Below are 72089 nucleotides of genomic sequence, written 5' to 3'. Positions count from 1 at the left end.
CCCAATGACTGTGATATTTTTTTTCAATAACTCAGTGTGTTCCGGATTCAAAATTTTCCCCTTCTCTTAGAGTAGTTTAGAGTAGAAATACCACTTGTATTTAAAGGAAAAACATTTTTTCCCATATCATGATTGGCCTGATCTTTCTTTCTATTTGTGCTAAAATATGATCATCTAGTCCAAGAGAATGGGGTGATGCAAAGTCAGAGAACTGCCGCGGACAAACACAACCACTGTTGGGATCACAGTATCCAGGAGGTTCACATCCAGCAGAATTTGTTCTGAAAAAGGTTTTGCGCAGTGTTTAAGCCAGTTCTTTGCTCGACATAACAACACTTTCACAACTAAGAAAAGATGGTCACCCTTCAGCCTATGGATAAGGCGGCCGCCGCGGCACAGACTGCACCCACCGGTGTCTACCTGGTGTTCCAGATACCTGGAATCAAATTCTGCTTGCAGGCCTCTTCCAAAGCTGAACTGATAACTTTCTTTTTTCTTTATTGATGAATAATAAATCATTAGGGTAGCAACTAGGAGTTCCGTATGGCTTCATTTTTAAACTAAGAAAGTGTTAGTTATACTTTTCACTTTGTTTCTAATTTGGCTCAACTCTCACTTTTCCATACAACATCTGCTATGCGAAATAAATTTCATTTGATGATGTGAACTCGATCAAGATTTTTCTGTTCATCAAGTTTTTCTCGCGTCATCAAAGGTATCTAGAAAAATAGCAAATCACAAGGTGATAAACATACATATAATACTAACAAACATGCGCATACACACATATATAATACTTAATGAAATAGACATCATATACATCGTGTAGTTTATACATATCATCATTTTAATTAAAACTAATAGGAGAATAGTTGGGTCCTCACTGATGAGTATCCAATATACTGATTTTATTACGTAGAACAATTAAATAACGACACATGTCCATTTAACATATAACCAATCAGTCTTTATTCTTCTAGCCAAACATGTGTTATTCTGCTATCCAAACACATGTCTCCTTCCTCAGTGAAACACTGCCCAGCCGTCCATCCCAATCCACCATCTTTTCCCACCACTACCAACCAGAGTTGCCCAATCCACCATCCTTTAAACACACTGATCCATCTCCTTCCTTCCTCCCTTGATTTGGTGCTGCCATGGCAAATCTACCATGGCTGCCGTCAGACCCACCCCCGTCCCCTCTCCACCCACTCGCCTTTCTCATTACCAACGTGTTTCCCCTTCAATCCCTCTCTTCTCCGGTTAGCCATGACCAATCTTTCTCTTTTCCGTCGACCCCAAAGCCAACCCCACTCTCTCATGCTCTTCGACGGCGACGTTGGGTTAGAAGATGAACAGTGACGGGAGAGTGTGGGTGTTTAAGGTCGTTTGGTTACAAGAATAGTGGTATATTTAATTTGTTTTAAAATAACATGTGTCACGACATTATTGGGCCAACTAAAAGGGTCAATACTCATAATTGAGTACCCAAGTATTATAGAACTCTTTAAAATGATTATATTACCGATATGTTAGAGAACACAAAATGCATGTTTGATTAAATAACGGAGATATTTGCTGATTTGTCTCTAAAACTTTTATTTTAGTTATTTACCGTTAAATTTTGATTATTTTTGGCTATGTTCTCGATATTTAATTTTGATCTCACTTTATTTTTTGTAACTCAAAATTCGTTACCAATTTATTTTCTGAAACTAAAAATTCGCCCCACTTTACCATGTTTTTATTTTTGTATCACATAGCTGTTAAAGTTGCTGATGTGGATGGATAAAATTGTAATAGCATAGGCATATTTTTAGCTACGCCATATAGAACTCCATTTTGATCCTACTTTACCTATTGAAACTCAAAAGTCGTCATTTTACTCAGTGGGGGAGTCGGAAATTTACAATGATAGGGTCACGAAATAGCTTTCACAAATCGATCATACTTTCATTTATAATTGTTCATGACATATTCTCGTATTTTGAAAACGTCGTATCACAACATTTTCTGAGTAGAATTAAGTACATATTTCTCAATGTATACAACTAAGCTAATATTCAATCATTGATCTCCCATCCTATTACGATTGATTTCTTTACAATATTCATCACCAAAAATCATCTTTCAACTGAAGTCGTCGCAATAGGTAAAATCAATGCTAATTTGATGAGCGAGTTCAACGAGGGATATTGTCTATCTTTCTTCGTCTCCACCAACTTTTGTGCAAGACTATTATTTCCTTTTAATTTAGAAAATTCATATACAAATACATGTCAAAAATATAATTCGTTGTACTCCTGCAAATGACGTATATGGAATTTGAAAGGCTTCCTAGCGTCGTCTATCCTACAACTACATACCCAATCTCACCGGTGAAAATTTCCTCATCTCTTCCTCAGTATTGACCTCCTCTCTCACTCTCTCTGTCTTTAAGATTGATTTGCTATCGCGAAATTGAAGCAAATTCCATTATGTGGGTTTCATTTGGGTGCACCAAGGTAATCAATTTCATTTTTATTTTTTTCCAGATCTTTGCAGCTCAAGCACAACAACCCAAAAAAATTCTAATCTTGAATTTCTCCTTTGAAACTTAATGTTTTATGATTGTTGAATGTTAGTGCATAATTGAGATTTATAATCAAATTCATCGGTACATATGGCATAATATTATTGGATGGTGGGTCCCAGATATGTTTAAGGAGTGACTTTTGAGTTCCAGGGAGAAGATGGAGAGTCCACAAGTTAAAGTGAAGCAAATATTAAATTTTAACAAGCAAAGTGATGACTTTTGAGTTTCAGGAGGTGAAGTCCGCTTAGCGAGTAGGGCTTAGTTTAGCTTAATGAAATGGAGATTTTTCCAACAAGAAGCACATAACAGCTCAACCTTGGGAAGAGGCACAAACAAGGTTACCATGAATTTGCGAGTGAACCAACCGCTCTTGCTATCAAAAGAAAGAATGATTCGAATCAGGGAATCGGCACGACCGAACCCCTAATTCTTCATGAGATGTCTTTGGCCCTAGACCAAGCTCTTAATACGAATAGAAATAAAAATTTGTTACAGCCATTTCTATAGATTCAATGTACTCTATGGATAGAGGAATACATAGAGTTGAACATAGTAATAAGAAATTGAAAGATTTCGTTGAAATTGTTCGTTTGGAAATTTCCCAAAAAGCTAATCATATGTTCTTCTCTCCATTGGAACAACATGGTCGTTATGCTCATTACTAAATTTGTTGAAGAGATGAAATATAATCAAGGTATATTTTTTGTATCAGAGGTTGAATCGATCATTAGAAGAAGAATTAGGCAAAAGATTAGGATACATTATGAGAAAATAAAACTTCCATCGAAGAGAAGCAAATGAAAGGCTTTCATAAAATTCTCGTAGAATTGAGAATGAAAACTTGATGCAGCTCTACTTTATGTTGATTGAATTGTTCTGCTTGTTCTTCGCCTTCAATTTTTTGGGATCCTTTTTTTCCTACGCAGAAATAAATGCAGGCATAAGGTTTCTCCGGGTAGTTAAATGGTAGCGCAATTCTTTAAGCAAGGACTTCTTCTTGGAGGTGTAGCAACATTAAAATTGAGTTTCAAGATATTTAACTAAAAAAAGCCTATATATTACAATTTTACTCATCCATGTCAGCAACTTTAACAGTTATTTGACATAAGAACAGTAACATGGAAAAGTGGAGCGAATTTTGAGTCTTAGGGAGTAAAGTTGTAACTTTTGAGTTATCGAAAGTAAAGTAAGATCAAAATCGAGTTATGTGAGGTGTAGCTAAAAATTAAGCCTTTTAATAAATAGCCAAATCTCCCAGTTATTAAAATTTTGAATTTTCCATCCTTCTTTGTCACATGAGAAACTTAAGTGGAATTAAAATAAGTGAATATTACCTTTTTATAACAAAAGAAAAAAGAAAAAGAAAATAAACTTCTCACAATGTACTATCAATAATTTGGTGTTAAGACATCTCATTACATTCAGAGAGTAAATCACTATAACGAAAAAAAGGTTTGGTATGAAGTGAAACTTAAAGCTCTCTAAATATTTATACGAAACATATACGATAATTTTTTATTACTGATAGGAGCATATTCATGCGACTTAAATGGCTTGTTCTCGTGCATTTACGTTATGTTTCTCTAGTTATTTTAGTCCTTTATGCTTCTTTTGTGTGTTTTCAGGTTCTAAGGGCTTAGGGAGCAAGAAAGTGCATTTTGAGGCTATTTGGAGCATTTTTGTGCATGATTTGGATAGCTCAATCATGGAGCAAAGAGGATGGACGAAATTGAAGCCTTGTATGCTCTTTGGGGACATCAAACAAAGGGCCTAGCCCAATCAAACAAATCCTTTGAGCCATGGAAAACCTCTAGCCCAATCAAACACATTATGCCATACAAACCAACCTATTTTAGGCCCATTCTATGTACTTAAACCCTAGCCCTTTAAACTAGTTCATTTATCACTTATCAAACCATTCACTTATCACTCACCACATATCATTCACTTATCACTTAACATATCATTCATTTATTTCACTTCCATACTCCTCTTAATTCCACATGCATTCTCACACATGCACATCATTCACTCACATTTCCACCATTCATTCTTTATTCCTTTCCAAACATCTCACATGCATTTCCACCTTCCTACTTCATCATTTCACCACATTCTCCCTCTCTAACCCTACATGCATTATTTATTGCATCTTCACATGCATTCACACACACTTTACACATTCAAACCGTGAGCTCCCATTCCTATATGCCATTTTCAGATTTCCACCCACTAACCTAGTCATCAACACATGCACTTCCACCTTTCATCCACAATGATTCATGATTCATTCACTTTGCATCCTTTAATTCAATCACATACTTTCCCATTGTATAATACATCCACATGCATCTTTAACCAACAAACATTACAACCACATGCACCCTTTTCTCCACATTCCAAACATTGCCGTGTATCCCCTTCATCAATTCCAGCATCTTCACATGTCTTCTAGCTTTCCCTTTCATTTCCACCACTCATTCTTCATCATTTCAGCCACCTACATGCATTAATTATTAAACTCTTCATCATTGCATTCAGAAAATGAGCAAGAAAGCTTCTCAATGCCGTGTATCCCCTTCACCATTTCAGCACATTCCAACACCTTCACATGCAATTCCAGTTTTCACATGTTTTCCTAACTGATTTTCCATCATTAATTAGCCACTTGCATCTTAAACAAACAGCCATATGTTCCCTCCACTACTCCTATAAATACCCTTGCATTCATTCATTCAAGAGCAATTCACTCTTCCATACAAATTTCAGTCACAAACACCAAGCAACAAACCCCTTGTTGCCGTGGACTCTCTTCATTTCCAGCATCATTTCCTTCTATTTCCACCACTTCCCAACCCTCCAAACCACTCCTCATCCATTTCCATAATCCCCCAAACCTCACCTTAGACCTTGTGCTACAACAACGAGGAAGAAAAGAGTGCCTAAACGTTCATACAATTCAAGTTTGAGTTGTTGGAATGTTTAGGTGTTTCTTTGATTTCAAAGTTTAAATTTAATTCTCTTTGTTTTGTACGTATAAGAGTGGAAGAGAAGAGTGCCTAAACGTTCATACAATTCACGTTTGAGTTGTTGGAATGTTTAGGGGTTTCTTTGATTTCAAACTTATGAGGAACTAAACCCCCTTTAGCTAGGGGGTGATTCAAAACTATGTTTATATTTGCAATATGAATTGATTAACTTTCGTTGGAATTTCATAAGTTGTGGATTCAATTTGTTTAACCGTTTGATTGATAATTTATTTATGAATGTTTATTAAGAATGCGCGCTTAATTTTCATGCATGAATATGACGCTAGAATATAAGTGAATTTCATCTAATCGTTATGAACTTATATTCACAAGTAGTGGAGGTTGCTTATAAACAATCGCGTTAAACGAATTCTTGGCATAAGTTTCATGCGTATTCCATAGTAACGAATGCCTCGTCAATGTTTATGATTTCCGTTGAACTTAATGATCTTTGTTGAATGTCTCTATCATGCGTATTCCATAGTTAGAGACTTTGATTAAGAATAATTTGGTTGTAATGCGTATTCCATTCAATCCAACGAATCTAGGGAAATCTGAAAGTTAATTTAAGCGGACCTAATTAACTTGGAGCATTGAGTTTCATAATTTATCGAAAGACCAACTGAGAATCAATTTTGTATGCAAGTGTAACATGTGTGGAGAAGAACCCCTTAGCTATTCCATCATCCATATTTTCATCACATTCATCTTTACTATCTGTTTTAAATTATAATCTGTCCGTTTAATTTAATCTCGTCCAACCACAATTCCCCCCCCTCTATTTTGTTAAGTCTTAATCATTTGATTTGTCTTATTTTATGTTTTTAAGTATTTGGAGTCTTTTGAACTTGTTTTGAGTCTTTTAGTTTGTCTTAGTGTTTTAAAAGTTAGTTTTATTTATTTGAGTGAAGTGTTTAGCATCCCTAGTTAATCCCCGGTTAGAACGATCCCTACTTACATCATTACTACAATTGTCACAAATAGGGTTTAGTTTGTGTGCGTATAATCTACGTGTCAAACTTTGGCGCCGTTGCCGGGGATTAGCAAAGTTGCTAATCCCTTGTCTTTATTTTTATATTTTGTTTTTCGTGCATTCTTATTTCAGATTCTTAGTTTGTTTGTTTCCTTGTTTTTTAGGTACTGTGTATGACTCGTAGCTCTCGTCCTATTATAGAGAACATCTCCGACTTTGACGGTGATTTTGAACGCACTTTGAGGAGAACGAGGAGTCAACAAGAGCCACCACAACCGTCACCACAACCTGGGCTTGAAGAAGACGAAGTAGGTGAAGAAGAAAAGCCCACGGATCAGATTTTTGAAGAAGAACAAGCCATGGCAGCAGATAATAGAACCATCAAGGAGCTTTCGGCCTCGGGTTTGGCCAATGCAGACCCTCTTTGCATTCAATACCCCGCGGCTGCCCAAGGCAAGACCGATGAATTTGAACTCAAATCCAGTTTGTTACACCATATTCCGAAGTTCCATGGCTTGTCTATGGAAGACCCCAACAAACACTTGAAGGAGTTCGAGGTGGTTTGTTCGAGCATGACCCCCGTCAATGTGGATGGGAGTATATTGAAGATGAAGGCCTTTCCATTTTCACTTATGGACAAGGCCAAAGATTGGCTCTACGAACTAGCCCCGGGAACTGTGACTTCGTGGGAGAGTATGAAGTGTGCTTTCTTGGAGAAATTCTTCCCTACTTCGAGAGTGATTCTCCTACGGAAGAAAATTAGTGGTATTCAACAGAATCATGGTGAGACATTCCCGGCTTATTATGAGCGCTTCAAGGGCCTTGTAGCTTCATGTCCTCAACATCAAATGAAGGAAGAACTTCTCCTTCAATATTTCTATGAGGGCCTTCTTCCTATCGAACGTCAAATGCTTGATGCATCAGCGGGAGGAGCATTGGTGGACAAAACACCAAGGGATGCCAAGATTCTCATAGCCAATTGAGCGCTCAACGCCCAACAATATGAAGGAGTGGGCCAAAGGGAAGCACCACGGCAACAAAGTGTAAATGAGGTGAGTGCTATTTCTGAAATTCAATCACAACTTGCTAATCTTACTTCTCTTGTTTCTCAGGTTGTGATTGGTCCAAAAGCACAAGAACACCAAGTTTGTGGCGTGTGCTCAATTCAAGGGCATCCATCCGACAAGTGCCCTCAACTAATCGAGAATGGTGGGTGGGAATCTGCCAATGCCATGGGCTATGGGAATCAAAACCAACCAAGGAACGATCCATATTCTAACACATATAATCGAGGTTGGAGAGACCATCCAAACTTCAAATGGAGGGAGCCACAACAAGCTGCCCAACAAGGAGGATTTAGGCCAAACCCCCTGGTTTTTATTCCAAGCCGTATGCACCCCAACAACCCCAACAACCTTCGGCATCATCTCATTCAGGTACGTCCTTGGAAAGTGATCAAGCTATGCAATTACTAACCTCTATTTCGCAGGGGTTGCAAAATCAAAACAACCGGATAGCAAATAACGAGAAGGAGATGACGGATATGAAGAAACAAATAGGGCAGATTTCTGAGTTCCTTGGACAGATTAGAGAGCAAGGAAAGCTTCCTAGCTCAACCACAGTCAATCCAAAGGGAGGATTCGAATCCGCCAAGGCCATCACCCTAAGGGGTGGAAAAGAAGTTGGGACCGAGCCAAACAATCCCAAATCTGCCCAGAAAGTAGATGAAGAGACGACACAACCTGAGGCAGATCACCCTAACTCGGCCAAATCAGGTAATTTAAGTTCAAATTCATGTACTTCACGTCCTAATCTGCCCAATGTACCTTTTCCTCGCAGGTTCATGCAAGAAAAAAAGGAAGAAAGCGAGAAGGACATTCTTGAAACGTTCCGGAAGGTCCAAGTGAACATACCGCTTCTCGATGCAATCAAACAGGTTCCAAAGTATGCTAAATTCCTCAAGGACCTATGCAATACAAAGAGAAGAAGGGCAAACAAAGAGGTAGTGAAGGTAAGCGAGAATGTGTCCGCTGTTTTGCAACGTAAACTGCCTACCAAGTGCAAAGACCCCGGTAGTTTCACGATTCCTTGTGTGATTGGACATAATCGTTTTGAACATGCCATGCTTGATTTAGGTGCATCCATAAATGTCATGCCTTATTCTATTTATGCATCTATGAATTTGGGTGAATTAAAACAAGATGGTGTAATTATACAATTGGCCGATCGTTCTAACGCGTATCCAAAAGGAGTTTTGGAAGATGTGCTTGTGCAGGTGAACCATTTAATTTTTCCGGCTGATTTCTACGTCCTAGACATGGAGGATTCAGCCCATTCTACATCTTTGCCGATTCTCCTTGGTAGGCCATTCATGAAGACGGCCCGAACGAAGATTGATGTATACAAAGGCACCTTGACAATGGAATTCGATGGGGAAGTGATTGATTTTAATATTTATGAAACTATGAGATATCCCGTTGATGACCATTCTTGTTTTTCCATTGATGTTATCGATTCTTTGGCGCAGGTATACCTTGAAGAATTGAACGAGGACGCCCTGGAAACAACCATCACTAAGGCCATAGAGCGCAAAAATGAAGGATTTGGGCCAATGCAAGGCCACGACAAGGAGGAGGAATTCTTTGCAATGGGTTCTAGTGAAGAAATAATTGAGGTTGTGGCAGCCCTTGAGTCATTGCCACAACAATATGGTAAGGTTCCACTCTCACTTTCAAATTCAGTTTCCACTAAGATGCTACCTTCTGTTGTTCAGGCACCATCGCTTGAACTTAAGCCGTTGCCGGACCATTTGAAGTATGTGTTTTTGGGAGAAGGCGAAACATTGCCCGTCATCATTTCATCAAGTCTCACGGCAATGGAGGAGGAGAAGCTTATGAGGGTGCTGCGAGAGCACAAAACGGCCATAGGGTGGACTTTGGCCGACATTAAAGGAATAAGCCCTACCACATGCATGCACCGTATACTTCTTGAGGAGGGGACTAAGCCATCCCGAGAGGCTCAACGCCGTCTCAACCCTCCGATGATGGAAGTGGTGAAGAAGGAAATAATCAAGCTTTTGGATTGCGGAGTGATCTACCCTATCTCTGATAGCCGTTGGGTCTCTCCAGTTCAAGTCGTTCCCAAGAAGTCCGGAGTAACTGTTATCAAGAATGATGAGAATGAGCTCGTGCCTACACGCATTCAGACTGGATGGCGAGTATGTATCGATTACCGGAAGCTAAATGCCATGACTAGGAAAGATCACTTTCCTTTGCCATTCATCGACCAGATGCTCGAAAGGTTAGCCGGTCATGCTTTTTACTGTTTTCTTGATGGATACTCTGGATATAACCAAATTGTGATAGCTCCGGATGATCAAGAGAAGACCACATTCACATGTCCCTTTGGAACATTTGCTTATCGTCGCATGCCATTTGGCTTATGCAACGCACCGGCCACTTTCCAAAGGTGTATGGTAAGTATATTTTCCGATTTTGTTGAAAAGATCATTGAGGTTTTCATGGATGATTTCAGTGTATTTGGGAGTTCATTTGATAATTGCTTGGATAATCTGACCTTAATTTTGAAACGATGTGTTGAAACTAACCTTGTCTTGAATTGGGAGAAATGTCACTTTATGGTGAAACAAGGTATAGTTTTAGGACATATTATTTCAGAAAAAGGAATTGAAGTTGATAAATCGAAAATAGACCTTGTACGTCATTTACCCTCTCCTACTTCGGTTAGAGAGGTACGTTCGTTTCTTGGCCATGCAGGGTTCTATAGGCGTTTTATCAAGGACTTCTCCAAGATGTCCAACCCTCTTTGTCGATTGCTTCAAAAAGATGTGCCATTCAAGTTTGATGAAGAGTGTAATTCGGCATTTAACCAACTCAAGGAGAAGCTAGTCTCGGCCCCCATTATTGTACCTCCAGATTGGAGCCTCCCGTTCGAGCTCATGTGCGATGCATCCGACTATGCATTAGGAGCTGTTCTAGGACAAAGAAGAGACAAGCGGCCGCATGTCATATACTATGCCTCTCGGACTCTCAATGATGCCCAATTGAACTACTCCACGACGGAAAAAGAACTTCTAGCTGTGGTTTTTGCTTTAGATAAATTCCGTTCATATTTAATTGGTACTAAAGTAATCGTTTATTCTGATCATGCAGCTTTGAGGTACTTGCTCACGAAAAAGGAAGCAAAGCCGAGGCTTATCCGTTGGATTCTTCTTCTTCAAGAATTTGATATTGAAATCCGGGATAAGAAAGGAAGCGAGAATGTAGTGGCTGACCATTTAAGCCGAATGATCCACGAGGAGCATGAACATGCCGTACCTATCCCTGAAACTTTCCCCGATGAGCAGCTGCTATCCATTGAGGTAAGTGAACCATGGTATGCAGATTTAGTGAATTACTTGGTGGCTAAACAAATTCCAAATGAACTAAACAAGCACCAACGTGATAAGCTTAAAAATGATGCACGTTTCTATGTTTGGGATGACCCTTATTTGTGGAAGTATTGCTCAGATCAAATTGTACGTAGATGTGTGCATGATTCTGAATTTCACTCAATTCTAAGCTTTTGTCACACATATGCATGTGGTGGTCATTTTGGCACACAACGCACTGCCCTCAAGGTTCTAGAGTGTGGTTTTTATTGGCCGACTATATTTAGGGATGCTAGAACCTTTTGTATGTCTTGTGATCGTTGCCAACGAATGGGTAACATAGGTACCAAGGACCAAATGCCGCAAACCCCTGTCTTTAATGTTGAAATTTTTGATGTTTGGGGCATTGATTTCATGGGCCCTTTCCCTCCATCTTATGGTTTCACTTATATCTTGCTAGCCGTTGATTATGTTTCTAAATGGGTGGAAGCAAAAGCCACCCGTACTAACGATTCTAAGGTGGTTGCAGATTTCGTGAAAACTAACATTTTTGCTAGGTTTGGAATGCCGAGAGTAATCATAAGTGATGGAGGGTCTCACTTTTGCAATCGGACCATTGAGGCGTTGCTAAGAAAGTACCATGTCAACCATAAGGTCTCCACACCTTACCATCCTCAAACAAATGGCCAAGCCGAGGTGTCTAACCGAGAAATCAAACAAATTTTGGAGAAGACCGTTGGACCAACAAGGAGGGATTGGAGCTTACGTTTAGATGATGCACTGTGGGCATATCGTACGGCATACAAAACACCCATTGGGATGTCACCTTTTCGGCTCGTCTATGGTAAGCCATGTCATTTGCCCGTAGAGTTAGAGCACAAGGCACATTGGGCCGTGAAGATTTTCAACATGGACATAGATGCAGCGGGAGTTCATAGGAAGCTCCAATTGAATGAACTTGAGGAGATTCGGAATGAAGCCTATGAGAATGCCCGGATGTACAAAGCCAAGACCAAAGCATTCCATGATAAAATGATTCGAACCAAGACCTTCACAGTTGGGCAGAAAGTGTTACTTTTTAACTCTCGCCTACGTTTGTTTCCTGGTAAGTTGCGTTCTAAATGGATTGGCCCGTTTGTTGTTACTAATATTTTCCCTCATGGTGCAGTGCAAATCAAAAGTTCAAGGACGCAGCAAGAATTCAAAGTGAATGGACATCGATTGAAGCCCTATTACGAGATGTTTGAGGAGCATGTCATGGAGGAGGTACCCCTCCATGCCGTGGAACCTAGTCAAGCTTAAACGGAGGTACCGTCCGGCTGCAAGACGTAAAAGAAAGCGCTTCGTGGGAGGCAACCCATGCATCCGAATAGAGAAGAACTTGGAAACCCTTTTAAGAGACTTATTTTTATTCCTTTCTTTTTCTTTACTGCCTTTACTTTGCTTTCTTTCTCGTATTTGTTTATTTGCTTGCTCTGTTGTGACTTTTTGCTTAAAACATTGAGGACAAAGTTTGATTTAAGTGTAGGGGGGTAAACAATTTGTATTTGCATGAATTTCGTGGGATTTATTCACCTATCACTTAGAATATTGTTTCTTGCTGTTTTAAGCGTTTTTAGAGTGTTTTAGTGTGTTTTATAGTGTCTTGGTATAAAACTCCGAAAATTTGGGTAAACAATTTGTATTTGCATGAATTTCGTGGGATTTATTCACCTATCACTTAGAATATTGTTTCTTGCTGTTTTAAGCGTTTTTAGAGTGTTTTATAGTGTCTTGGTATAAAACTCCGAAAATTTGAAAAAAAAAAAAATATATATATAAAAAAAAAAAAAAAAAAAAAAAAAAAATGGCGCCGTTGAAAAAAAAAAAAAAAAAAAAAAAATTCTTTTCTTTGTTGCTATTTCGTTTCTGCCTTGTTAGGTTGTTTAGTTGTTATTGTTTGTTTGTTTATTAATTGTGTGAGTCTATGATTGTAACATTGAGAAAATGTTTGATTTATTGATAGGCATTGCTAAACAAAGAAAGATGGTGCTTCATAAAGGTTGTTTGCTTGAGGCCCCACTACGTGGCTTTACTCTTGAAGCGGAAGGCGTAGGAGCAGAAGGCATCGGAGCGGAAGGCGTAGGAACAGAAGGCATCGGAGCGGGAGGCATCGAAGATAGAGCATTCCAGGCCTCAATACTTGGCCAAGCGCTGGATGAGCCAGGAAAAAGGTGCCTCTGGAGGAAAGACGAAAACCTTTGACGGTCACTGTGAATCCGACCTTCAGACTCTTGCAGCTCATCAAGCTTCCTCTTCATGCCCGTCGAATAGTTGTTTGCAAGCACGTGCAAACTTCTATTCTCATACTTCAGCTGCTGGATCTCCTGCTTGAGACTTTCCACCTCTGCCATCAATGATTCCACCTGACGGGAGCGGGCAAGCAGGCGTTGGCCCATGTTGGACACAGAACTCGCACACTGAACACTAAGTGCGAGGGACTCTTGAACGGCCAACTCATCGGACCGTCCTGACAGCAGCCTACTATCTTTTGGTGTGAGGAGGTTCCTAGCTACTATTGTAGCTGTTGTGGCGTCCTGCATCACAGAGTCTTCACCTGAAAGAGGACCGTTAGAAGAAAAAAAAGAAGGGCGCCATACATTACCTTGACGGGGCGCAACCGGATCGCTGCTGAGACTCAAATCTAAGCTAAGGTTCGATGAGTTTGCCATTTTTTTTCAAAAGTGTTCAAAGAGAATGGATGGATGGAGTAAATTTTCAAAGGGCCGGAGTCGGTTTTCAAGAATGGGAAATCTTCAGAGTGTGTTTGTGGCGGTGATTGATACCTCAATAAGAAGCCAAGGCGACGCGTCCACCGATTCAAAAAGCCGGAATTTCCGGCGTAATTTAGGCGACGCTTTCTCAGCTTTTCAGAAGACGTGTTCAACTTTGTCAAAAGAGTTCTTCTTTTCAGACAACACGTGGAGGCCATCATCGCAACTACACATCTTTAGCCGACAAAGCGCAAAGTTCGGCGACGCTTTCTCAGCTTTTCAGAAGACGCGTGCAGCTTTAGGAGCCGCATCTGCACTACCACGTGTCGTTCAGAAAGCGAAGGGGCGCCTGCTCAGAAATCGAAGAGGCGTGTTCAGAGATCGAAGAGGCGCCATTATTTCAAAAAGCCGGATTTGCGGGATCAAAACGTTTGTCGACAAAGGTAAAAAGTACCACCACTTGATATTATCTCTATATATGTCGACCTTCGTCTTTTATGGCAGGGCAAACCTGAAGAAAATGCCCAACTCTCTCTCACCTCTGAGGGCGCACTCCCAGCAAAGCCTTTCGAAATACTCAATTCTTTCTTCTTCCCCAAAGATGATACCAGATGCCTGGAGTACAGATGACCCAGGAGGAAACAGCACAACAAATACATGTGCTGATTCATTCACCGCTTCTTCAAAAGCAAAGGTATCTCATATCATCAAGGTCAAAAGCAAAAGTATCTCATATCATGCTCTTTCCCTGTCTTTTTCTTTGTCCTTGTTCTTACTCGCATGGCAAAGTAAAAGAAGCAATCAGCCGGCACTTGGAGTCAGTCTTCCGATCTGGAGCCAACTGCCTGGAATCTATTCCTGATTGCTTACCTAGCGTTGCTCTCGAGTAGTCATCTTCAACGGTTGATACACTTCCGGAGAAGGGACCACTTCTGCAAAGGGGAGCGAGTAAGGCAAGTGAAAATGATACATTGAAGCATGTGGAGACAAACATAGGCTGAGTTATCCTCCAACCCTTTTCAATACGAATTGGAAAGATTGAACAAAGAAACAGACCAAAGGGGTAAGCTCAGACCTTCGGGGAAGACCAAAAGAATCCTCTAGCCCAGTAGCACAAAGGAAAATCAACAAGTGGAGGAGACCAAAAGATTCCTGCTGCCCAGTTCAAGAAATAGCACAAAGGAAAATCAACAATGGGCAGAAACCAGTTCAAGAGTAAGCCTGTGGAATCACAAAGATCAAAGCCTCAATGCAATTACCAAGGAGAAGATGGAATTTACACTCTATAACCAGATTTGCGTCTCTAAACTCTTCTCTTTGTTAATTACATTATGCCATGTTTAGTATGTTTAAGTGTTTTTTTTTTTTGTGTATTTACTTATGCTTTGTGTGAATCTATGCTTAAAACATTGAGGACAATGTTTGATTTAAGTGTGGGGGGGTAACTAAGTATATTTGATGCAAATTCGTTGGATTTTATCACCTATCACTTCACATGTTGTTTCTCACTGTTTTAAAACTGTTTTAGTGTGTTTTGTCTTAAAAATTCGAAAATCCCATAAAAATTTGAAAAATTGTTTTGAAAAACCCAAAAAGAGTTGTTTTAAAGTTGTTTTTGTGTGTGTGTTTGTGTCTTAGGATACCTTCCAACACAATGATAAGGATTTGGTTTGTAATTGCATGACTGTTAAAAAGAGTTATAAACATAGAGAAAAGTTTGATTTACTCTTGGTATATGCTTGGTTATGGTTATAATGTATGACTTCACATGCAATCATAAAAGAAAATTTAGTTTTTGTAACATGCCTGAAGGAAGGAACTAAAACAAATGCTACAACCCTGAGAGACTTGAGCCTATAACGTTCTTTGGAGAGTATAATCTGTGATTTCTTGTTTTCTAAAATCGTTGCATGATCTCATTATTCTTTGCTTGGTTATTACTTAGAAGGCGTTTCATCATATAGTTCCAAATGCTAGAACTCATGCCCATTTCATTCAAAGCATGTTATTGATTTGCATAACATATATCAAGATGAAGTTGTGTAGTTGCCACCATAGCCAAATAGCCTCGCTTCCCATATTTCGTATATGTTGTAAGTTTTACCCCCGTTGAGCCATGTTAACCCATGTTCTTTGTTAACCCACTTTATCTTCACCTAACCTAGAATATGACCGTCCTTACCCTTGTTCTTAAAAGATAGTGAGCATGACTTAAATAAATTCCTTTTGAGTTACATTATGCAAGAAAATAAGTGTGGGGGAAGGAATGCTTGTTCTTAAGTATGTTTTGAGTAAAAAAAAAAAAAAAAAAAAAAAAAAAATATTTGAGTGATTGAAGAAAGGGCTCAAAACACCAATTCTGGCCCTAAATTGTCTCCCTTTTTGTTCCAAAGTTGAGTTTTCATTCAAAAGTGAATTCTAAGTTGATTCAATTGCCTTGCTCACTATTTCTTTAAGAACCTTTGTTTTCCATATCCCTTCGTTGTTATCCACACGCCCCAAGCCCCATTACAACCCGTGACTTCAATCTTGAGTGTTATGTGTTTCAATTTGTGGAGTTTGAACTTGGTATGAGTGTATGGTGTCACTGGTTCTCGCGTCTAAGTAGTAGCATTCCATTCATGAGATCATATCTAAACTTGATTATTAACTCCAGAAATTGCGTTCTTTGTGATACATATATGTGAGTGTCGTTTTCATGTTTACATCAATCTTCTCACATATGACTAGATTAGGGTGTGTAGTTAGAAAATCTGAGTAAAAATTGAGTGCATATCTTGAAAGGAATTGAGCAAATTCTCTAAGGCATGTTACTACATTCAAAACATGGTTTTAAATGCTTAATTGCGAACTAGTATGTGGTAACTATGATTAAGAATGTACTTAAGGGTAAAGATGGCTAAATTCTGTGGGAATAATGATTTTTAACTTGTCATGTGCATTGGAAATCCCTGAAACGATTGTTGGAAGGTGTAGGTTGTGTTTTACGTGTTTAGTGTCGTTTTGTTTATTTGTTTTTATTCTGTTTTGCTCGAGGACTAGCAAAAGATAAGTGTGGGGGAGTTTGATAGGAGCATATTCATGCGACTTAAATGGCTTGTTCTCGTGCATTTACGTTATGTTTCTCTAGTTATTTTAGTCCTTTATGCTTCTTTTGTGTGTTTTCAGGTTCTAAGGGCTTAGGGAGCAAGAAAGTGCATTTTGAGGCTATTTGGAGCATTTTTGTGCATGATTTGGATAGCTCAATCATGGAGCAAAGAGGATGGACGAAATTGAAGCCTTGTATGCTCTTTGGGGACATCAAACAAAGGGCCTAGCCCAATCAAACAAATCCTTTGAGCCATGGAAAACCTCTAGCCCAATCAAACACATTATGCCATACAAACCAACCTATTTTAGGCCCATTCTATGTACTTAAACCCTAGCCCTTTAAACTAGTTCATTTATCACTTATCAAACCATTCACTTATCACTCACCACATATCATTCACTTATCACTTAACATATCATTCATTTATTTCACTTCCATACTCCTCTTAATTCCACATGCATTCTCACACATGCACATCATTCACTCACATTTCCACCATTCATTCTTTATTCCTTTCCAAACATCTCACATGCATTTCCACCTTCCTACTTCATCATTTCACCACATTCTCCCTCTCTAACCCTACATGCATTCATCATAATTCACAACACAAAACAACTTCATTGCCGTGGGTTCCCATTTCCTTTCCAAACATCTCACATGCATTTCCACCTTCCTACTTCATCATTTCACCACATTCTCCCTCTCTAACCCTACATGCATTATTTATTGCATCTTCACATGCATTCACACACACTTTACACATTCAAACCGTGAGCTCCCATTCCTATATGCCATTTTCAGATTTCCACCCACTAACCTAGTCATCAACACATGCACTTCCACCTTTCATCCACAATGATTCATGATTCATTCACTTTGCATCCTTTAATTCAATCACATACTTTCCCATTGTATAATACATCCACATGCATCTTTAACCAACAAACATTACAACCACATGCACCCTTTTCTCCACATTCCAAACATTGCCGTGTATCCCCTTCATCAATTCCAGCATCTTCACATGTCTTCTAGCTTTCCCTTTCATTTCCACCACTCATTCTTCATCATTTCAGCCACCTACATGCATTAATTATTAAACTCTTCATCATTGCATTCAGAAAATGAGCAAGAAAGCTTCTCAATGCCGTGTATCCCCTTCACCATTTCAGCACATTCCAACACCTTCACATGCAATTCCAGTTTTCACATGTTTTCCTAACTGATTTTCCATCATTAATTAGCCACTTGCATCTTAAACAAACAGCCATATGTTCCCTCCACTACTCCTATAAATACCCTTGCATTCATTCATTCAAGAGCAATTCACTCTTCCATACAAATTTCAGTCACAAACACCAAGCAACAAACCCCTTGTTGCCGTGGACTCTCTTCATTTCCAGCATCATTTCCTTCTATTTCCACCACTTCCCAACCCTCCAAACCACTCCTCATCCATTTCCATAATCCCCCAAACCTCACCTTAGACCTTGTGCTACAACAACGAGGAAGAAAAGAGTGCCTAAACGTTCATACAATTCAAGTTTGAGTTGTTGGAATGTTTAGGTGTTTCTTTGATTTCAAAGTTTAAATTTAATTCTCTTTGTTTTGTACGTATAAGAGTGGAAGAGAAGAGTGCCTAAACGTTCATACAATTCACGTTTGAGTTGTTGGAATGTTTAGGGGTTTCTTTGATTTCAAACTTATGAGGAACTAAACCCCCTTTAGCTAGGGGGTGATTCAAAACTATGTTTATATTTGCAATATGAATTGATTAACTTTCGTTGGAATTTCATAAGTTGTGGATTCAATTTGTTTAACCGTTTGATTGATAATTTATTTATGAATGTTTATTAAGAATGCGCGCTTAATTTTCATGCATGAATATGACGCTAGAATATAAGTGAATTTCATCTAATCGTTATGAACTTATATTCACAAGTAGTGGAGGTTGCTTATAAACAATCGCGTTAAACGAATTCTTGGCATAAGTTTCATGCGTATTCCATAGTAACGAATGCCTCGTCAATGTTTATGATTTCCGTTGAACTTAATGATCTTTGTTGAATGTCTCTATCATGCGTATTCCATAGTTAGAGACTTTGATTAAGAATAATTTGGTTGTAATGCGTATTCCATTCAATCCAACGAATCTAGGGAAATCTGAAAGTTAATTTAAGCGGACCTAATTAACTTGGAGCATTGAGTTTCATAATTTATCGAAAGACCAACTGAGAATCAATTTTGTATGCAAGTGTAACATGTGTGGAGAAGAACCCCTTAGCTATTCCATCATCCATATTTTCATCACATTCATCTTTACTATCTGTTTTAAATTATAATCTGTCCGTTTAATTTAATCTCGTCCAACCACAATTCCCCCCCCCCTCTATTTTGTTAAGTCTTAATCATTTGATTTGTCTTATTTTATGTTTTTAAGTATTTGGAGTCTTTTGAACTTGTTTTGAGTCTTTTAGTTTGTCTTAGTGTTTTAAAAGTTAGTTTTATTTATTTGAGTGAAGTGTTTAGCATCCCTAGTTAATCCCCGGTTAGAACGATCCCTACTTACATCATTACTACAATTGTCACAAATAGGGTTTAGTTTGTGTGCGTATAATCTACGTGTCAATTACAAACAATATTTTATATTAAGAGAGGGAGAATTTGAACTCGACATGCAGTGGGTTGACCAATATGATTTCCCACCAACATCATTGATATTCTCATAACTTAACCAATTATTGCTAGTTGTATGTAATTTTTCACAAAGGTTGTCATCTTAGGCATGGAAACTCTCATATATTATATATTAGTTTGTCATATGACCGATATAGACAACTATTCTCACCAGAGAAGAATAACCATAACTATTAGAACAATCAACCGTTAGTACACACATACAATCATTTGTGATAACGAATATCTAAATCGAAGCACGTGCTTTATGAATTATGTTAAAACATAAACATTAAAAAAAGGGATAATTTTGCTCACAGCTCTTAATAGGTGATTGTGATACTCAACACTTTATTTATCTATATTAAATGAGTTTAATTTTTGAAATCTGTATAATAAATATACACACATCTTAAAATTTAAACTTATTCAATAATAATAAATAAAACATAAGTGAAAATACACTCACAACAAAAAAGGGAGCACATGCTTTAACAACGAAATACGTCCATGGATCTAAAGCGAGCGAGCGAGCTAGAGAGGAATGGGCAGAGAGAGAGAGAGAGAGAGAAAGAGAGAGAGAGAGAGAGAGAGAGAGGAAACACAATCTTAACTGTTAATTGTAGACCAAACGTGTCGCTGTTTTTGATACCTACCAGCTTGTAATAACCTGTCCCGGGATTTACAGAAGAAAATGAGTATTTTTGTATTTTCACTAAGTTTGGGGGATACCTTCCTTTTTAAAATTGTTTTTTGAGTCTTAATTGGTGAGCCCAAGGGCCCACCCCCTGATTCTGTCCCCCCGAGCCTCTCATTTCTTTCTTCACTCTCAGTCTCTCTTCTCTCTTTCTTTCTCTCTGTCTTTCTCTCCCTCTCGGTGCTCCTTCCTCCGACAAGAACACACACACACACACACACCCATGCCCACACCTATAACTCTTTTCTAACCCCGTGGTTGTGCTTTGGACGTCAAACCACGAAGAAAACCACCTCGGAGGCATTTCCCAGTTTTCCGGCGAGCACCGCCCCTTTCGAGGCAATTTACGGCCAAACCACGGCGATTTGGCCGGCGTGTAAGGTATCAATCTCTTCGTCTCGCTGAGTAATACAACGTTCCTTTTTGTTTCACCCAATTTCATTGAGTATTGAAGAAGTTATACTCATTTGAATCTTACCCAGTTTCCGGCGGACACCCGTGGCTTCCAAGCTGTTTTCCGGGCAACTCCGACCACGATGACGGGAACCAAGGGTATATTTAGATTCCTTACCTTCGGGGCTTCAATTTGGTATATTGAATGACATGTTTTGGTTGAATTTTGAGCTCCAACGGAGCTTGGGAATTCCCCGGCCGAAATCCGGCCTTCCCCCTCCTTGGAATCCGGCGACCACCAAACCCAAGGCCTTTGGGCCTTTCCTGCCAAGCCCAAAACCCTGGTTACAAACCCAAACCCATTTTCTGTTTTTACCCAAACCCAACCCATTTAAAACCCTAGCCCAAAACCCTAACCCAAAACCCATTGACCCGTGACCCGTGATCCTGACCCGTTGACCCGTGACCCTGACCCGTTTGACCTGTTGACTCGGACCAGGACCCGGTCAACGGTCAACGTTGACTTTGACCGTTGACTTTTTGGGTTTTCGTGCGGGAACCCTCCTAGACTAATTTCGACGTTCTGAACCCGTTTTTCCAAATTCAATCGTTTGAGTAGAGTTTGACTAATTGTACCCTTTATGTGCTTAGGGGCGATTATTTGTGTCGTTTCCGTCTTCGCTAGTGGCGTGGCTTTTCGACAGCGAAGTACTATGAGTGGACCCCTTCTAAAAATGCATGTTTTGATAGTAGAAATGCATACATGAAAAGCATGATTTGATGATTATGTTTTATGAAACGTTTTACGAGATAACATGCTTACTGAGGATAGTTTGAATTATTATTATTTTTCCTATAACCCATGTTCTTATATAATATCTGATGGATGACGATATGACATTTAGAACATGTTTAGAACACCTCTTTATAGTATAGATTATGGATGACTTTATACTATGAAGTTGATTTTCAATATATGTATGTTCACTGGTTTTGTACTTACCTAGTGGTCATTTCCGCTACGGGACGTAGGGATAGATCCGGTCCGTCCCGGGCGACGGTTTGGTGTTGGCATAGGGCCTGAAGTGTGTTTTCCTCTGACTGTGTGCTCAGAGACGGGAAGCCGGCAAGGGGCCTGAAGTGCATTTTCCTTTGACTGTGTGCTCAGAGACGGGGAGCCGGCATGGGGCCTGAAGTGTTATATTGGACATTCACTAGTGATTACTATTTTATGCGAATTATGATTTGAGACATTGCACGACATGCTAGATTTCGGAAAACCTATGTTTCTTATTATATATGTGTTTTCATAAAACCTGGGGGTTAGTACGTTGATAACTGTTTTACTATTACTGTATATATCAACTTGGTCCACTCATGTTTGTTTTGCGCCCCCTTCAGGACTTAGAATCGAGGCATACAATCCCGACGCCCAGGCACTTCCGCATCGACATCTTCGAGTCCTCTCGGTGTAGGACCCACTCCTTCGTTTCATTCAATTTTATATTATTTTCTTTTAGTGCTCTAGATTAGTGGTGTGCTCTGAACACGGTCCTTATTTGCATATTCATTATTTTTTTATATTTATAAGCCTTATATACCCCTTGTTTTCAACTTTTGCACTCAATAAATGGCTTTCGTCACCCTCGGGTGTCGGCCAGCACGTGCCTACCTTGGTATTCGGGGAATATCGGGGTCGGGGCGTGTCACAGCTAACGCACTTGGATTGGATTTCGCTTGCCAAATAATGAATGGACGTTGGCATGGCAAAGATAATTTGGATTTTGTTGCTTTTTTTCTTTTACTTTTTTTTAATACATCGATATTTTTATACTAGAGGAAGGAGAGCTCGACTAAATCACATAATGAATAATTTAATTTAGTATTGAATTTGCCTTCCACGATTTTCTTTACTTTTTTAAAAAAAAAAAAAAAAAAAATTGAAGAAAGGAAAATTAAAGAGGAGCACAAGGCAAGTTACTTGGAAATTTTTTTAGTCCTTCGAAATATATGATATTTTATATGGCATTTTATCTACCGTGGCTTTTTTGAGATATAACTCTTTATTTTGATTCTTAAAGCTAAATTCGATAGAAGTGGTCTGTAAGATTGTTCACTATCAATCTAACGGAAATATTTCACAGAAAAACACAAATAATTGACGGTGAACAATCTCAAAGACTTATTCTATTGATTTTAAATCTCAAGTGCCAAAATAAAGATTTATGATAATGTCGACAACCATTTTGACTAAAAAACTTTTATATTTGAACAAATTTCTAAAAACTTGTATTATTTAGTACTACGGTTAAGTGATATTCTTATTCGCTTGTAAATGAGAGATCTTAGGTCCGATTCTGGACAAAAGTGAATTTGAACCATATTATAGCATATTGTGAGGTTAAATTCATCTTCATCCTCTTAGTATATAAGTAATATCTTTGTTAAAAAAATAAATAAAATAAAAAAAAAACTTGTGGATCCCATATTTCGGAACCACCCATGAAATCACCTCAGTCACGTAAAAGTTATCTCCCTCTGTCTCTCATCCCCTATATCGAATGGCGCATAATTCGATGTATCCAGTTGGTCCCCAGTTGCTTCCTTCAATACACTTCATGTCCTTCTTGTCCGAACCCAATTCTCACATTCCCATTTCTTCTTCAAATTTACCATCTTTTTCTGATTTGGGTTCATCCTTCTAGTCCCTTCTTCTCTCTCCGTTTGCTCAACCTTCTGTCTGGGCTGTAAAATTTTGAAGCTAAAAATGGCTGTGGCTATGGCTTCTTGCGGTGTTGGGGTAAACTTTAACAGTAACTCCAGTTTGAAAAAATACCTTGCAAGTCCAGCACCAGCTGGGGCTATGGCAGAAGCCTCCTTTGGGTTTGCTCATAAACGCTTCTGCATTGTGCACAAAGGAAGGTAATGCTTTTTTTTCGCTCACTGTTATATTGAATTTTTGTTGGTTTTTTATGTTCTTTAATGGGTTTGTTTTACTTTCTTAGATTGTTTTCAGAAATTGGTTTTTTCTTTTTGGTTCAAAAAGTGATGAAATGGGTCCTCTGTTATTTTTCTTATCCCATTTTGGTTGTAGAAATCTTTTGTTTTCTATTTTTGCTTGGTTCTTAATCTCATTTGCATTTTCTAGTACTATGAGGTCTGAATTATATTGCTTATTGAGGTATTAATATCTGAGATTCTGGTTTATGTTCTAAGTATTCATTTGATGCTTCTCTGCTATTTTTTCCCTTTATTTTGGTGAAAAAATGAAGTCTTAATTTAATGGATTAATCATGTTGTGTATTCTGGTTACAAAAGTAAATAAATAAATAAATCCTGCAGATTAAAATATATAAATAGTTGGCGTTTTTGTATGAATGAAGTCTGTTTTGCATCTCAGTTTATTGTGGCTGACTTGTTCACTTAACAAGTTTTGACAAGTGATTTTTCAATATGTAGCTGAATTATCATGTCCTTTGCACTTGAGGTTGGAATTATCAGATATCGTTCGACCTCTGTTTATCTAACAGCTCTTGAACCTTTGAGTCCAAGTCCTCGATTGTGGCTTGAACTCAACGTTCCCAAGCGAGCTGATAGATTTTAAGTCGTAGTGTGTTTAACACCTTTATTATTCTTGAGATACGCAAGCATGAAAGTGGGGGTCTTGTATAGTTTCTATTCTTTGTCTAGAAAGTGTATGTGCAATCTATGACAGATCATTATCTTCATCAACCTCAATTACTCCGCGAGCATCTTCTGCTACAGCTGTGGAGGTATTCTAAAAATTTGTTTTGTAATTGGTAATTACTGAATATCAACTTGCTGAATACTTCATTTTTGTGCTGGGTTTTTTATGTTGGAAATAGGATGGTAAATCTGATGGAAGTCCAAGTGAATCTGACACTGTTCCGACTCCTAAGGTTATTATTGACCAAGATTCTGATCCAGATGCAACGGTGGTGGAGATAACCTTTGGAGACCGGCTTGGAGCTCTTCTCGATACTGTATGGAGCATCACTTACGACTTCCAACAATATTGTTATCTATTATGTTCTCCTGTATAGATTTTCATAAATTTGTTTGAATAATCTATCTTCATCTTTACATCTGAATGTACATGATATCATAGATTAATTATCATTAATTGAATCACCAGATGAGTGCGCTTAGAAACCTCGGCTTGAATGTTGTCAAGGCCAATGTCTATTTGGATTCTTCTGGGAAGCATAACAAGTTTGCCATCACTAGAGCGTGAGTATACTTCACAAGCCTCGTGCCCTTGCATTGAGTATAGTTTTGGCTTGTTGCTATGACTTTGTTATTATTTGTCAATTTGCAATTGATTGCAATGATCTCTCTTCTGCTTCTTCTACTTCTTCAACCGGCTTTAACTCCTATACTAGTGGTATAATTGTTTTCTCATTAGATATATGTGCTGAAGAAAAAACAGTTTTCCTTAAGTGGCAGTAAAAATCTAGCTTCCAGTAAATCATCAGCCTTCTATTTTTGTGGATTAACAGATCAGTCCTTCCAATAGCTGTTGCATACCCATTTTCTTATTTGATGGTGAGGTTTGTTTGCAGTGATACTGGTAGGAAAGTAGAAGATCCAGAACTACTTGAGGCTATTCGATTGACAATTATAAATAATCTGATAGAGTATCATCCGGTAATCTTTCTTAAACATTTCCATTTGTTCTTTCGATGGTAACTGGTGGAATATCTTCAGGATTTCTACATTTTGTACGCTTTATTAGTGAATCAATTTTGTCATTAGGAATCAAGTTCCCAGTTAGCGATGGGAGCAGCGTTTGGAATTGGGCCTCGACCAGAACAGGTTCTTGAAATTTATTATTTAATTTTCGAATAATAGTGTGCTTGAATTTTCAGTGGTGGGACAACTGTTTGTGCAAAGGTTGGTTAGTTCATGTGTTTATGAATCATGAGTATTATGAATTTTTGAGAATAATTTCTTTTGCCTATCACCCTTTGATTTTGTTCAGTCGTAATGTAATTAATGATTTGACTTGACACTCGGCTAATGTGGTACCATCTTAACTTCCAACGAGTCTTGTTTACCTTTACGCCAAGCTGTTTGATCCATACCTAGTCATTTTTTATTGATGGCATCCCTAGCCATTTTCTGGAAAAGAGCATTACATTCCACAATGTTTTCTTGATTCAAACCTGTGTTTAATTCATCAGGTTGATGTGGACATAGCAACCCACATAAGCGTCAAAGATGATGGCCCCACCCGAAGGTAATGTGCGTTCGATAGGATGGGCTTTAAGAACTCAACAGTCAATTCCCATATGTCAACAATTGTTGTGGCAACAGGCACACAGTAGTCTTCAATGGTGATCCATGAGTGACACATTGACATCACGTTTTGAATGAATGCGTTCGGCTAATATTGGGTTTCTGCAGTTTGCTTTATGTGGAGTCAGTAGATCGCCCAGGATTACTGGTGGATCTTGTAAAGATTGTAACTGACATTGATGTTGCTGTTGAATCAGGAGAATTCGACACAGAGGTGTGCTCTTTTCGCACCTACAGTTGCACCTTCAATATATCCTTTTCTAATTTTATTTCCGATCTCTAGTATCCATATGTATGGAGCTCATGTCTAGTGATTTTGTTTTTAGTTTTTAGTAACCAAGTTCATTGCTAACTCTTGTCTCGGGAATTAGGGGTTGTTGGCGAAGGCAAAATTTCATGTTAACTACAGGGGTAAACCCCTCATCAAGCCTCTTCAGCAGGTAAAGCTAGGATTTAATATATTATGGCAGTCGATGTGGTGAAAGCTAACTGTTTTCTTGTTTTCTAAGAGAAAGTTGCATCGTTCACCAACTTTACAATCTGATTACTTCCGAAATAGACTTCTGTTGCAAAACCGTTGCCATTATTATGGTTGATTCTGTTGTAAACTAAAAGATGACATCTGAGATTGCTGACCGTAAAACTTGCAAATTTTTTAGGTTCTTGCTAACAGCTTACAATATTATTTGAGGCGACCATCAACTGAGGAGTCGAGTTTTTGAGCAAATTGTAGGCTATGTTCAGGAAGTATACTTGGAATTTCCAAAAACTAAGCTGAGGGAAATTGTGGAACACTGTTGCAGTCTTTTGTTCAGTTGAAGGATATGTGAACAAAATATTGATACAAAAGTCAGATAATAATGAAATGAAAATAAAGCTTTAAATTCAATACCAATGTAAAATGTTATTGTCCAAATTGTTGTAATGATATCATAGTTATCCTTCTTTTCTAACCCTTTCCTTCATCTCATGGTTTATTTGCAAATGCTGGCTTTATGGTTCTTCACCAAGCACTTGGTGACTGCTTTAGACCATAAAATGCTTTACGAAGTAGGCGGAATGCCCATGTACACTTCCTTCTCTGAATCTCTATGCAAAAAAAACATTTTTAACATTAAATTGCTTCTACGACCATCTTCTTCTTCTTCACCAAGCTCTTGGCGATTGCTTTAGACCATAAACTGCTTTACGAAATAGGCAGAATGTCCATGTACACTTCCTCCTCTGAATCTCCATGCAAAGAAGCATTTTTAACTTTAAATTGCTTCAACGACCAATCGAAAGTAGCTACCAAGGATAAAAATACTAGGATGGTATTCATTTTTGCAATTGGTGCAAGCGTTTCCTAGTAATTATATTGTAGGTCTATTGAAGTATCTATTATTATTGGTGGTAGGGTTTGTCTAGTTGTCATTGTTTAGTTGGTGATGGATAACAACTCATTGTCATCTTACTTTCGGCTAGGGTTAGCTGCTTGTTTGTTTACTTTAGGCTTATTTAAGAGCAATATTCCTTCATCATGTAAAGCTAGGTATTAGTTTAAGTTAGAGATAGTGGAGGTCAGGTCTTCACTCATGCTTGCTGAGCTGCCATCCCTGTCCGCACCATTCCTCCACTTTCTTTCTTGTATTCCTCTCCTATTTATGGTTGATCTTGTAAACTATTTTATACATGATATATACATAAAATTGTCCATATGGTATCAGAGCAGTGATTCCTCTTGGACCTGCTTCTGTGTTCTTCCGAAAAACCCACCAAATCCAAACCAGTTGAGCCATTATGGCCATACCAGCAGAAAAAACTTCAAAAAACGAAACCATGGATACCAATCCAATTCAACGTTTGAGCTCTGTGCTTCTAAACGAATTCAACTACCTGCCCTGGTCACGAGCTATTTCTCTCGCTCTTGGAGGACGTGGAAAGCTCCCATTCATTCAAAAGGATGACATCATCCCCGAAACAACTGCACTGGATTATGCAGCATGGGTATCCCAAGATCAACTTATCATGTCTTGGCTGTTAAACTCTATGGAACCAAAGATGGCTGAGATTTTCAGTTACTCAGTATCATCTCACCAACTTTGGAATTCCGTACGAGACATGTATGGAGATCTAAACAATGCTGCGCGAGTCTTTCAGCTGAAGAAAGATCTTACGGAATTACAACAGGGAAATCTCTCTTTTGTTCAACATCTTGGCAACTTGAAGGCCAAATGGAATGAATTGGATCTTTACAGACCTCATACCACGGACACAACCATTCTTTTAAAGCGTGCTGAAGAAGACAAAGTGTTCCAGTTGCTTGCCAGCATTGGACCAGATTATGAAGACCTTAGAAGCCATCTCTTAATGACACCTGAACTTCCCACTTTACAGATGGTCTGCAACGTTATTCAACGTGAAGAAGTAAGAAAGAAGGTCATGAACGCAGACATGGTCGTTGGAGAATCAAATTTTAGGCCATCAGAAGCAAGAGCCTTCACCTTCTCCAGACCATACAAGGGAAAACGACCAGACTTAAAGTGTTCTCACTGTGTGAAGATAGGTCGTACAGGTATTGGACACATAAAAGAGAGGTGCTGGATTCTTTATCCAGAACTTAAACCTAAGTTCAATGACGATGGAAGAGCACCAAGAAACCAAATGAAGCCTGCCTACACTCCTAGAGGAAATCTTGTTTGCGACAATGTCTCCAATAATGTGATAAACTCTTCCTCTAGTCCCATTGCTCTCATAAATGAATTCGCTAACTTCTTGCAACAGAAACAAGGAGCAACAAATCATGAAACTCCTTCAGCCATGCTTGGCAAGTTTGCTGGCTTCCTCGAACAATCAAACTCAGTGTCACAAAATGACATGCCAGGTATTATTGCAACTATCTCCACTGCTTTGGATCTTAGTAGTAGTTGTGATTTTTGGATAGTTGACTCAGGAGCTTCAGATCACATGACTAACGATGCATCTTTACTAAATGATTTTCAAAACTTTTCCACTCCTTCTTTTGTCTCCGTAGCTAATGGCACCAAAGTTCGTATAGTAGGCAGAGGGAAACTCAAAATCTTCTCGAGTCAAAAAGAATCCCTTGTCATGCATGTCCCTTCTTTTCCTTTCAAACTATTGTCAGTAGGAAAAATAACACATTTGCTAAATTGTCTTGCAATTTTTTCAACTCACTATGTGATTTTCTAGGACCAAGTTTCGAAGGAAACGATTGGTAAAGGGTTCTTCCTCAATGGACTGTACTATGTCAAATTCTCTTCAAGTTTCCCAAAAAGTTTCTACGTAAACTCAAGCACTGTAAACAAGGAGCAGCTGTGGCACATGAGATTAGCTCACCCTTCTTCACATGTTATGTCTTTTCTTTTTCCTAGTTTCTGTAAAGTGATTCCAGATTGTGAAGTTTGTCAAAAATCTAAGTTCACCAGGTTACCCTTTCCCCACTCTCTCTCTCTAGAGCTACCAAAGCCTTTGAAATAGTCCATTCTGACATTTGGGGACCTGCCACCTTAGAGTCCTTTGATGGTTACAGATTTTACATATCATTCATTGATGATTTCTCTAGAACTACTTTTGTGTATTTACTTAAATTCAAGCATGAAGCTTTCCAGTGTTTCAAAAATTTTCATAAATTAATTCAAAATCATTTTAACTCTAAAATTGGCATCTTAAGGTCTGATAATGGGTCTGAGTACACTTCCAAAATCATGACAACTTACTTAAATGAGCATGGAATTTTGCAACAAACAAGTCGTGTAGGAACGCCACAACAAAATGGCATTTCAGAAAGAAAGAACCGAGATTTGCTTGAAAAAACACGATCACTAATGTTACAAGCAAAAGTTCCAAAGAAGTTCTGGTCTCAAGCTATACAAACCGCTGCATACATCATCAATCGCCTTCCTAGTAGAATCTTGAAGTTCAAATCTCCTTACCAAATTCTCAAGGGGAGAGAAATTGACATAAGTCATCTCCGTGTGTTTGGATGTGTATGCTATGTGCACATTCAAACTATTCACCGAGATAAACTTGATCCAAGGGCTATCAAATGTGCATTCGTAGGTTACTCAACTTCCTAAAAGGGATACAAATGCTACGACTCTAAGACCAGAAAGGTATGTGTATCCAGGGATGTGCGTTTTGATGAAACTCAATCCTTCTTTCAAATGCATGATGATGAACCTCAGGGGGAGCTCTCATATGAAGTGTTTCCTACCCCTCTCTTCCTTGATGATACAAGGCTGTCAATATCGCAAAATGAAGCTGTTGAGATAGAGCCAGTTCCTGAAAGTATGGAAGCAGATAATGAAGAAGTCATTCTCGAAAGGAGAGAGCCTCAACTTGAACAACCTCCAGCCAGGCTTGATGATTTTGAATTCTACACGCCTAGACATCCTATTGGACAAATGGTTTTTCATAGCAAGAGCTCTCCATCTCATGCTGTCTTTGTGACCAAGTTATCCCAAAATTCTGAGCCTCGATCCTTCGAAGAGGCACACCAATCTCCTGTATGGAGGCAAGCCATGCTTGAAGAACTGAAGGCACTTGATGAAAATCAAACTTGGAGCATTGTTTCTCTGCCAAAAGGTCAACGTGTGGTTGGGGCAAGATGGATTTATAAGACCAAATTTCACTCAGATGGAAACATAGAGCGGCACAAGGCAAGGTTAGTTGCAAGGGGCTTCACACAAACCTTCGGAGTAGATTACAAAGAAACCTTTGCCCCTGTGGCAAAGATGAACACAGTTAGAGTGCTTCTTTCGGTGGCTATCAATTCAAACAGGTCTCTACATCAAATGGATGTAAAAAATGCCTTCCTACATGGAGAGTTAGAAGAAGAGGTATACATGCGACTACCACCTGGTCATGAACGAGAGAAGGAACAAGGAATAGCCTGCAAGCTTCACAAGGCTATTTACGGTCTCAAGCAATCTCCAAGGGCTTGGTACTCAAAACTTAGTTATGTCCTTATGTCATCCGGCTTTAAACGAAGCAATGCAGATTCTTCAATGTTCACTAGGATTGGTACGCATGGAAGATTGGTGGTACTTGTTTATGTTGATGATCTTATTGTCACGGGAGATAATCCAGAAGAAATAACTGCTCTCAAAGCCACATTACATTCAACCTTCAAAATCAAAGATCTTGGTAGACTTCGATACTTTCTTGGAATCGAAATGGATCAATCTCCAACTGGTTTGTTTCTAAATTAACAAAAGTACGTTCTAGATCTTTTAGAAGAAGCAAATATGATGCATTGCAAGCCTGCCAAAACACCACTACCAACAAATTTCAAGGATGAAACCTCAGGCATCCAGCTTGAAAATGCATCGGAGTATCAAAGGTTGGTAGGAAAACTTATCTATTTGACTATAACCCGACCTGACATTGATTATGCTGTTAGCTTTGTCAGCCAGTTCATGCATTCTCCCTCATCTCATCATTTACAACTAGTTAAAAGGATCATTCGATACTTGAAAAGCTCAATATCTATTGGGATTTTCATGCAAAACAACGGACACTTCACCATTGAAGGATACACAGACTCTGATTGGGCAGGCAATGTCCTTGATCGCAAATCCACAACTGGTTACTGCACTCTTGTTGGTGGTAACCTCGTTACGTGGAAGAGCAAAAAGCAATATGTTGTAGCTCGGTCAAGTGCAGAAGCTGAGTACCGTGCAATGGCATCGACTGCATGCGAACTAATTTGGCTAAAGAGGTTGCTACGTGATCTTGAAATCATCTCCTCTAAACCAATTCTTCTTCACTGTGACAATCAAGCAGCAATGCATATTGCTGCCAACCCCGTCTTCCATGAACGCACAAAGCACATCGAGGTTGACTGTCATTTCGTTCGCAACCAAGTTCAGTCCAAGCTATTACAAACTATATTTGTTCGTTCCAGTGATCAACTTGCCGATGTGTTCACCAAGCTTCAAGCTTGGATCCAGAAGAACTCTCGATCCAGCTTAAGGGGGAGTATTGAAGTATCTATTATTATTGGTGGTAGGGTTTGTCTAGTTGTCATTGTTTAGTTGGTGATGGATAACAACTCATTGTCATCTTACTTTCGGCTAGGGTTAGCTGCTTGTTTGTTTACTTTAGGCTTATTTAAGAGCAATATTCCCTCATCATGTAAAGCTAGGTATTAGTTTAAGTTAGAGATAGTGGAGGTCATGTCTTCACTCATGCTTGCTGAGCTGCCATCCCTGTCCGCACCATACCTCCACTTTCTTTCTTGTATTCCTCTCCTATTTATGGTTGATCTTGTAAACTATTTTATACATGATATATACATAAAATTGTCCATAAGGTCTGTGTATATCCTTTAACAACCAGCCTTGCTTTATATCGATCAATGGTCCCATCTGCTTTGTGTTGAATAGTAAACACCCACTTGCATACTGTTGTCTTCCCTTTTGGTAGTGTACGATATTCCAAGTCCCATTCTCATGCAGTGCTTCCATCTCTGCCTGCATGGCTTCTTCCACTTTGGATCCCTCAAAGCTTCTTCAACTTTTCTTGGGAGTTTTATTCCTTCCATTTGATTCATCATGGATTGATACTTTGGCGAAAGTGGGTGGGTACATATAGTTTGCAATGGCATACTTGACCTTCCCTTCTAGAGAGAATCTTTCTGGCGATTTCCAGCTATTTTGTCTTAGAGGTCATTGATAAGCACGCTCAACAACATCAAAATTAGATAATTTACTAGGTTTCGAAAAACTTTCCTCGGGAGTATCCATGGACTCGTGAATAGGTACAAGCGTGTGAAAAGGGGAAGTTGCCCTAGAAGCTGGCAATAAGTGTTCGACAGATATAAGGAATTGGTCAAGCTGCTGATCCACAACGTGTGACTGTTTCTGATTGGTAGCCTGCTGTTAATATGTAGCTAGCTATTGTTCGGTAGCTGCCTGTTGATCAGACGGCTTCTGTTTGGTAGCTGCCTGCTGTTCGGACATGTGTTGTTCGGTGGCTGCTTGCTGATTAGACAGCTTCTGTTTAGTGGCTACCTGATGGTCAGACAACTGCCGTTCGGTGGCTGTGTACTGATCTGCAGTCGGCTGCCATTCAATAATTGTTCCTTTTAACCCCGTCATCGTGTACCAAATCGGTCATTCACAAGTTGTTTCCCTCTGAAGGACACGATTAGGCTCATTAAGAGAAAAGAAAATTTCTAATTATGAGAATGTAACATCCATAGTGAAACAGAGTTTATGGGACGAAGGATGATAACATTAGTAGCATTTCTGTTGTGGAGCAAAGCCCAAAAAAACAATTTCACTGCACAAGGGTACGCTAATTCTTGTGAAGGTGAACATATGCTACACATCCAAAAATACCAGAGGTGAGATTGAGGGAAGAGGGCAAGGATACATGATCTGTTAACACATCTAGAGGAGTGTGAAAATCAAGCATTTTGGAGAGCATTCTGTTAATCATGTAAACAACATATGTAACTGCATCGGCCCAATAAGATTGCGGAGCAGCAACTTCAATGAGAAATGCCCCATCTCAAGAATATGTCAATTTATCTGTTCTGCCACCCATTTATATTGAGGTGTTGAGGACAAGTGGTTTCCTGGATGCCTTGTTGAAAAATTGAGACAATTCAACATTACCATACTTATTCCTATTATCGAAGCAAAACACTTTAATTGGAAGCGAAAATTGAGTCCGAACGATATGGTGAAAATTCTTGACAATTACAGTAACATAGCTCTTGTGTTTCACTATATAGAGCCAAGTCATCCCAGTATAGTCATCCACAGATAATCAAATCCTCAAATTTCGTTTAGAGTTGAAACAGGGGAGGGACCCCCACACATCACAATGCACTAATTCAAAAGGAACGGTTCTTTTAGTGGAACTCAATGGATAAAAGGTTTGATAACTCTTTGTTAGAGTACATACATGATAGTTTAGTTTAGAGTATGAATACTAGTAAATAATGATGGAACCAACTTTTGTAAATAGCTAAATGAGGCATGCCCAAGTCTGCGATGTCTTAACCAAATCTTCTTACCTTTGTCACCATTCCCACTACACTACATACTTGATTCACTCTGTTGAGAGCCACATCATCAACATAATACAACCCTTTTCTCTTAGTACCACACCTAATTATAGCTCGCATCTGGATACCCTGAATTATGCAAAAAAGGAAACGTTAGTAGGATATAATTAAGTTGTTCAGTAACTTGTCCGACTGATAAAAGATGATTTAATAATGTCGGAATAAGAAAGGTATTGTGTAAGGTTAAAGATGGGATAAATGCAATTGGACCAGCCTCCGTTACTGAGATAACATAGCCATTAATAGTGACAACACTTTCTTTTAGAAGAGGAATCATAATATGAAAGAGAAACTTGTCATATGTTAGGTGGTCAGTATTCTTGGAATCAATAATCCAACCAAAGTCACGATCTCTAGACGTAATTAAGACTTTTCCGAGTTCCTGAATCATCCTGATTATCAACTAGAGACAATATTGTATTCTCTCCCATGGTTGCAGTGGATTGGTGATGTAGGCTTAGGTTTAAGATTTTTAGTGCCGACTTTTAGGAACAAACCACACGGCAATGATTAAGATTTTTATGCTGCTTAAAAAACATAAAGCAGCATTGGTAAATTTAGGTTTGTGGTAGGATTGATTGTCCAAATGCAAGATAATCAACAAGTATATAAGGCCTGGCAACCAGGGAAGTTACATTGCAAGAATAGGTTTTTGGGGTTTAGGACTTTTTATTTTTTGGGAAGAGAAAGGCCAAAACCTGCTGATACCAAGATAGTAAAACTAGATGAGAGTTTAGGGTTTTAATTGTTATGTTTTTCTTCTTTCCAGGAGGAAATATCTATATATACATACAAGTACAAGAATGTCAAGGTACATAAAATTCCTATTCAAGGACGAGATCCTTATTAATTACAAATCTATAATAAATCAAAATTGTTATTTTTACTACCATATTTGTATCATCTTTCTAATAAAGATAAGATCCATATGTGTTAGTGGATCTTAGTTCTATTAGAGAAATGATACAAATGATTGTACAAGTATGTAGGAGCAAAATAATGGCTGGTAAATTTTGGTTACACAAAAGGTAGGTTAAGAAGAGTAATGTTAGATTATTAAAATGACATCATGTTGTTCGGGCAAGGATTCGGCCCTGGCACAACTCCTCTGGGAGGTTTGGCACTTGCATTGAGGTTGGTTGTCAGGCGACTTCTTGCTACTTGGTGTACTACAAGAAGAGTTCAAAGTTAGTTTGAAAGGTGCCCTTGTAGGGCCTTTGGTATAGGCCTTGAGGCTCGCAATAAAAACTAACAAGTATGTAGGCGTGCCACCGTTATCTTTGTATAATAGATGTTGACTAGGTGTGATTTAAGTCGATTACTTGCACCCCAAGTCACTTAAACTTCTTGTTATCAAGGGATTGTCACAGATGGGTTAAGTCTGCATTAAGTTATTTTTCTTGCCTTGTAAACAAGGACTTTTAGTTCATAATCTTGTATGTTCAGGACGAAGGGAGTTCAAGACCCTTTTAACCATGTCCTCGAATACGATTTGTTCTCAAAGACAGCATGTTTCTTAACTTAACCAAATTCGAACGTAAATGGGATTTCTTAGGTGGAATACAATTGATAATGACTTGAATATACAATGAAAAGCATATATAGCAATAGATCTACCAAATACAAGTACATACAAAGAGACACGAGCAAGATTTCCCCTTGTCGGGCAAGGTTGAACTTCTTGCAGCCACTTCTCTTTGAGTTCACAAAGGTTTGTATGCTAAAAATGGTGGTAGATAACTAAGTTATACACGAGGGAATTGATACTACGATACTAAGTGAAGGTAGCAGAGTTTTTACAACAGACAAAAGATAGCTTTTCTACGGGGAATATAGCTAAAAGAATTGAATCTGGGTGAGTTTCAGCTTTTCTGGCTACGAACTAGCTTGAGAGTAGAGTTTGTATGTTTTTGAGTTTGATTGGTTGAGTGTCCTTTTTGGAAATGAGTTCTGATTGTAATAATATATTTATATATTATTGGTGGATTCGTACACATATCCAATATTAATTTTTCATAGCAAATTTCCACCATACAAAAACTTTTAGTTTTAAAACTATTTTTACTAGAAAACTGAAGTATGTTTTGTTTGGGATATTATTATACATACTTATTAAAGTATGTATTCTACAAAGTCTATTTATAATACGAGTTATAATGTATGCTTAAATAGTGATAGTTTATACTTTGAATAGGAACTCACGAGTTGGATCAAAATACTTGATCAGTTTGGCATTTACGTGGACTTATGTTGTAGCTTTGGAACCAGGTAGGGAGCATAAATATTTATTCTTTTATTATCTGATTAATACCTATTGATTGATATTTATCTATGTGGTTGGATTCATAAACTCATTGCGTATACGATTACTTGGATGGATTGAGATACATGTTTTTCATTTATTTGTTAAACAATGAATTGATTACCTTGAGTTGAGATTCTTGTGAAGGAGATAAGCAAATGGGCATTGAGGAAGGCTTTTGTGTAGTTGAACCTAATTCTTGGCAGGTACCAGGTCTCAGGCTAGCCCTAAAGTGCACAATAATTTAAGGGTAATACGGGACTGGCGAAAGGGAATTAGGCAAGAGCACTAACAAAAGGAAAATATGGTGTTTGAGTTCAGGTTAATAGGGTTTGAAGAGAGAAACTTTGTGCATTCATACATATCATTTTTATAATGTGTTTTAACTACGTAAAAATAATATACTCATGGTTATATATATATTGAGGTATAATGTCCCTACTGAGCTTTATGCTCACCCTAATTAAATTTTTGCAGGTTTAGAACCAAAGAATTAAGTCATGTGCTAGAGATGTTACTTGTTGTATGATATGTGCAAATAGAAATAAAATAAAGAGTTTGGTGGTGTTTGCTCTTTTGTTTGAATAAGGAACAAGAAGCTTTATGTAAATTTATGTAAAGTGTACTTTGTAAAACTTGAGAATTATCTCTTGGTGAATAAATGTGAATGATGTTTGAACAGATTTATATCTTCAAAATAATTTTCTTTTCTTTTTTTTTCTTCACTATTTAACTATGGATTAATATGTTCTTAAAGATTTTATTCCATATTAAATTGTGAATCATGCCTTAATTAGAGTTTTAAGTTAATACTCCAATTAGGGTGTGACACCTCCTCAGCCTTCAGTGCGTAAAGTGGTTCTCCTTAAGCCTCCCAAGGATTCTGGGGTCACGGGGATCCCTATCCCTTAGCCGAAGTAGACTGCTGCTACCGCCCCCATTTTTGCTTCTGAGTCTCTTCCTTCTATGCCCACCAAAGCTGCCTTCACTACTATTGCTTCAGAAGGAGTTGGAGTGGTGCCTTTACCTCTCACATCCATTTCAACCATGACCTCCTTGCCCAAACTTGTTAGAGAATTTGGGCAGATCAGGACCCAACTGAGGTCCCCAAGGCGCCCCTCGAAGTCTCAAAACCTCCAGGATCAACACCGGATCATTAAGGAGTGGATGAAGAAGAACTTCACAACCTCTTTTAGTCTGAAGGCCTTCCAAGAAGTTGAGAAAGCTTTGATTGAGTTATTCAAGGCTTAACAGATATCGAAGATTCAGTATGAGTCATTCCTTAACTTTTTCAAGAACTTAAGGGCTCTGAGGGATTAGCACCAACGAGCAGAGAGGGCATCTAACCGACTTAAGTGTTACAAAGAGAAGCACACTCGGACTTCAGCTTCTTTGTGACAACTAGTGGAGGAAGGCTCAGCCATGGAGGATCGTATCATGGTAATGACTTCTTAGCAAGTTTGAGGAGTAGCTATCTGTACTGAAGGCTAAATAGATAACCCTCGCAAGCAAGCTCTATTAGAAGATTGATGAAGTGAAGAAGGTCAATCTGGAAGTTGATGATGCTGAAGCCTAACTAGCCAATAGCAATATTACTTTAGAAGAACCTAGTAGAATTTTTACTATCATGTAGACTTATTACTCCATAATAGCTGCTTTGGCTAGGGATGTAAACTTGTTTAGCTAAGACCGTTTGTATCCTTCTTCCATTGTGAAATAAAAATGACTTGCTTCTTCACTTCCAACTTGTTTTACTCTAAATGCCTGCAATACTTAAACTGTTTCTGATTATAACAAAGATCTTTCGTACTTCTTTGAACATTTAAGTCTCATCAAGGTAACAATCTCTAACATCCCACAAAGTTGGGTGATATTTCTTCAAAAACATAGCATTGACTGGATGTCTTTGCAAGTTTCCTTCCAAATCTGTCAAGTAGTATCCTCCTTTTTCTAATACTTTGTTAATGATGAAAAGTCCTTCCCAAGTGGGACTCCACTTCCCAAATTCTCTAACTTGAGCTGAAGGAAATATTTGTGAAAACTAGTTCATTTGAGCAACATCTATGCATGCAATTAACAATTAAAGGCGGAATCATGCTTGTATGCACTGAAAAATAAAACTTTACCCATGAAATTCAAGGCCTATTGAGTGTGGTGAACCAAGACTCAACTCAAGAACAAAGTGAGTTGAGAAATATTATACTTTTGTTGATTCCTCTTTGCATAAGCAAAGGCTAATCACTGAAGAGATAGGGCCTTCATTCCTTACTTCTTAGCTCTATGGATTTCTTGGATGAGGATAGTAGAATGGATACTCCAAGTTCCCAAAATAGAGAACCTCTAAGTCTCCACACCAAGGAGAGCATTGATGAAGAGATGGGTGACCTAGAGGAAGGAAGATTGATAGGAGCATATTTATGCGACTTTGTTAGTTTAATTCCTTGCATTTACTTAGTTATTTTAGTATTTTAAGCTATTTTTGTGTGTTTGTAGGTCCAATTGGCTAAAGTGGCAAGAAAGTGCAATTTGCAACAATTTGGAGCAGTTTTGAGCTTGGAATGGTTAGCACATGCTTGGAGCAAGGTGGATGGACGAAATTGAAGACCAAAGGAGGCTAGGAATCTGCTAAAGAGATGGAAGAAATTAATTCAAGACTTGGAAGAAAAGGAATCAACTACAAAGAAGGAAACATGAGTCAAACTTCCTTATTTTGACTTAGTCAATTCTAATCTTTTCCTACTTATGTTTCAGCTATCAAAGGGGTTCCTAATCAATTTAGGACACTTAAATATAAGTTCTAGAAGCCTTAATCCCAGTCAAAGAGGGATGCCACACTTCATTTCCCTTTCCCTTTCCTTTTCCCTTGCCGTGTAAAACATCAACTTTCCCCTTTTATTTTCCTTGCCGCAACTTTCCTATCCTTTCTCCCCTAGGATTCTGACTTTAACTACCCTTTTTGCTTGAGGATTTGGGGTCTAAATCTTTCCTAAAACATTTAATTAAAGCCATGATCCTTTCCCTAAATTATATACATTATGCCGCACCCATTCACACATCTATATAATCATATACACAATTCTGAACCATTCATCCTTACACACCCCATCCGTAGCCATCACCATCCTTCATACATAATTCCGCACCCTACCATTCACCATACTACCCTACCATTCATCCATCCTTCACCATAATACATCACAATCCAAATTCAGCCATTCCACACCCTTGTGCTGAAGCCTAGCAAGGAAGAAAGAAAGGAGGAGCAGCCTTGGACGTTTTTGCTATTCAAGTTGGATTGTTGGAACGTTTTTAGGTGTAATCTATCTTTTGTTTTCAATGTTTAATTTAAATTCTCTTTTTTTTTTTGCAGTGAACATGAGAGGCTAAACTTGTTTTAGCTAGAGGAGACTTTAAAACCATGATTATATTTGCAATATGATTTGATTAATTCTAGTTGTGATTTCATGAATTGTGAATGCAATTTACTTAACTTTTTGATTAAGAACTTATACTTGTATGTTGATTAAGGAGGCCTACTTAGTTTGCATGCATGAATTTGATGCTAGAATATAAGGGAGTTTCACATAATCATTATAAACTTATATTCACAAGTAGTGAAGGTTGTTGGTCACAATCGTGTTAAGTTAAATTCCTGGCATGAGTATCATGATGTCATAGTTATGAATGCCTTGTCAATGCGTATGATTTTCACAAAGCTTAATGATCTTTGCTTGTGTCTCTATTATGCAGTTCATGTAGGGAACTTGGGAAGAATAATTTGATTGCCGATGCATTGTCCGTCTAATTCAATGACTTAAGGAAAACCTGAGGGTTAATTAGTGACGTTACGGTTAATCTGGGGCATTGAGGTTCATGGTTCATTGAAAAGCAACTGGAAATCAATTTGTATGCAAGTGTGTCATGTGTGGAGAAGGACCCTCTAGCTAGCTTATCACCCATAAATTCACCTAATTTCGTCCAAAGTTGTTTAAGTCTTTAAATTTGTTTGTTTTACTTTAAAATTCGTCAAAACCAATCCCCTTTTTACTTTGTTGTGTCAACTTAGTTAGAATCTGTCCAAACTTGTGTTTTTAAGTGTAAGTTAAAAACACAAGTTTGAGTCTAGTTTGAGTCTTTTTTATTGTTTGTGCTGTTTTGAGTCTTTTTAGTTTGTTTTGAGTCATATAAGTTTAGTTAAGAGTCTTTGAGTCTAGTTTAATGTGTTTAAGCTTAGTTTTGTACTTTTGAGTCAGTTTTTGGTAGATTAGCAATCCCTCCTAATCCCCCGTCTAGAACGATCCCTACTTACATCTTTACTACAATTGTCAATAAGAGAGTTTAATTTGAGTGCTATCTTTTATCACATCAAATTTTTATTGCTAGCTAAGTTCCTCTAGGGTGGCCGCCCTTCATTAGAGAAGAGAGAGCTTTGTGTTCTTTTTTCTTCCCTTAGAAAACCCTAAGGATGAAATGGCTATAAAGTTGCCTTTATACCACCTCATAATGGAGTGGCAAACTTGCTATTAAGGCAAGTTCACTATCCCTCTCTATATGGCCGGCCATTAAGGGTTCATTGGGTTTTCAAGCCCTTTGTGTTTTCAAGTTGTCATACAACTTGAGTTAATGGGCCTAACATTCAAATCCCATTGGGCCTTGTGGCCTAAAACTAACCCTAGGTCTATAACGAGCATATTTATTTGATTAATTAATATATTAATTAATCCTAACCATAAATAATTAAACCATTTTATTATCCTTACTCATCTCTGTTGTTTCTTCAATCTCTACCTTACTCGGTGTACGATCTATTAGGTTCCTTTTAACGAGGCAGTGGGCGATTAGAACTCTTCAAATCGATTGTGAATTGAAAGTTACTTTCAATTCTCCCTTTAGTGATTACTCACCTTTAGGGCTTTCACAAACCATGAGTGACGCCGAGCAGCATGTCATGTCTACCCAAGCTAATTAGAAGAGGTGAAGAGCCTATTTAGTTTAGGATTACAATGCAATACGGTCTTTCTCTAATATAATACTCTTGACCACATTATTTGGTTTGATAATTTATTCATGTTTACGATCCAATGTGATTATCTTACTTATATGATTACCTTGAATGTAATTTGGAACGACTTCCTAAATCTCATTCATACTCTGGCCAAAGATTCTTAATCATATCATAGAGTATTCTCCCTCAAATGGTTTGAAGGCTAGAGATCCTTTGTTGCGCATTCACTTGCCTCCGTGGCTAAGTGGCTTAACCCCAACTATGTTGTGGACACCCTCTAACAGAGTGACTTTGACATAGTCAAAGATCAAGGACCTAACCACTAGATAACTATGATGTCTTAAGTCAAATGACTACTTTGCATTATCCCAACCATGAGTTCTCATGTGACATGAGTATGAGAACACCTTGTTGATCGTGTTCAGTGGACTCATTCTCTATTGAGCACCTACATACTTATCTTGGTGTCGGTCACACCAATGACTCGAGCCCAGTCACTCTCCCTAAGATAGGGCATAGCACGTACTAATCTTAACGAACTGTCAATGCTTAATTGGCAATCGACATAGCACGTACTAATCTTAATGAACTGTCAATGCCCAATTGGCAATCCTATGATCAGGAACATTTAGGATATGTATAAGAAAGAAAATGATCTCTTGAATCTAACTTCTTTAGATCACATTCTCCCAATTACATATTCCTTGGTTTTATCGTTTAAGCGTATAACATTTATATGAGACGGCTTAAAACAATAATCTTTGCCCTTTATATTAAACTAGATTAGTTTAACATGTGAAATGTCCGTAAAGTATCATCATATGATTGGTTTGGGGCACATTTTCAACATGAGTTCCCAAAGGCAGGATTGCCTTCCACACCAACTCTCATTCCTTAAACGTTTTCAACTTCACTTTCTTGTTATAAGCTCGGGCAATAGCTCTTTTTCCTTCTTGGATTTTGTTCAAGGCTTTAATTCAGGTTATATCTACATCTTCGACCCCTTGACACATAGCTTGAATGTATTCTTCACTGTGTAAACCCAACTAGTTTTGAAGCCTGACATAACTTACATTAATTTCAATAGCGAGTACAACATCTTGCCTAAAAGTCAAGGCATAAAGGGTAGTTCCAGTTCTTGCCCTCTTTGAGGTTCCATGAGCCCATAGAGTATCACCTAATTTCTTATGCCACATTTCTGGACTATTTGCTACCATTCTCTTAATAATACTCACCAAGATCTTATTGCTGGCTTCTGCTTGACCATTTGATTGGGTTAGTAGGGGCTAGACTGGATCATCTTTATATTGAATTTGTTTGCAAATTTTTCCATTTCCTTCGAGATAAATGATGGCCGTCGGTCTTTAACAATTGTCTCGGGCACCTCATATTTATGCAAGATCTTGGTTTCAATGAATTTCTTCACAGCAACTGAAGTGATAGTCTGCACAGGTGAGGCTTCTACCCACTTGGTGAAGTAGTCTGTTGCCACAATTATGAAGGTATGCCTCTTGCTGGAGGGTGGGTAAATTTGCCCGATGAAGCCCATTGCCCATCCTTTGAAAGGCTAAGGCTGTACAAGATTCAAGGGTACTGATGACACATGTTGAAGAGGTCCATGCCTTTGGCATTCTTCATAACCTCTAACATAGGCTTTACAATCATTCTCTATATCGGACCAAAAGTAGCCATACCTTCTTAATAACCACCTCATCTTGGTTCTAGCTTGGTGTGCTCCACAAATACCTTCGTGTACTTCGACCATCACTCTCATTGATTCTTCCAAGCCCAAGCATTTCAACAGAAGACCATCTGGAGTCTTCCTTAGCAGAGTTCTATCCCATATAACATATTTAGTTGCTTACTACCTATTCTTCTTACTTGTGGGGAATGAAGGATCTTTCAAGTACTGGGTGATGGGTGTTCTCCAATTTCTTATCTCAGGCTCTTTGGTCATTATATCTAAGCTGAACCCTCTTTCAAAGATAGAAATGAGATTTCTCCTTTGTACCTTCACATCCACCTCGAACCTTCTTTCTTGGATCTGTGCTTCAGAAGCTAATTAAATTCGATTATCTGGGAATATGATTGACTAATACTTCAGTGCCCTAATAACTTAACAACTGAGTAGTTGCCAAGTAATTACATGCCATGGTGATGTGTCTGCACTTGTAATCTCCATTTAGTTGATTGATCACTAACTCTAAATCACCAAACACCTCAGCTTCAGTTGCCCCCAACTCTATCAAGATTTCTAAACTAATTATTAGTGGTTCGTACTTTGCCCGATTGTTGGTAGTATTTTGGTAATCCAGAAGGAATGAATAACAATGTTGAACACCTTTGGGATTAATAATGACAATTCCAGCCCCAACAACATGTTGAGTACAAGATCCATCAAAATACAACCTCCAATGAGTGATCCAAAGGCTGGTTATTCTCTTTACCTCTTGCTGAATCCATTCCTCCTTGCCCGAGACAGTACCACTTGGTAGGATCCAAATGCTGGCCACCTCCTAAGTTCCTAGGATGTTGACAAGTTCATCATGTGATTTTTGGTGTTTAGTCAAGAAATCTGTAATTGTTTGCCCCTTTATTACTCCTTGAAGAACATGTTAAAAACTAAACTCTGATAGTGCTAGAGAATATTTCCTAATTCTTCTAGTTAGCATTGATTTTGACAGCATATACTTGATCACATTAGTCTTGGCAATAATATGGATCTGGCAAGGCAACATGTATTGCCTTAGCTTACAGGTAATGAAATATAAAGCCAAATACAACCTTGATTGATGTGTATCTGGTTTCTACGTTGGTAAGGATTCTATTAAGGTAATATATTGCTTGCTCCTTCCCCCTTCATTATTCTGAGCTAGCAGGCTTCCTATTGACTTTTCAGAGGCAGAGATATCGAGCCTTAAAGATTTTCCCCTCTGAGGTGGCATAAGTACTGGTTAAGAGGCCAAGTAAGCCTTTACTTTGTCAAAAGCCTCTTGGTATGGTGGGCCTTACTCAAACTCTTCTTAATTCTGCAGTCTCAACAGAGGAGTCAACGATTGAATCTTGCCTACCAAATTAACAATAAATCTTCTTAAGAAATTGATCTTCCCCAGTAGCTTTTGCAATTGTACTTTGTTGGTGGGAGGAGGTGACTCCATTATGGCTCGAACTTTGTTTTTGTTTGTCTCCACCCCTCTCTGATGAACAAGAAATCCCAAAAAGTTGCCCGATTTTACCCCAAAAGCACATGTCTTAGGATTCATTTTCAACTTATAGGTCATCATTCTGGTTAAGGCTTGCATGAGGTCGTCCAAGTGTTGCTCTTCCGTTTTTTACTTTATTACTACATCATCAATGTACACCTCCATGCTATGGCCGATTAAATCACGAAAAATGGCATTCATTGCTCTTTGATAGGTTACACCAGCATTTTAAAGCCCGAATGGCATGACTACGTATTCATATGCTCCTATATGTCCTGGGCACCTAAAGGTTATTTTATGTATACCTTCTTTAGCCATTTTTATTTGATTATAACCAGCATTCCCATCCATGAACGATAGAACTTTGCGTTTTGCAACTGCATCTATGGATATGTCGGCCATGGGCATGGGGTATTCATCTTTAGGCGTGGCTTCATTAATGTTTCTATAGTCAATGCAATATCTGATGGTGTTAGTTACAACTTTTAATACAGGCACGATGTTGGCCAACCACTCAACATATTTTGCAGGCCTAATAAATCCTACCTTCACCAGCCTCTCGATTTCTTCTTTAAGCTTTTCTTCTATCTCCTTGGACATTCTTCTTGGAGCTTGCTTCATAGGTTTGTACCCTTCCTTGAGATGCATTATGTGCTATACTAAACTGGGGTTTAATCCTGGCATTTCAGTGTAATGCCATGCAAAGTAGTCTTTAAATTCATGTAAAAAGTCTACTATATTTGCCCGATCACCAGTTTCCAACAAGCCACTGAGTTGTATGAGCCTTAGATCCTTCTCAATCTCTAAATTAATGGTTTGTAAGAGGTCTTATACTTCTAGTGTTGGCTTATCAGGCTCGGTATACAAAATTTCAACTGACTCTGGACCCTCGGGTATCTCATCTGACCAATCCAAGTCATATATACACTCAGCCATGTGTATGGCTGTCTTTAAAAACTCTTCTTCTTCTCTGTTTTGGCTACTTGAAGCATATTTCTCCCACTCTGCTTCTTCTTTGGTTGAGCTCTCTCTCACTTCTTTTCTTTTTTTCCCATACACCAACAATTTCTTGATTAAGGACCTGACTGCCATTACTTGGTCATTCCTCCTTTGTTCTGACATGGTTGGTGTTAGTGGGCTGGGATAAATGTGAGGTCTATCCCATTCCTCCCTAATGAGAGACAATCCTTGTACTAGAAGCTTTTAGGCCGTCACCTTAGTCGGGCAGCCATTCTCATCAGCTTTTAGGCACTGCAAAATCCCAACACTGGGATTGTAAAAACTAGCTTCAGCAACATTGTGAAAACAACCTCTACTATTTCCCAAAATCCTTGTCCCATGGCTCCTGACTCGTGGTAGACATCAACTTGTTGATGTAGGATGGATGACACAAATATACTTTAGTGAATCCAATCTCTGCCAAGCAAAACTCCATAAATAGAGCTACCATCCTCCACAAAGAAAGCTAGCATGATTTGCTTGGACCCCAAGTCAAGCTTTAGGGGCAATATCTTGTGTGTACTAGTGATGGTTCCAAAGAAATTGGAAACTATCAGGTCAGTGGGAATAAGATCTTCCTCACTTCTACCCAATCTCTTCATTTGTTTAAGCGGAAGTACATTGACTGTAGCTTCACCATCAATCAACACTTTCTTGAAGGGTACTCCCTCCAGATAAGTAGTTACATATATGGGTTTGAGATGGTTGGCTAGGGCCAAACTCGGGTTGCTGAAGACCATTCTATCCGAATATATCCTCTCAAGCTCATTCCTTGTAGGTTCGGGCAAACTTATCGTGCTTAATTCCTTTCTCTCAGCTTCGTCAACACTAATAAGTGCCATCATTGGTTCTGTTGCCAAGTAATCACCCTCTATCGTGGCGGGTTGGTCTGGTTCGGCGCAGAACATGGCAGATAAACATAAGTCTTGTTTACTTAAAAGTTGCTGGGTCTAGGTAAATCTTTTTTCTTTCCTCCAATTTGGTACACAAACTCATCTATCTAGGCTTGTGCATCTTTTGGCAACATTAATTCGTGCACTTCCTTTTCTCTGGTTATACCAAAATCCTGCAATTGCTTTCGGATTTCACAAAGTGTATCAACCAACAGAGGTGAAGGTATTCCTCTCTCAGGTGAAATGGTTCCAAAACATATTGGTTCTGGACTCCATCTTGGTGTTGGCATCATCACCACATCCTATTGTGTTCTCTTCAGGATTTTATACTTTCTTGGATTGAGGCTTGGAGGCACATGATCCCCTTCCTCCTTAGTTTTGCTATTGGCTTTTTCTATTTCTTTTTTACTCCTCTACTGAAGTTTTTTTCTTCCTCCTTGAGGTACTCTTTCAAACTTGACATTCTCAGAAGCTTCTGATGTGATAGGGACTTTCATAGAGTTCATGAGGGCTTTCTGCTGCCTCTGAACTCTTCTAATTGATGCCCCCATCTCTCTGATAGGTTTTCCATCATTCCACACTATATACCATTTTCACCCGAGTCGGGCTGAATCTTTCTTAGTGATTGGGGAAACTAGGCTCATTGTTCTTTCTTTCCATCCTTGCTTTACACTGCCATTATAACTTGACTGGGGAGGTCTTACATCCATCTATCTCGGCATTTCGGCTTCTTTGTCCTCTACTTTTTTCGAAAGCATCATAGTTTCTGAACACTTCGGACAAGCCTTTAGGTTCAAAGTCTTCTCCCAACCTTTGGAAGATATTTCTGGATGTCTCTTTCTCAGTTGCCCCACATGATACTCCTACAGGCCCTTTGCTCTTTTTTTTTTTTTTTTTTTTTTATTAACTCTTGATCAAGGATAGCTCCTAACACTGGTACTTTTAGCTTACACTCACACTGACACTTGCTACATAACACTATTCCTTCACTATGGTTACTTTGGGTCTATCAGGCAACCTTCTAACTCACTCTGTACGTCTAGCAGCTTGCTTTCTTTCTTTTTTTACTTCCCAGGTAGTTTTTCCCTTCCCTTTCTCAACCCAACTAAGGTAGATCATGTTTATTAGGGCCTTTGGGAATGGATCTGTGTTTATCATCATATTTGCCTGGGGTTTCTCCAACAATAGCTTCCCCTTGACTATGAGATCTTGGATCCAATCTCTAAAATGCACACATTTGGTTATGGAATGGTTAAAGGTGTAGTGCAATTTGCAATACTTATTTCCTCTCAACTTTCCTGGTTTAGGCATCTTTTTGGTGCTGTCGGGCACAATCACTTTTGCCCTCAACACCTCTTCATAGATTTCTGCTGCCTTGGTCAAATCAAAAGAATAAGTCTGGTATTTAGGGGGTTTCATAAGCACGAATCCTCCGTCATTCATCACTATTTTTTGGTCTTTGACTAGCTAGACCAAACCCTTCACCATTAAAGGTTTAAAGGGATTGGTCATCTCTGTTGCACACAACTCTATCCCCTTTCCTCCATTGGTGTCACTTTCTCTAGGCTCTGAACCTTTGAACTCTAATTGGTGAATTGCAGCTTTGTTCTTGTAGAAAAGAGGCACCTTGGATGAATGCTTTACTTGCTGTTCCTCAATCAACAGCTTCTCATACTTTGTGGCTGCAATTACTAACTCTTGTAGTTCAGTGAATTGCACATCATAGAACTTCTTTCTCAAGGGTAGCCTTAATTCTTTTTGAGCAATGGATAAGATTTAGGCATGGTTGATAGGGAACTGGCATCTCATCCTCGTCCATCTAAAGCTCATCATGAAGTCTTTTGTAGACTCATGCTCATATTGTTTCACCTCCACTAAGTTATTGATAGTCATCTTGGGCTCCACTCTATAAAATTGCTTGTGGAAATCCATCTCCATTTGCCCCCAATTGGCAATGGAATTTGGGAGAGGGGTAACAGAGAGTACCACTGAGATGATAAGCCAACCAACGAGTTCCCAAACAACCTTAACTTATAGTTAGGATTGTCTTCAAATGCCACATAGTAGTTGGAGAACTTGAATATGTGATCTCTAGGGAACACATTGCAATCTTCCCCACTGAAAGTTGGGAACGCGGACTTCTTGAAGTTAAGGGGAAAAAGATTCTGCTCATCGATATACTCAGGGTAGGGCTTTTGATACATGATCTTGAATAGCGGGCGAGCTTGAGGTTGAGCATTCTAAACCACCATCATTCTCAGCTTAGCCAACTCATTTCTAAGTTACTGGTTAGCTGCATTGTTATGTGGGCTATAGGGAGGTCCTCACTTCAGGCTTCGCTCATTACCCGAGAAAATTTCCTTCTACGGCTTCGGCTGCCTCCACTTAGTTTCCTCTCCTTTATTAGCCAACAGTGGCGGCCTATAAGAATAAGGCTCAGTGGTGGACACACCTTTTCCACTGGATTCTCCAACTTGTTGATTCATCCTATACTTCCTCTAATCTTGCCTGATTTGCCCCCTACTATCTAGTGGGAATAATAGGGGGTCGTGCAAATCTCCTTCCAGGATCTCTTACTCCTCTGGTCGACTAGTTCCAGGTGCTTCCTTCTTTTTCCCCCTATCATTCTTTTCCTTGAGCAAAGGAAATAGGGGAATCATTGGTTCATTCTTAGGGCTTGTCTCCCTGATCACTTCTCTGGTTTGATCATTCCTTGGCAAAGAATACTCCAACTTTAACTTCCTCTGCAGACTCCTTGTTAAGGAACAGAGTCTGCTCACTTCTCCTTTGGTCTTCAGAGAAATCTTCTCCATTCTTTTTAATACTTGCACCATGGTGGCTTGCAAGTCTTCTTTGGTAACCTTGCCACCTAACTTTTCAGATGAAGTCGGGCTTCCCAAAATAGCTGGACCTCGTAGGGAGGGGAAATCTTTAGAGTGATCGGTCATGTTTAATCTTTTTGGACAATGTGGTTGCCTGTACTCTACGTTCCACTTGAAAGTTTGTTCCTTCCCTCTTCTGGACATACAAAATTATCAAGGTCCCACTGAGCGTGCCAAAACTATGTTCGGGTAAGGATTTGGCCTTGGCACAGCTCCTCTATGAGGTTTGGCACTTGCATTGAGGTTGGTTGTCGGGCGATTTCTTGTTACTTGGTGTACTACAAAAGATCAAAGTTAGTTTGAAGGGTGTTTTTGTAAGGCTATAGGCCTTGAGGGTCGTAATCAAAACTAACAAGTATTTAGGTGTGCCATTATTATCTCAGTATAATAGATGTTGAGTAGGTGTGATTTAAGTCGATTACTTACGTCCTAAGTCACTTAAACTTCCTGCTATCAAGGGATCATCATAGATAAGTTAAGTCTGCATTAAGTTTTGTTCTTGCCTTGTAAATAAGGACTTTTAGTTCATAATCTTGTATGTTCAGGATGAAGGGAGTTCATGACCCTTTTAACAATGTCCTTGAATACGGTTTGTTCTCAATGAAAGCAAGTTTCTTAACTTAACCAGATTCGAATGTAAATGGGATTTCTTAGGTGGAAAACAGTTGATAATGACTTGAATATACAATGAAAAGCATATATAGCAATAGATCTACCAAATACAAGTACATACAAAGAGACTTGGGCAAGATTTCACCTTGTCGGGTAAGGTTGAACTTCTTGTAGCTACTTGTCTTTGAGTTCATAAAGGTTTGTATGCTAAAAAGGGTGGTAGATAACTAAGTTCTACTTGAGGGAATTGATACTACAATACTAAGTGAAGGTAGCAAAGCTTTTACAACAGACAAAAGATAGCTTTTCTACTGGTGATAGGAGCATATTTAGGCGACTTACTTAGCTTGTTTTCGTGCATTTATATTGTTAATTCATAGTTGTTTTAGTAGTTTAAGCCATTTTCGTGTGTTTTTAGGTTCATATGGCTAAGGAAGCAAAAAGATGCATTTTGGAGCAAAATTGGACTTGGAATGGATAGCTTATGTTTGGAGCAAAAGGAATGGACGAAATTGAAGGATTCCTAATCCATTGCAGCCACATGCACCCATAATCATTCACACCTTGCAGCCACATGTATTCCTCATTGCAGCCACATTCTTCCATTCCCACCTCAATCATTCACCCTAGCTGTTTTTCACATGCATATCAACACATTTCAGCCATTCCACATGCACTCATTGTCATTCCACTTCAACCCACATGCATTTCCAACCCACATGTCCCTTTAATTAATTTAACCTAGCTGTCATTGCACATGCATTCCTTTAATCACATGCATTCCTATTCTTTAAAACATTCACCCATAACCATACACTTCACCCATCAGATTTCCAACCCACATGCACTTCCCCCTTTATCATTTCAGCACATGCACTTCCCACTTCATCATTTCAGCCACCAAACATCCACATGCATTCATCCTAGCTGTTTTGCACATGCATTCACTTAACCTAGCTGTCATGTTCCCTCTCCCATCCATTCATCTCCCTATAAAAACCATACACACCTCAATTCATTCACACATTCCCATATTCAGAAATTCATTCACTCTTCCATATTCCAGAAATTCACCAAAACCCCTCCCCCTTTGCCGTGCAAATCCACCACTTCCCTACTAATCCAAACACCACAAAAACAATCCATTGCCGTGCCTATCACTCCTGACAAATCCTTAGACCTTGTGATACAACAACGAGGAAGAGAAGAGTGCCTAAACGTTCATACAATTCAAGTTTGAGTTGTTGGAATGTTTAGGTGTTTCTTTGATTTCAAAGTTATGAGGAACTAAACCCCCCCTTGGCTAGGGGGGGATTCGAAATACATGTTTATGCTTGCATTTTGATTTGATTACTTCTAATTGCGTTTCATAAGTTGTGGATTCAATTTGTTTAACTGTTTGATTGATAACTTATTTATGTATGTTTATTGAGAGTGCACACTTAATTTTCATGCATGAATATGACGCTAGAATATAAGTGAGTTTCACCTAATAGTTACGAACTTATATTCAAAGAATGTAAAACTAAACTTTAAAACACTAAAACTTATATAAAATACTAAACTAGACTCAAAGAATGTAAAACTAAACTTTAAAACACTAAAACAAACCAAAAGACTCAAACATCACCCAAAACACTCAAAACTGCCTTAAAAACACTTTCTGGGCAGTTTTGAGCACTTTGGTGAATTTGGACGAATTTGTGCAACAAATTGAATCAAAACACTTATAAACACAAACTAAGACACTTTCTAACTAATTTGGACAATAAAGTAAAGGGGGATTGAAATTTGGACGAAATTAAACTAAATGAACAAATTGTAATTTAAAGCAAAATGTAAATATGAATGTGATGAAATAGAATGGATGGAAAGTTGTGTACGGGGTTCATCTCCACATATGTTATACTTGCATAATAAAACGATTTCCAATTGCGTTTCAATAAACCATGAAACTCATCACCCCGGGTTAATTAGGTCCGCTTAAATTAACCGTCAAGTTTTCCTTAAGTTAATGAATTGGATGATTGCATACGACAACCCAAAGCATTCCCCACAAGTTCCCTACATGAATTGCATAATAGAGATACAAGCAAGAATCATTAAGTTCTTTGAAAACTATAAGTGTTGACGAGGCATTCGTTACTATGATTGCATGAAACTTATGCCAAGAATTTATTTAACGCGATTGTTTATAAGCAACCTCCACTACTTGTGAATATAAGTTCGTAACTATTAGGTGAAACTCACTTATATTCTAGCGTCATATTCATGCATGAAAATTAAGTGTGCACTCTCAATAAACATACATAAATAAGTTATCAATCAAACAGTTAAACAAATTGAATCCACAACTTATGAAACGCAATTAGAAGTAATCAAATCAAAATGCAAGCATAAACATGTATTTCGAATCCCCCCCTAGCCAAGGGGGGTTTAGTTCCTCATAACTTTGAAATCAAAGAAACACCTAAACATTCCAACAACTCAAACTTGAATTGTATGAACGTTTAGGCACTCTTCTCTTCCTCGTTGTTGTATCACAAGGTCTAAGGATTTGTCAGGAGTGATAGGCACGGCAATGGATTGTTTTTGTGGTGTTTGGATTAGTAGGGAAGTGGTGGATTTGCACGGCAAAGGGGGAGGGGTTTTGGTGAATTTCTGGAATATGGAAGAGTGAATGAATTTCTGAATATGGGAATGTGTGAATGAATTGAGGTGTGTATGGTTTTTATAGGGAGATGAATGGATGGGAGAGGGAACATGACAGCTAGGTTAAGTGAATGCATGTGCAAAACAGCTAGGATGAATGCATGTGGATGTTTGGTGGCTGAAATGATGAAGTGGGAAGTGCATGTGCTGAAATGATAAAGGGGGAAGTGCATGTGGGTTGGAAATCTGATGGGTGAAGTGTATGGTTATGGGTGAATGTTTTAAAGAATAGGAATGCATGTGATTAAAGGAATGCATGTGCAATGACAGCTAGGTTAAATTAATTAAAGGGACATGTGGGTTGGAAATGCATGTGGGTTGAAGTGGAATGACAATGAGTGCATGTGGAATGGCTGAAATGTGTTGATATGCATGTGAAAAACAGCTAGGGTGAATGATTGAGGTGGGAATGGAAGAATGTGGCTGCAATGAGGAATACATGTGGCTGCAAGGTGTGAATGATTATGGGTGCATGTGGCTGCAATGGATTAGGAATCCTTCAATTTCGTCCATTCCTTTTGCTCCAAACATAAGCTATCCATTCCAAGTCCAATTTTGCTCCAAAATGCTCCAAAATGCATCTTTTTGCTTCCTTAGCCATATGAACCTAAAAACACACGAAAATGGCTTAAACTACTAAAACAACTATGAATTAACAATATAAATGCACGAAAACAAGCTAAGTAAGTCGCCTAAATATGCTCCTATCAACTGGGAATACAGCTAAAAGAACTGAATCTGGGCAAGTTTTAGCTTTTCTGGGTACGAACTAGCTTGAGAGTAGAGTTTGTATGTTATTGAGTTTGATTGGTTGAGTGTCCTTGTCTCTGATGCTTGTTTCCCCTTTTATAGACGATTTGGCTAGACTGCTTTTAGCTTTGTTCTTGGCCGAGGGCTTCCAAGGGTAGTGAGTCATCATTTTTTTACTTGTAGTGCCACTAGAAAGTGCTTTTTGGTTGCTAGTGAGTTGATCTCCATCACTTGTCACTTCACTCCAAGGCATGTGGCCTATGTTTTAATTGAGAAGGCGCCAATTTGTTACAGGCTTGTCGGCTGGGCCTCGGGCAAGTCTCCACTCATTTTGACATCTTTGGACCTTAGTCACTTGCAAAACCCATCGTCAAATATTAACCCAAACACATGTTATTTGTAGAAGTAGTCTAAAAAATAATAAGCCGGTTGAGAATTAGGTGTATAAAAAAAAATCGATGGTTGACGTAGCTCCATTAATGATCAACCATCATTCATGATCCAGATAAACTATCGTCGACTATAGGTAGTGACGTACATGCTCAAATGGTCCCATACGGCCATGACAAAATTCTCCATTGGGAAGAGAGAAATGGATATGATCCATGATAATGGTATGCTGTTATCCTCCTCCCATTCCTTTTTATTTTTTATTTTATTTATCTTTTCATCGATCAAATCTTCCCTTCAATCCTTGTATATATATCAACTGCATACCAATGCTACGAAGATACAACTGGCAGCTGCATATCCTTCACAGAGAGAGAGAGAGAGAGAGAGAGAGAGAGAAATAAATGGCTACGGTTTTTGCAAGAGGAGCACAGACCATGAACTCCGTGGTTTTCAAGTAAGCATTCCTCTTTATAATCTGTCCGATCGTGATATCGTTTGACATGTGATATGTTAAATATAATAGATGCAACACTTAGGATGTGATCATTCGTACATTCTCACCACATGCGTGTCTTCTCGTGTGTGGCTAGATTCAATTGAGTCAAATACTGACTACTGCATTTGAATTTAAATGTATATGTATGCTGCTTGATGTGGAGTATATATGTGGCTAAATTCGATATGACATGCAACAAAGTTGCTTGTTCTGATATCAACAGAGACAAATCCATCATTTAACTCAATTCTGCTAAGCTAAGAGTGGAGATCGAGATCCAAAATTTTGCATGATTTAATTTTTGAAAATATTTGTAACGTACCAACACACTTTATGAAGATTCAAAAAATAAACTCACGGCGGATTTCTACAATATATTGTTTAATCAAGCTCTAGCTAGCTCAACTTTCTTGTCTAACATATATATACGTACTTGTGCAGGCCAATGAGTCGAAAAGGTTTTCATAAGCAAAGCTCTTCTGCAGATATGGTACGTGAGACGGTGAAGTCTGAAGGTGATGAAGCGAAGAACAAGAACCAAATGGGAGAAAATAATGATAACAATATATGGATTCCCCATGAGAAGACTGGAATATATTACCCCAAGGGCCAAGAGAAAGTGTTGGACGAAATTTCTCCAGGATCTGTTAAGGATATGGGTGTCAATTGGTTTTCATAATATGAAAACTAATTGATTGATTAATTAATTAATTTTTCCCTTTATGCAAATAAATGGACGCACAATATATACTATATTTATGTACTTAAGCCACTTTGGTGAACAAATAATATAGGCTTCTTAGCCAAAAATGGTCCATGCGATTTACATAATTCCTCACATTGGTCTTTGAGATTTGAAATCACTTGAAGTAGTCTCTGAGTTTGTCCACCATCAATCATTTTGATCACTCCATGAAAAATTTCCATTAAATAATGCTAGAATGACAAAAATATCCTTAATTTTTGTCAAATCATTTGGCCCATTGTTTATTAAATTGAAGGTATTTTTGTCATTTTAGTCCTTATTTAATATAATTTTTTATGGAATGACCAAAATGATTGATAGTAGACAAACTCAGTGATCACTTTTATTGATTTCAAATCCCAGAGACCAAAATAATAAGTTATACAAATCTTAGGAACCACTTTGGCTAAAAAACCAACAATATATTGCAATAAGTGGCATAACCTTGATCAATATTTTCGAACTCTTTTGATATATTTCAATGACCCAATGTTGAGAATTAATTTCACAGGTATTAACACATAATTTTGGATAGTAGGGATTAAAATTGCACTATATGCATTACAAAGGAACAGGATCCTCTTCAGATTCTTTTTGTGGGGATCCAGAGGATCAATTAATCGTGTCCGTTCATCGTACATCGTGCAGTGATTAGGAGTTTGTGCGTAGTAAATGGCTTAACATTTTAGTGGGATAAGTGGGTATGTATAGGAGAGTGGCTGGCCATATATGGTTTAATTGGGTGAATAATTGCAAGGTATTATGTGAAATATTATCTTGCAATCAACATGACAATTATTCCTAAATTAAATAGGAAGTTTTGGGAGTTACCTTTTGAATAAAATCAATAAGGGATTGATGAGGAGTGATGAGAGAGATTTGAATAAATACTATATTGATCACCTTTGACTTTTCCTTGATTGATCTGTTATTATCCATTGCATGTGCGTGAGAATTAAGGTGTGCCTCGAAAGTAATCTCATCTTTCTCGTCCAAAAATCCAAATATTAGCTCTATAATTTTTGAAATTATTTTTGGTTCCACAATAAAAAACGACTTATTCCAAAAGAAGAATTTATAACTCCCTGTCACATGCCTTTAGTTACGTATGATTTGCAGATATAATGGAGGGTTACTCATACACTAGCACGCTGGTTTGGGGTTGTTCACGAAATGTTATGGTTCAACCAAAGAGTCTCCAAATGTATTTTTAGATTTATTATTAAAAAATACTCAAACTATGCCGGTTAGTTTCCGTATAGAATTATTTTTTTCCTCTTAAAAATTGTTTTGTTTTAAAGTAATTTGTTTTAAATAACGTGTTATCCGATGGTACAAGATCAAAAACGCTAAAATTTGTTTGGTAAATATTTATGAGCTTGCTTATCTTTAAAGTTTGGGCCTTCTTATAGCAGTTTTTAAAATCTATCGTTGGATTGTTTTCCAAAGATACTTTAAAAAGAAGCAATTATCAAAACACTAAAAAAGTAATGAAAATTTCTCTATACCTACAATACCCCTTTTATTTTTCTAAATGACTTCATCTACCACCATTTTCTTAAACTCTGTTATATATACGGAACATCAATACTCTCCTAAGGTCCTTTTTCTGAGGACCTGTGAGGACCTCTTTTATATAAGTTATAGGATTAATCTTACGGTAAAAAAATTTATGAGTTTATATAAACCTATTACACCTAAATAAAATCAAAACGCGCTAACAGGCTTCACGCTCATCCTTCGTTCCTACTTCGTGAGAGAGGAGCAAAATTGCAACCCGTTCAATCTCAGAGGAAATCTTTTGTCAAGGACGTCGTCCTAACCCTCCCTCTCTACTGCTACGCTCCCACACTTGAAGATCATTGCTAACAGTTCGAGATCGTTCCTAGGAAGATTGTTCCTCCATCATACAACAATCTGCAATTAAAATTAAAAGTGAAGCAAAAAAAAAAGGAAGAATGGAGTCGAGGTTGAACCATCACCACAAAGGAATATAAAATAGAATGGTGCTATTAGGAGAGCATTAGATGAAACCCAATTAAAAGAAGAATGGTGCTCTCGATTAAATTACAGTTTCCGTTCTACTTTTTTTTCAACAACGAGGGGGGAGAAATTGAAATCAATACAACTACAAGGGAAATACCTTTTCGTAGCTTCGAAGAGAATTTTAATTTTCTGAGGGCACTGTGAAATCGGGTCGCGTTGCTCTCCTTCAACGTCGAAAATTTGAGCGTGAACCCAATTTTTATTTTTATGGTGTTTTGATTTTGTTTTAGTGTAACAGGATTATATAAACTCAATAGTTTTTCTACCGTTAGATTAATCCTATGACTAATATAAAAGAGATCCTTACAGGTCCTCAAAAAGAGGACCTTAGAAGAGCACTGCTGATATACGGAAAACCCTAGCCCTAATTCCTGAACTTGCACAACCTCACCTGCATATTTCTCAGTCAATCTCTTTGAACTCTTCGAAGGTACGAACTCAAGCTTTGGACTTTATGGTTCTTGTATTAAAGAGTTCATTTTTCTTGTGGGTGTGCTTTTTCTCTTTTTCTTGCGTGGTGATGTTTGTTCTATAAAATGACTCATGGGTTTGATAAATATTGATCTATTGTTCCAATGAAGTTAGTCATTTTAATTTATTAGTTTTAAGTTCGGAGGAAAGTTCCAACAGCATAAGTTTTTTTTTTTTTTAATTAACTTTGCAGTAATCTTTTGTCATATTGTTGCTTGTATTTCTGGGCACTCTAGCTATATGTAGCATAGTAGCTCTGTAAAAACATAACAATATCTACTAAAATTTTTTGGGAATTTCGCTTGACGAATCAACTTTTGTCAGAGAAAGTAACTTTATCCAACGGAATAAAACAGTTCATCGAGCAAAAGTGGTCAATGTTTTGGTTTTTCAAAGCCCTTTACTTGACAAACATCGTTCGATGAGCACTTTTCTTCATTAGGCAAAGTTTTTGCGCCAAGAGAAAAGTTGGGCACGTAAAATGCCACATTTTGCACACCGAATCTTTCCAAGTTTCATTTGGTAAAGGTATATTCTATGATTTAGGGTTTACAGTTCACCAACTAAAATTAAATGTTTTGTTGGGCTAGAGTGAGGGAAATTTGAGCATATTCAATTCCTTTGATGATTTTTGTTGTTTGCAAAATTAGTTTCAACAATTCAACCGTTAATGTTGTTGGTATATATTTCGATATGGCATATGCTGAAAATATGAGAAACAATCATATAATGAGTGTTTATCCAATTATTCAACAAGCTTTTTTTACAGTTTATTGAAAAAATAAAGTACAAAATAAAAGTTATCTATTTTTGTCTAAGTGAGAGTTGTACCTAGGTGGATATAGGCGGGCTAGTTGGGTGCCTAGGCGTTCATAATTTTCTAACACTTAGGGATTAATCGGGACGGTGGTTGAGCCTAGTGCCTATGCGGGGCTAGGCGGGAATTTTTAGAACACTGATACAATTAAAAGATAGTTGTTTTATTTTTATTTTTTCTTCCGGCAATGCCAAGGTTAAGATAATTTTAAAGAAAAAAAAATTAGTAACAACTGAAAATCTATTTTTTTTTTTTTAAATCAAATAAGTCACAAGCACTTTTAAAATCATGTCTATTTTTATCATTATACATTAGTACAATACTTTTATAATAATATTTACCAAACACCATTATAATGACTTTCATACTCGCAACATTTTTATAAATACAGTTTACCAAACGCGCAACTGCTTTACTTTACAGCTGAAGCAGCACTTTAAAAAGCACAACAATCCCAAATTGGCCCCTTAGTACTACGATATAGTGGTATTCCTCTTCACTTGTAAGTGAGAGGTCTTAGGTTTAATTCTTGCCAAAAACGAATTTGAATCAAATTATTATGGCTAGCCCATTGGGAGACTTGGCCCCCCTCCAAAAAAAAAAACATCCCTTAATATAGATAATATCGTATGTATTACCACTTAGTACTGCGGTCTAGAGGTATTCCTCTTCACTTGTACGTGAGAAGTCTTAAGTTCGACTCTTATCAAAGTTGAATTTGAACCACATTATTGCTAGCCTATTGCGAGGCTAAGCCCACCCCCACCTTCTTAGACCTACTCCAACCTTTGGAGTAAAACTCAAATTTTAGGTTATAAACTTACTCTAACTTGCTCCAACCCTTGGGGCAAATTTAGCTCAAGATTCCCTTTGGATTAGTGGGATTGATCCACCATATATGTGTATTTTTTTAGTTTTATATTTATAAATTCATTAAATTTAACGGCTAAGATTTAATATGATCAAATCCAACAGTACAAGAAAAGATCAAATGGTCCAAATTTAAATTCAACGGCAAAAGTAATTAAAAAAAATTACTTTATGTGTTTCATATTCTTTCATAGTGTTCCACGAGTTTCATAGTGTCGGTTTAGTGGTTTTCAATATTTGTTGGAATCTAATTATTTTTAGGTTAAAATGTTCATAAAATTAAATTAGGATAGTTTACATAATTTTTGTTTTTAAATGTTACTTTAAGAAAAAAAAAATTATCCTAAATTTATTCTTTAATAATATCGGGCTAAAAATTTAACCAAGAAGGGTTGGAGGAGAAAAATTGTTTTTGGGTTAAAAATTTTAGATGTAACCCAAATGTTAGAAATGGTCTTAATGTAAATGATATCATTTTGTTAAAAAAATAAAGAAATATCGTATGTATTAAAAATTTTTAGTTAAAATTCCAAAAATTAAATTTGAACGATTAAAAAACTTAAGTCTCGTTTGGCACACCGTATAAGGCACCGGATAGTACTAATAATACGGAGTACGGTGTTTGGTATCCATTTGTATTAAATAGTCACCAAATTAAATAATTCAGGCTCACCTACTTTATACGATAAAGACCCGCTTGCTTATACCCTCCAAAATCACGGTACAATTGGGACTAGGTTTTGTCGATCGAGGGAGAGCATAAGTAGGTATTTCAATTCCATTTTACATGGAGTGTCAAGGCTACAAGGTAAACTTTTGAAAGTGCCAGAACCCATTCCTAATGCCTACCCAGATCCTAAATGGAGTTGGTTTGAGGTATTCTTTATATTTTATAAAAAATACTTCTAAAATTAATGTAATTAAATATATTGAGCTTAATTACTAATGTTAATGATTTGTTTTTAGAATTGCTTGGGGGCATTGGATGGGACTTACATTAACATTCATGTCCCTGAGAGTGATAAACCAAGATACCGATCAAGGAAGGGAGAGATTACGATCAATATGTTGGAAGTTTGTAATCTAGACATGAATTTTATATTTGTATACCCAGGTTGGGAAGGGTTGGCCACCCATTCTCGACTACTCCAAGATGCGATTCGTAGACCATTGGGATTAAAAGTTCCCATGGGTAACAATAGATTATTTGTTTATATTAGTAATTTGAATCCTCAATTTTCTTATATATTTGTAATATACATTTTTTGGTGTGTTAGGGTGTTACTACCTTGTGGATGGTGGGTACACAAATGGTCCAGGATACCATGCACCATATAGGGGAGTGTGTTACCATCTCTCGGAGTGGAGAAATCGAAGACTCCCAATTAATCATGAGGAGTATTTCAATATGAAACATGTTGCAGCTATAAATGTCATTGAGAGATGTTTTGGACTACTTAAGATGTGTTGGAGCATCTTAAGGGGTCCATCATTTTTCCCAATTAAAACACAACTTAGGATTATGACAGCCTACTGCATATTATATAATCTTATTAAAAGACATATGTTAGCTAATCCAATAGAAAATGAAATCCTAAACTTGGACGAATTTGAAAGTGATGGTGATGATGATATGATTGAGACTGTTCAACCTACACAAGAATGGACTGCATGGAGAAACACTTTGGCTATGAATATGTACAATGAGTGGCATGCACAAGTGTGATTTGATTAAATTTTCTTATGTATGCATGTTATGATTTGGTTATGGTTTGTTATTTGAACAGATAGTGATTTCTTATGTATTGTGGGACAAAGTGTGATTCGGTTATGATACTTTATTCGAACAAAGTGTGACCTAGTTATGTATTTATTTAAAAAGTGTGATGATTTGCTTATGTTTTTTATCACTTACTATTAATTATATGCACAATTGATTATATGCTATCTTATTGTGTACGTAATTATTGGAATGGAAAGTGAACAAAGTAGTCAACCAAAAGGAAGTAGAAGGGTTTGGAAACAATATGAAGAAGATGCCTTGTTGTCCATACTTGAGGAGGCAATTGTTAAGAATTTGCGATGTGATAATGGTTGCTTCAAACCCGAAACAATGGCTCAATTTGAAATAGCTATTAATTTGAAATGTTCTAATGCCAATATAAAGTCAGTTCCACATATTGAGTCCAAAATGAGGAGGTGGAAAAAAGAATATGCAATAGTTTACGACATGGTTAATAAAACTGGGTTTGCATGGAATGATGTACAAAAATGTATTGAGGTTGATAGCACTGAAGTATGGCAATCCTATGTAAAGGTAATTCTCTAACATAATACTAGAATTTAACTTTACATATTTGATTACATAAAATGTTCCTTTACATACATTTTAATAGTATGATTGTGTCTACCAAACCATATCCTCTAGCCCTATTCATCATGGTAGCTTAATTAAATTAATGGATGCTTGATTATATCAAGACAGGTTGAAGGGAACAAAATAAGATTATTTGTATTTTATGGATAGTGTGATTTGTTTTCTCATTGCAGGTTAACAAAGAAGCAGAGGGTTGGCTAGGAAAATCGTATCCCATGTATGACAGATTGAATGCTATTTTTGGGAAAGACCGAGCAACCGGAGTAGGAGCTGCAACTCTTACTGAGATGATGAATGAGCCTGAGCAAATTAATGAAGATGAAGATGAAGCTGAGGTGGAGACTAGTTCTCCCTCTATTGCTCGACGTTCTAGCAATTCAAGTACCATGAAAAGGAAGAGGTCGGCTACTAATGATAATGATCATGCTATGACATTTAAAGAAATGCTTTATGAATCAGTTGATAAGTTGGGTGAGTTTTACAAGCTACTTTTGGGAAAGGAGTGGATCCAAAACTTGAGATTGCTTCAAAATTGTCAAAGATGGATTTTTCTATGGAGGATCAAATCAAGGCACTAAATATCCTTTTTGAAAATCCACAAAATGAGAGGACATTCTTGTCTTTGGATGGTGCAATGAAAAAATCCTTCGTACTCATGTTACTTGGACAAAGTAATCACAATTGACATTGGAAAACAACACCAATATATTTTGTTAAAACAACATGCATATCTTTTGTTAAAAGCTGCAGCATGTATATATTTTGGGTACTTGGACAAATTGCTTCTTACTGAAAGGAAAGCAGCAACATGCATATATTTTGGCTATCTGGATAAACTATTTCTTACTGAAACCAACTTGCATTTGTATATTTTGTGAACTTGGATATGTGGTTGGATTAATCTATATAACGTAACGACTGTAGTTGTGTTTTGTGAACCTTCTTTTATGTTATTGGAAAATATTTTGAATTTGATGTATGGAATTCACTATTTTTCTTGTTATTTGAAAATTTGTGTGGTTTTCAATAGGTATAAATATGAGAAAAGTTCAACAAACAAACAAAGATTTGTCATTTTTTTTCCCTTCCCTTTTCTTATCTAGTTCAGTACCAAACGCAATATAAATAATAGTCATTAGTCTGATACTATACCAAACACCCGACTAATTTAGTCAGTACTATCTGGTGGCTATTTATCACAAATAGTTAATACAGTCCAAGTTGCTAAACAAGGCCTTAATGTACTTATCTTCCACACTATCTTTAATGTCGCACATTTGGGTCACAAGCCCACATTATTGTGTATATTTACCCAGTTAAATATAAAAGGTATGGATAAAATCAAAGATTGGACCAGTTGGTTGCTTCTGCAAAAGTATGGCTAATATACAATTATAATTTCAAGTTGTGCAAATACTTACATTTGTTCTAACCTTGTATTGGAGAAAATTTTGAGATCCCTGTACATCAGCAAGCTCAATGGGGAAGTTCATCGACATATCAATTTTTTTTTTTTTTTTTTTGACAAGCAATAGGTGCCAATTGGGTTCAATCTCCAAGGACCAAGAAAATGATTTGGAGGTGAATTTGCACAAACAAGACAACAATAGTGAAACCCCTAAATGGCTATCACATGTACGAGAACTTTGTACATCACCCCTAAAAATCTGTCACAAAGCGATATATATAACAGATTTGTATTAGCAAATTCCAAATGGTCACCGCCAAATAGTGCAGCCACATAAAGTCATCGCGGAAGTGAGACCACATAAAGTCATCATTAGTAGATGAGACCACATAACTCATCGCTCAAAGCGAAAATCAAATTCAACCATCGTTGAAGTGAGGCTACAACACACACTAGGCGAGACAATAGAACTAGACAAAACTAAAAGCTAAACTAAATTACTTCGAGAAGGGAACCATAGCACATCACAATCTGATGGGCGGATATAACAACTCAGGCAAAGACAACCACTATGACACTACATAAATGAGATCAACAACATCAACAAGTCAAAACAAAGCAACGGAGCTGCAAGCATTTTTTAGATCTGAAAGATTCTAGCGGGGCAACCGCCAAAACAAAGCGCCCCAGGTGATGGAACCGTCAAATTTGCTCGCCAAAGGCAATGCAATACTCGACCAAGGTGGCGCTGCAACAAATCTAAGAGCAGAGGTGACGCATTTACAGCAGAAGTCGAAGAGAGAATCATTATACCGAATCAGTTTGCGGAACTAGCTTCAAGCCACCAACAACCCCAATCCAAGCCCAAATCACAAATCAATCCCCAAAATGAAGAAACCTTGTTAATGATAGAACCTGGATCTGGGTAGGAGGCGCAAAGCCATGGGATAGCCGAACACAACGGTGGGTAAGAACAACGGGAAAGGGTGTAGTTGGAGCATAGAGCTTCAGAGAGAATGTCGTTTTCCAAGGAAGTTTTGGAGTCGAGGTTAGCGATTTTGACCCGAAACACGTTGAATCGGATCAGCATCTTGACTAAGTGGTGTGTCGCAAAACCTTGACCTCTGGTGACCACTTACCATTATTCGTCGTCGGACATGGCTAGAGGATGGCAGAGATTAGTGGAGGTAACAAAATGTAGAAACACTAAGAAAAAGAAGCGGCGGAGCAAATTGGAGGAGAGGGTTGAGGGAAGAAAGGAAAGAAAAGAAGGAGAAAAGGAAGAAGAAAATGATGGGCTGCCACCGGCCCCAAGCCATAGCAAGGGGCCGGCGGCTATGGCAGTTTCAGGTTAGGGTTTGCTGGGGAGGGAAAGAGGCGAGAGCGTTTTTCCTCAAGGGTTTCTCACTTTCTTTTAATTTTCATAATATGAGATCCTGGTATGATGTTTTCTTTTGGTCATCGTGTTCAATTATATACAAGAATGGTTGTGTTGGATTCAAGAACCATTGCTTGATGATCTAAGCAAGCAAATTTCTTCATCGTCCATGAATGTTGTAACCATGGTATATGATTGAACATACTGAAGCATAAAATTTAAATAATGGTGATGATCCAAATATGGAATAAGCCTCCAATCTCAACAGTTTTCCAAACTATACCAATTTATAATTACATATAATATGGGTTGGTTGATAGCATTTTTATGCATGCATTTTATTGCATATAATATGTATTGGTCGAACCACCGAAATTTGGAGGTTGCTAATATTTTGATCAAGCAAACACATGTAAATTTCAAAGCCAATTACACATATAGAGCTTGCATGCATGTTTAAATTTTATCATAACACCAGTATCCAAATTGTATGCATAAAGAAGGCACACCGAGAAGCATATATATATATATATATATATATATATATATATAGACACACACACACACACACCAAATGGGGCGGAACTAACAGCAGCAGGCGGCAAAGCCGTCCATAGAATTTAAAGTGCGGAAGTAAAACATATAAAAGCAGAGTAGCATATCAATATATTGAATTAAAAAGAATTCAGGTTGATTGAAAAGAAACATCCATGGATGACTGATAATAACATGAAAGGAAAGAATTAAATTAATCATAGAAGATAATTCCATAATGAATTAAATGTAATGATGCAAATATATTTTGAAAATAAGTTTTATTGAAAACTTACTGCAATGCAGATTATAAACAGATGTTGCCTAATGGCAGATGAAACAAGTAAACAAGGTGGAGCTCGCAGGCATCCTGAATAATATAGATATTACAAGTGTTTGGAAAATAATCTCTGTCCCTTGTGGATGAGCAGAGAGATGATATTGAACTGAGCTATTTAGTTCTAAAAAACTGTGTTCTTAAGTTAAAAACTTATGCTTCTTCTGAAGATGAGTCCTTCTTATATAGAGCCAGGAGAATGATTGAGGCTTGCAAAATTAGATCCAGGAATCCCGCTGTCCTCTGAAGAAAGCTGGCAAAGTTGGCTGAATGATGAAAGGTGACTGTGTAATCACGTTGTTTCTTTTTCAAAAGTTGAATGAATAGTGAAGATGCTTTGATTCTTTTACAAAAGTTAAATGAATAGTGAAGATGCTTTGCTTTTCACTGTTGCGTAATAATTTTTTCCCAAAGAAATGATGGTAGCTACTGCTGAAGATGCTGTCGGCTGGTACAATCACATGGGCAAATAATGCAGTTCAATAATCAAACGGATCTTGAGCATCTTGAACCTCCACTTGATCTGCCCAATTGGTTGGAAGCTGAGAAAAGGCATCCGAATTATCAGAGTCTGAGTCTGAACCCTTCCTCTTTTGTAGCATTGCTGCTTCAGCCATGAACTGCTGAGCCAAGTCCAGAAGCTGGGTAGTCTTAGAAGATTTTTCTTTCTTTGAGCTGGAGGATTTGGTTGACTTGGTCTTTCCTTTGAGGGAGGAAGATGGACTAATGTCAGAAAGGGATTGAACTGGTTCCTGAGCTTTTGGGAGTTCAAGAAATTGTTGAGTATCTGGCAAGGCCTGTGAAGAGGATGCAGAAATTGCTGGAGCTGAACTCTGAGGAAATTCTGCACGGACTAGATCAATAATTTTTTGGTGGTTGAATTTGTCCCACCATTTTACCCATCAGGCCCTATAAATTCCTCTATTGTCTAACTGGAAATTCCATTTTAAGATCCATGGAACTTTATACTTGGCCATGAATAAAGAGAATAGGGAAACCCTGCTGGAAAACGAAGTCTGAAACTTTTATCAAAGGTCACGAACCATGAATGACTAAAATCTTCCGTCTGATGAAGAAAAATATTAGTCCAAGCTTGAATGTAATCATAATAATTATAATTGTTGTTTGGTATGAGAACATGCTGGGTGTGAAGGGGTTTGGTATGATAAAGGGGAATGCCCCAATCTTGCTCAGCTAGGAATTTTCCAATATGAAGTGAATGGTATAGAATTTTGTTTTGATGAGTGGTGCTGTAGATTGGCTTAATAGCAATGCTTTCGGTCTCAGAGAGAATGGCCTGGTAATATTTGAGGCTTTTATATGGGGCTGCTGGGAGATAATGATGATTCGGGGGCAAAAGCAGTCTAGCAATGAGTTCTGGAGGTTGATTTTTATCAATGTCAAGAGGTATGCACAAAAGCTTTTCAGTAAAGGAGTTCTGGGTATATGGTGATGTTTTAGCAAAGCTAGATGGTTTTGGATTGGATGGTGAAGGTGATCGGACTGAAGAGTAAGGATCATAAGGAGTAGCTAATGCTGTTTGGTAATTTGGTCGGATATTTCCTACCGTGGATCCTAATGGAGTGAATCTGTTTGTAATGGCGAGGGCCGATGAAGGGTCGGGAATAGACTCTTGTTTTACTGGTGCTGGGGTTTGGGAAAGGGTGGCTGGGAGCCTTCGTTGCTGAGTAGGATTAGTACTCATTTTTCCCCTGCAAAAATTCTCTGGTCAGAAAATCTGGTATGCAATTCTGGCTGCCTTTAATGTACTCAATTTCAAAATTAAAAATACTTAATATGGCTTGCCAAAGTGCGAAAATTTGTTTTGATGCAATGTTTTGAACATCTTTTTGTGAAACATGTTTTGCAGATTTGCAATCAACACGAACTAAATTTTTTTGATTTAATATATCATCTTGGAATTTGCTAATGCATAATACAATCGATAAAATCTCTTTTTTAATAGTACTATAGTTACTTTGAGCCGGATTCCAAATTCCTAAATGGAAACGAACAATTTGTTCAGGAGATTCGGAAGAAGTTTCTTGTTTGAGGATACCTCCATAACCCATATCGGATGCGTCGGTTTCGACTATTTTGAGAGAGTCGGGAGTTGGAATGCCAAGGCAAGGTAAAGTCTTGACATGATTTTTTATCTGTTTGACAATGGAAGTATGATTGTGTGACCATGGTGGAGGATTCTCCTTGAGGCGTTCAAATAAAGGTTTGCATTGTTAACGAAGATGAGGATAAAATTCTGAGACATAGTTGAGAGGCCCAAGAAATCGCTGAAGTTGGGTTTTATCAATAATTTGATCTGGAAATTTATCAGCAAATTGGATGACTTGATCAATTGGCTGGATGGTAGACCTGTAAATGTGGTAGCCTAGAAATCTAACCTTGGTTTGAAACAACTTGATCTTAGATGCCGAGACAACTAACCCATTAGACCTAATGATCTTAACAAATGCATGCAAATGCTTCCAATGCTCATCTATTGATTTTGAGAAAATTAATATATCATCAATATAAACAATCGAAAAATGGCTGTATTGATTAAAAATCTCATTCATGATATTTTGAAATTCACTGGGTGCGTTTTTCAAGCAAAAGGGCATTACGTCATTCAAGGGTTTGTAGTTAATAACTAATCGTGGAACACCGCGTTCTAATTCTGCATTTTTCTGGACGTAAAAAGCAGGGCAAGACCATGGAGATTTGCTTTTATGGATAATTCCTTTTTCTAAAAGTTGATTAATTTCGGTTTTACAAAACTCTAAAACTTCTTGATTCATTTGAATCGGTCGTGCTTTTGTGGGGATTTTTGACTCAATAAAATCTTTAATATAGGGTAGTTTAACAATATGTTGTTTTCTATGCCAAAAAGCATTTGGAAGATCGGAACAAATTTCTTTAGTAAGCTTATCAGAAAAATGGCGAATAGAATCTAATAAAGATTTGTTTGTTAACTGTTCTTCAATTCTTTTGTGAAGAATTTCTTCCTGTAAAAAAGCAATTTGTTGAGATTTTGCAGTAATCTGGTTGAGAGTTTTTGAAACACTATCCTTTTGAAGTTGTTTTAACTTTTTAAGATCTGTTTCTATGCAAAATTCAAAAGTAATTTTTTTTGCCAAAAACCTTAGTAGAAATGTAGTTATGATGAACTTTGAAAGGATAAATTAATGCAATGAAAGGGAGTCCCAAAATAACTGAATCAGAAATATTTTTAATTAAAACGAATGGAGTTTTAAAACAAATATTTTGTTGACAAACATGGACTTTGGGAATTTCATATTTTAACTTCATTGGAGACTGGTTTGCCGCGCTAAGTACTTCGGTAGACTTGTGATAATACTTAGTAGGTATTAACCCTTCTTGAATACAATTCAAATCTGCGCCGGAATCAATTAAAGCTATGGTTTCTAAAGAAAAATCTTCAATTATTATCTTGATTTTAGAATACCATTTTCTGATTCTGATTTTGTCTAAAAGACTTAAAACAAATTCTTTTGAAGAAGAAGTTTTGCTTGATTGGGCATCCGAATCGGAATGTGAAGAAGAATTGCCCTGTTCTTCTACAAGTGCTTGTGTGCGTACTCTACTGAGTTGTGAACGAATTTCGGTATTTTCGGATTTTAAAAACTTAATTTCTGATTTAATTTGATTAATTTCTTTTTGTAAATCCTTAATGGTTAAATCCTTTTTTGGTTTATTAAACCGTTCCAAAGTGGTGCTGAGAGAAATCTTTTGAGAAGAAGTTTGACTAGTGCCAGGTTCATGAGGAGAAATCAAATTTTTTAGTTTTTTTCAAATAAAAATATTTTAAATCAGGGTCATCGACTTTACTAATTAATTCCATTAAAAACTCTTCTTGTTCTTCTTGCTTATTAAGCACTGAAATTTTATTACAACAAGTGTCCGTCCACCCAAACTTAATGTTTGGCGAGGAGACATCGCTAGAACTGCTAGAGTCGGAGACGGAAAAATCGGGATTTTTATCAGATTGACTAGAGTCGATATTTCTAATTTCTAAAGCCTGAATAAGTTGAACCTTTTCTTCTTCAGAGATTTTTAGTTGGTTAATAACCTTTTTAACTCTACATTCATTTGCATAATGACCAAATTTGCCACATTTGTAGTATTTTCCCTTTTTATTTTGAAAATCCTTTTTAGGCTTTTGAAAAGGTTTTTTGGTTGGAGATGGTTTTTCATAAAATTTATTTGTTTGAAAAGGTTTGTTAGAAGATCTTTTGTTTTTATAAAATCTGGATTGATATTTAGAAAATTTGCTGGTTTGTTGGGCTTTTTTCTTTTTACTCGAAGGAGCAATCGGAGGTAAACCATATTGTTCACAAAATGTTCCAAGTTCGTATTTAGCAATAGATTTATCTTTATTAACTTGTTTTGAAATCTTCATGTCAATACACATTTTCAATCCTTCCTTTTGTATAACATTAACTATGTTACCATAAGTAAAGGTATGATAAGGTATGACACCTTCTTTGTTTACTAAAACATTTTGGATTTTGTGAGCAAAAAGATTTGGCAAACCATTGATAAATTTTTCTTTCCAAAAGGATTGATTACTATTTTCCCGAAGCATAACTCTGGATATGAAAACATCTTTCTACCATCTGAAATCACTTAAGGTTGGACACCTTAAATTACTCAGTTGGTCGTGAATACGAGTAGTAACATTACTGGGTGTTCCTATAAAGTGTTCTATAATCGTATAAAGTAAAGTATTTACTCCGTAGGGTATTCCTTGTCCTATCGTTTCGTCAAAAATGGGAAGTCCTTCCTCATCTTTTTTGACCGCAAAACGTATTTCATCTCTGGACTGAGAAGTTAAGTGCTTCTCCCACCAAGAATAAAGCATTCCAGTGAAACCAGTGACGAGAAGATCAACAATTTGTGTTTGTGTAAAATTGTGATTTGAAATGTAGCTATTAGCAACCATGGACATGTGTTGAAGTTTGTTCAAAAGTTCTTGTTCTGACAATCCATCTATATTCTATTCATAGAGTTTGTCAGCAGAGACTGAAAATTGATTTTGAATATTTCGTTCTTCAAATTGAAGGTCAGGAGGAGTTGGCTTGGGATACCAGTTTTTTGTAAGAGAAGTAGGGTTCACCGGATGAGTACGAATACGTTTTAAATCAAGAGTTGGTTGAAGATCAATGTTTTGAAAAACATTTTCAATATTTTGAATAGCAGAACTAGTTTCCGTGTCCTGAGAAGAATCTAGATCAGAAGTGTTTCCTTCTTCGACAGAAACATCATTGTTTTGCAAAACACTAACAACTTTCTCTTTTTTGAGCTCAGTGAGCATATGATCAATTTTTTGTAAAGTTGTCATGGATTTCAAAGCATTAGAGCTTGAAGAAACATCAGTAAAATTTACTAAAGGTTTTTCTTTTTGGGAAGATTTTGGTTGAGACAATTTGTCGATTTTGGTTTCAATTTTGTCTAATTGTTTTCCAATAGTATGAAGACTTTGGTTTGTAAAATTGTTTTGTTCACTGATAGGTTTAAAAACAGAATCCTCTTTTGGAATTTTGAAAGGAGTTGCGGGAATGTTGGTATTACCAGTGGAAATTAAAATAGTTTCTTTGGGAGGATGACTAGAAGAAATCAAAGTTTTGTCTTCCTTAACCCAATTTTCTTTGGTAACAACCGTAACTTTATTTTTTGTTTCATAATGTTTTTCAATGAAATCAAAGAAAGATATTTCAAATCACAATTTTACACAGACACAAATCGTTGATCTTCTCGTCACTGGCTTCACGGGAATGCTTCATTCTTGGTGGGAGAAGCACTTAACTTCTCAGTCCAGAGATGAAATACGCTTTGCGGTCAAAAAAGATGAGGAAGGACTTCCCATCTTTGACGAAACGATAGGACAAGGAATACCCGACGGAGTAAATACTTTACTTTATACGATTATAGAACACTTTATAGGAACACCCAGTAACGTTACTACCCGTATTCACGACCAACTGAGTAATTTAAGGTGTCCAACCTTAAGTGATTTCAGATGGTATAAAGATGTTTTTATATCCATAGTTATGCTTCGGGAAGATAGTAATCAACCCTTTTGGAAAGAAAAATTTATCAATGGCTTACCAAATCGTTTTGCTCACAAAATCCGAAATGTTTTAGTAAACGAAGAAGGTGTCATACCTTATCATACCCTTACTTATGGTAACATAGTTAATGTTATACAAAAGGAAGGATTGAAAATGTGTATTGACATGAAGATTTCAAAACAAGTTAATAAAGATAAATCTATTGCTAAATACGAACTTGGAACATTTTGTGAACAATATGGTTTACCTTCGATTGCTCCTTCGAGTAAAAAGAAAAAAGCCAAACAAACCAACAAATTTTCTAAATATCAATCCAGATTTTATAAAAACAAAAGATCTTCCAACAAACCTTTTCAAACAAATAAATTTTATGAAAAACCATCTCCAAACAAAAAACCTTTTCGAAAGCCTAAAAAGGATTTTCAAAATAAAAAGGGAAAATGCTACAAATGTGGCAAATTTGGTCATTATGCAAATGAATGTAGAGTTAAAAAGGTTATTAACCAATTAAAAATCTCTGAAGAAGAGAAGATTCAACTTATTCAGGCTTTAGAAATTAGAAATACCGACTCTAGTCAATCTGATAAAAATCCCGATTTTTCCGTCTCCGACTCTAGCAGTTCTAGTGACGTCTCCTCACCAAACATTAAGTTTGGGTGCACGGACACTTGTTGTAATAAAATTTCAGTGCTTAATAAGCAAGAAGAACAAGAAGAGTTTTTAATGGAATTAATTAGCAAAGTCGATGACCCTGATTTAAAATCTTTTTATTTGAAAAAACTCAAAAATTTAAT

General features: G+C 37.5%; 4 protein-coding genes and 1 pseudogene across 4 annotated transcripts; 4 read left to right on the top strand and 1 right to left on the bottom strand.

Annotated features, from left to right (window-relative positions):
* LOC148694418 (uncharacterized) overlaps positions 1 to 519 on the bottom strand; it is a 4417-nt pseudogene extending 3898 nt beyond the window's left edge.
* Positions 520 to 23143: 22624 nt separating this feature from the next.
* On the top strand, positions 23144 to 26852 carry LOC137739979 (ACT domain-containing protein ACR11). The gene is made up of 10 exons (XM_068479748.2): positions 23144 to 23502; positions 24296 to 24353; positions 24447 to 24584; positions 24737 to 24831; positions 25164 to 25248; positions 25357 to 25416; positions 25785 to 25840; positions 26008 to 26113; positions 26271 to 26339; positions 26559 to 26852. Exons 1-10 carry the CDS (start codon positions 23348 to 23350, stop codon positions 26619 to 26621), a joined length of 885 nt encoding a protein of 294 aa, XP_068335849.2. The 5' UTR covers positions 23144 to 23347; the 3' UTR covers positions 26622 to 26852.
* A 594-nt stretch (positions 26853 to 27446) lies between these two features.
* On the top strand, positions 27447 to 29334 carry LOC148694417 (uncharacterized). The gene is made up of 2 exons (XM_088700399.1): positions 27447 to 28762; positions 29089 to 29334. Exons 1-2 carry the CDS (start codon positions 27679 to 27681, stop codon positions 29115 to 29117), a joined length of 1113 nt encoding a protein of 370 aa, XP_088556525.1. The 5' UTR covers positions 27447 to 27678; the 3' UTR covers positions 29118 to 29334.
* Positions 29335 to 54089: 24755 nt separating this feature from the next.
* On the top strand, positions 54090 to 55007 carry LOC148694416 (F-box/RNI superfamily protein). The gene is made up of 2 exons (XM_088699608.1): positions 54090 to 54181; positions 54665 to 55007. Exons 1-2 carry the CDS (start codon positions 54129 to 54131, stop codon positions 54900 to 54902), a joined length of 291 nt encoding a protein of 96 aa, XP_088555734.1. The 5' UTR covers positions 54090 to 54128; the 3' UTR covers positions 54903 to 55007.
* Positions 55008 to 60261: 5254 nt separating this feature from the next.
* On the top strand, positions 60262 to 60898 carry LOC137740686 (uncharacterized). Its single transcript, XM_068480517.2, has 2 exons — positions 60262 to 60364; positions 60450 to 60898. Exons 1-2 carry the CDS (start codon positions 60262 to 60264, stop codon positions 60896 to 60898), a joined length of 552 nt encoding a protein of 183 aa, XP_068336618.2.
* The last annotated feature ends 11191 nt before the right edge of the window (positions 60899 to 72089 follow it).

The sequence above is a fragment of the Pyrus communis genome, chromosome 9 (assembly GCF_041283825.1).
Source record: "Pyrus communis isolate YQ-2024b chromosome 9, ASM4128382v1, whole genome shotgun sequence".
In the NCBI taxonomy this organism is placed as follows: domain Eukaryota; kingdom Viridiplantae; phylum Streptophyta; class Magnoliopsida; order Rosales; family Rosaceae; genus Pyrus; species Pyrus communis.
This window is presented reverse-complemented; position numbering and strand designations above follow the sequence as displayed.

What these genes read in the sequence shown, in the direction of transcription:
- LOC137739979 (XM_068479748.2), top strand. Translation starts at nt 23,348, where the DNA reads ATGGCTGTGGCTATGGCTTCTTGCGGTGTTGGGGTAAACTTTAACAGT. An exon ending in TTGGAGCTCTTCTCGATACT is followed by an intron (nt 24,585 to 24,736) that starts GTATGGAGCATC and finishes TTGAATCACCAG; the next exon opens with ATGAGTGCGCTTAGAAACCT. An exon ending in ATCTGATAGAGTATCATCCG is followed by an intron (nt 25,249 to 25,356) that starts GTAATCTTTCTT and finishes TTTTGTCATTAG; the next exon opens with GAATCAAGTTCCCAGTTAGC.
- LOC148694417 (XM_088700399.1), top strand. Translation starts at nt 27,679, where the DNA reads ATGGCCATACCAGCAGAAAAAACTTCAAAAAACGAAACCATGGATACC. An exon ending in GTCACAAAATGACATGCCAG is followed by an intron (nt 28,763 to 29,088) that starts GTATTATTGCAA and finishes GTGATTTTCTAG; the next exon opens with GACCAAGTTTCGAAGGAAAC.
- LOC148694416 (XM_088699608.1), top strand. Translation starts at nt 54,129, where the DNA reads ATGGCTACGGTTTTTGCAAGAGGAGCACAGACCATGAACTCCGTGGTT. An exon ending in ATGAACTCCGTGGTTTTCAA is followed by an intron (nt 54,182 to 54,664) that starts GTAAGCATTCCT and finishes GTACTTGTGCAG; the next exon opens with GCCAATGAGTCGAAAAGGTT.
- LOC137740686 (XM_068480517.2), top strand. Translation starts at nt 60,262, where the DNA reads ATGAATTTTATATTTGTATACCCAGGTTGGGAAGGGTTGGCCACCCAT. An exon ending in GGGATTAAAAGTTCCCATGG is followed by an intron (nt 60,365 to 60,449) that starts GTAACAATAGAT and finishes TTGGTGTGTTAG; the next exon opens with GGTGTTACTACCTTGTGGAT.